The following is a 66,392-nucleotide window of genomic DNA, read 5'->3' as shown; positions in this document are numbered from 1 at the left end:
TAAAAGTGGTAAAAATATGTTGGGTTTTTTTTTTTTTATTTTTTTTTACCAATTTTGCTCCATTTTTATTTTTTTTCTTCCAAAACCAAATAGGGGATTTCCTACATATTAAGACCCTCTGTAAACACAACAGAATTCCATCAGCATTATATATATATATTATTTTTTTTAGATGGTTTTCTTTAATCTTTATTTTGTTTATTCTCTATAAGCAGCACGGAGGAAGCCAGCTAAGAGGGAAATTTGCCAAAAACTCCCTACTTCTGGTCATTTTATCGATGGTAAAATTCAGCATTTGTTCTCAGCGCATCTTAAAAGGTAAGCGTGGGGGAGGGAGGGGGAAGACAGGAAGTTCAATGAAGCCAACTTCCTGCAGAAAGGAAATAGTACATTTTATCATTCTGATGTGGAAAAACACAGCTGTAGGCACACAAAAAAAATTCATAGTAAATATTAAAAAAAAAAATAATAAAAAAAAAAAAATGAATAGCTAATTTGTTTTTAAATTTAATTATAAATTATAAAAAAAATTACATTGCATTTTTTTTTTCATCGGCTTTATCTCGCATCAGCAATCATATGCTTCATAAATGGGGGGGGGGGAACTCATCAGAAAACAGAAGATGTGGGAAATTTGTGGTTCTGTGACCACTAATAAAGTTACAGGCCCATAGTTTTTTAACTTTTATTCAAAATAAATTCTAAAAAATCCTGAATAAATTCTAAAAAATGCTGAATAGATTCTGAAAAATGCTGAATAAATTCGGGCACTATGGTATCGTTTTCCTAAAAAGTTTTTAATAAAAATTATGAAACATTGGCTTAAAAAAAAAAAAAAAAACAACAACTAGACAGTCTCCCTAGATTATGATTTATGTTAAGGGTGGGGGAGGGAATAGTATGGTTATAGGGCAGAAATGTATGTGTGCCTACTGCCCCGGTTAAAAAGGGTTAATGCCACTGCTGGATCTGGATCAATATTGACCGTAAACGGGGTGATAAGATCCACATTACATTTAAAAAAATATATAAAACATAGACAACAATTTGGAGGCCGCGGCTAAAAAAGGCAAAGTGTTTTGGGGTAGAAAGAGTTAACGTGCGCAAGAGAAGCCTCTGCCTGGGGCATCCGCACCCTCAGGATACTTTCTTTCAAACTCATTGTTCCCGAGGATTGTCCGATAGGGAAGCACTTGAGTCGCGCTCCGAAAATCCCTCCTTTTGTTCTGCCAGAAATTTCTCAAGGAAATGAGAAAAAAAATTGAAAAACATAAAAAAAAAAAAAAAAAATGTAAAAAGGCAAAGTGCCAGAAGCCCAAAAAATGAATTTTATTATTTTAGATAGTTGACTCAGAAAAATAGAACCTGCCGGCAGTTCGGCCCCCATTTGGCCCCCGTCTAGTCGCCCGTTTCTCCTGCTGTAACGACTCAAACCTTAATCAGTCGTTGGTTTTTGCCCCAGTCTCGGGGCAGATTCTGCAGGTCGCACAGTCTGACTGTTTTTGCTCCCAGTATGTTATGGTTGATATCCCTGCTTGAATGCAGGTGACTCAATTAACTGTACTGAATGGCGGAGAGCAGAGAATCCCGCTTATTCTGGAAAGTTCCAGGCCTGTCGAGGAGGCAAATCCGCTCGGGCCCGGGGACAGAGCTGAGCACAAAGGGGCACAATAGAGAACGGCCCCAAATCTGGCCCATTTCCCTGCCTCGTGTCATTATCCCGTCCTGAAACAAATCCAAAGTTTGGACGATTTCACTCCCTTCCTCCCAGAATTAGCCAAATTTATACATTCGTTAAAGAAAACCTGCTGATCGCACCTAAAATAATTTCATAACATTCACGAAAATATTTTTTACAGATAAAAAAAAATAGATATTTTAAGACTGGGGGGGGGCATTTTATCGGAACACCTTCCACTTCCTGTTGTGTTGCGGACGGTCTGTTCCACAGGAAGTGAAAAAATGTTTTTTTTTCAGAGTTGGTTTAAAAAAATGTAAATGTGTTAATCTTAAATATTTTGTTTTCTTATCTTATAGTAAAATAAATGAAATTAAAAAAATGTTTTAAATATATTTTACTTAAAATGGTGTATTTTGCTACATTTATCCCAATATCCCAATAAAATAGAGCCCCCCCTCCCCCCCCCCCCAAAAAAATCTTGATTTTTACATTTTTTCTCATGCAATTTTAATTGTGTATCTTTGCTCCATGATATAGAACTGGTGCAGGACTCCAGGCCAAATCCAGACCCAAACCTTAATCAGTCGTTGGTCTCGTCTTAGATTCAGGAGCCGTAAGTCTATCCCATGCGTGTTTAATACCCTCACTGTATTACCCTCTACCACTTCTACTGGGAGGCTGTTCCACTTATCTACCACCCTCTCAGTAAAGTTCCCTTTTAAGTGCGCTGCCTGCGGGGGGGGGGGGGGATTGGGGGGTTCAATGTCCGGTTAAAAAAATGTCTCAAAACAAACATTTTGCTGAACATTTCGCTGCGTATTCCCCAGGTTCAAGGTTTCTGCGGCCAGAGTTCTGGTGACATCGCAACCAAAAATAGTTTATTTTGCGGGAAAAATTATTAACATTTATGTGACGGACAAAGTTTTGGGAATCCGCGCTACTTTCTGGACCCCGGCCCACAACCTGGCGAAAAGGAATTTATAAACCTGCCGGTTTGGGGGGGGGGGTGCGAAATCCCACACATGACGTCATATTAAAGTACAAACGTGTTTATTCCTTTACACGGACGCGGCATCCGAACAACGGGAACAGAAACGCCAATCAACACCAAAAAACACCCCCTCCCAAAACACCTGAGATTAAGTAACTAGACACACCTATGGAAAGGGATCATTAAAAGCCCATAAATTAAATTATTAACACCTACAACGAAGTCAATAGTTACACCTATATAAAGGAGTCATTAAAAACACATAGAAGGAGCCCATGAAGGTTGGGAATAAACGTATGGACCACATTATAAGAGTCTTGCAAAAGATAATCACAGGGCACTATAATTAACACCAACAATTAAGTAAATAGACACACCCTTATAAATACACACCAAGGAAAAAAAAATTAAAACATATAGAAGGAGCCCATAAAGGTTCGCTTCCTTGCAAAAGATAATCCGAGACACGTATTCTTTAATGAACAGGAAGACGACGATTTCTGCCGCTGCTCACATGAGAGAAAAAAGCATGTTTGATCCAGTACGGGGGGAAAGTTATAACACGGAGGATCTATACAGCTGGCGGGGTTCTGGAAATGATCGAAATTAACTCATTGAGCCCAAAATGGGCTGATGCAGTCACCAGCAGTACTGTATCTTGTTGAACGATAGGCTCCATCACACTAGTAGGGTCACTATTACTTGTGAATAGGGGGGGGCTCTTGCCCTAAGTCACCGGACCGCCGGGGTGTCCACGGGGCGAGAAAACCATCCTGCGTCTCATCTCGCTGCGACTGGGCGACGCGCCAAAAACGGGGAGGAATCTCTTAAAACGGAGCGAACGTAAAAGGAAAGCGTGAATAGAAGCGTAACTATGGTAACTCCCGGGTAGAACGCACCCTCTCCGCATTAACGGGTATCGGAGTTCTGGCAGCCAGCGGTGTCTCCGATCGGCACCGTCCAGCGAGTCACCAGACCGCTTCCCCCGACGTGTTTCGCCCCGACGCTCCCTGCTGTATCTCGGGGGTTAAATAACATTCTTTCCCGTATCTCCAGGATTCTATCGGCATTCCATGGACGGAAGGCAGCTGCTGGGTTGGGGGATGGGGACGGCTGGGGGAGAGGGGTAAATACAGATAGTGGGGGGGGGGGGGTCCTGCAAAAAGGAGCATCACAAACATTTAAAGAGCCCCCGCGGTGTTAACCCAACGGCTGGATGCCCCCCCCCCGCTCCGGTTTACTGAATATTTTTGTCTCTGTAACTCAGAATTAAGTCAAAACATCGTTTATTTCGTTCATTCTCTTTCCTGGCGCCCGATTTGTTTGCCGTAGCAGCGCTTTATACATCTGTATTTAAGCCCCGCCTCCCTGTTTGCTCTCCTACCGAATACTCCCGGGGTTATTTATTAAACGAGGTTCATCGCGCTGAAATATGATGGCTGATGCTGTAGCAGATGGCGGTCTGCACGACCCCTTTGGCATTTTTTGGGTCAAAATACATTTTTAAACAATTTTTTTGGCACTCTGGGGGTTAAATGAATTTCAGTTTCACCATAGGTGAATACGGGAACAATCCATGCGCGGCCACGCCTGGGGGAGACGCAGCATTTTACGAGGACAGAACTGAGGTTTTCTGGCTGAAAGACTAGGGAAAAAAAAGTTCCAAAAATGTGCCAGTTCTGTGTTGGGGAAAAATCAGCTCATTTTGGGCAACGAAACAGCGAAAGGAAAATTCTGCTACTAACAGCAGCTCCTGCGCAGGTTGGCAGCGGGTATTTAACTGTTTGATTGCCAAAGGGTTAACACGAATTCCCTTATTCATTATACGGAGGGCCGCTCAATAAATGCTTTCCCCCCCTTTTTTTTTGCCAAATTTAACCCCAAGTATTCTGTGCCCCCGCAATAAAGAAAAACGAGGTAAAATCCTGTTAATGCGATGAAATCTCACCCGGGGCTCTGGGATTTTTCTGTTATAAGCAGGCGGCCGTCTGACGGACGGCGATCGAAGCGGAAGAAAGTCAGGGGAAAAAAACTGAAAAAAAATAAAAAATGCAAATAAACGGTTTTATTTTTATCCAATCAGCAAAAATGCAGAAATTTATACAGATTGTGACATTGCGGTTATTTTATTATTAGTGTTTTTACATAAAGGGTTACAGTGTTGGTGCATTCTTGTTTCGTTACATTATCTGTTAGTGTTGTTATATTATTGTTAGTGTTGTCGCAGTGTTATGTTGCGTCGTTAGTGTTGTTATGTTGCATTATTGTCAGTTTTGGTACATTAAGGGTTACAGTGTTGTTGGTGCGTTGTTAGTGTTACATTATTGTTACATTATTGTTTGTGTTGTGTTGTTGCGGTTATATTATTATTAGTGTTGGTACGTTAAGGGTTACAGTGTTGGTGCGTTATTGTTTTGTTACATTATTGTTAGTGTTACTATGTTGCGTTATTGTTGCGTTATCGTTGCCGTTGCGTTGCTGTTGGCATTTCTGGAATTGCAGAGTCGATGGATCGGACGGATCACAAACATCGCCGCTGCCAACAAACGCGGCCGGAGACTCGAAATACCAGCCAGCCGCCGGCGATGATAAAAGGCGTGAAAGCGGGGGGGGGGGGGGGCGCGGGCGACTTTATTTACTATCACACACATAGATTTGCAGAAATAGCTGTTTTTTGCCCCGTAACGGGGATCGGTGTCGCTCGTTCGCCCAGAAGCTGAGATCGGTGGCAGCCTGTGGCAGGCTCAGCATCACCTGATACATTTCCTATCTCCTCCCCCCAACCTGCCTGAACCAATCAGCAACAGTCACACTTAACCATAGGGTGCAAGCAGCTTACTGGGGAGGAATAATCATAAAGAGGGTTTTAATCCATTTATATTGCTTATTTTCATCTTTACGTGGGGTCGTAAATTCCCTCCTGTCCTTTATTAATCCCCTTTATATATTTAACTGTCTCTCTCCCTCTTCTCTCCTCCATCTCTCTCTCTTTTTTAGTTTTACTTTACTAACAGGGTGGTGAAGGCGTGGAGCAGCTTCCCAGCAGAGGTGGTAGAGGCTAATACAGTAAGGGAATGTTGGGGTGTCATCTTTAAATCACTCGGCATCCTCGCTTTACCGCTCCGCTCTTTAGTCGATGTTCATACCTTTTATCAGCCAACAGAGAGAGATGAACAATGACATCAGCTTTCAGAACCTCGGAGGTCTCTTTTTTGAATGAAAAAACAGAACACAAATCGCGTTGGTTTTTACCTCCCGTGGCCCGCGGTACGGCGGCTTCCGTTCTGCTCGCTTTATGGCAGAGTTTTTTCTGAGTTTTTTGGGGGGAGGGGTAACATCGTTTGGCTTTGAGGTCCGGTACCGGCAGGACCCCCTGATTCGTAATAATCCCGGGGAGGAATTAACACGGACTGGAGGTGCGTTAACCAGACAGCGTTATCCATAATATACGTAACCGACTAATAGATTGTGAGCTCCCAGGACCAGGACTCGTTTCTCCCGACGTGCGATAATATTCTCTCAATTCTGCATTTTGGTAACTTTCATGTTATTGCTCATTTTCACCTTCCCTACAACACAAGCCCCAATACAACACTCATACACATACACACATATACATATATATACATACATACATACATACATACATACATACACATATACATACACAAATACATACATATACTCACATACACACATATACATATATATACACACATACATACATACATACATACACATATACATATATACATACACATACATCCGTACATATATACACATACACATATACACACATATACATACATACATACACATATACACACATATACATACATACATACACATATACACACATATATATATATATATATATACACACACACATACACTGTGACGGGGTGAAAGATGGCTTCTATGTAAGCAGGAGATTGGAAAGAGCCGTTTATCCCAGTGACTAAGGGGTTAACCGCTGGTCCAATTCACACAGGTGCCCCGGGTGTAACTCTGCCGGGTGGAGGGTCAGGGTCTCTCTCACTCTCGCTGTATTATATCTGTCTCAGAAGGAGTAGGAGGGGTACCTGCGCCCCCAGGTGTCACGAGGCGTATGCTGTATATTCTGTGCATTCTGTGTATATTCTGTATATTCTGTATTAGTCTGTGTATTTTGTGTATTTTGTGTATTCTGTATATTCTGTATATTGTGTATATTCTGTGTATGTTGTATATTCTGTATATTGTGTATGTTGTGTATATTCTGTGTATGTTGTATATTCTGTATATTGTGTATGTTGTGTATATTCTGTGTATGTTGTATATTCTGTATATTGTGTATGTTGTGTATATTCTGTGTATGTTGTATATTCTGTATATTGTGTATGTTGTGTATATTCTGTGTATGTTGTATATTCTGTATATTGTGTATGTTGTGTATATTCTGTGTATGTTGTATATTCTGTATATTGTGTATGTTGTGTATATTCTGTGTATGTTGTATATTCTGTATATTGTGTATGTTGTGTATATTCTGTGTATGTTGTATATTCTGTATATTGTGTATATTCTGGCGTAGCCGGCTGGTTCTGTGTCGGGGGGGCGCTGTACACTGAGCCTTGTACATCGGAGTCGGATTTTCTTTGTATGTTTGACTGAGTTGGTGCCACAAAAGCCTGAAAACTGTCCCCGCGGCTCTAGACGTGTCCTAAGAGGTACTTTACCGCAACGCGCACACACATATACATACACACACACAGACATATACACATACATATACACACACATATATATATATACATACACACGCACATACATAAATACATGCATACAGGCACATACATACATACATACATACATACATTTATACACACACACACACACACATATACACACATATACACACATACACACACATCTAATCCTCTGTTTGTTTTTCTATTTTTAGGATTTTAGACATAATAATAATAATAATACAAATATTTCTAAATAAACCCGACTTCTGTCCATGGAAGGAAGCGTTCCGTGTAATAATTATTAATTACCCCGTTCTTTGTAAACATTGTTGCAGGTTTCACGTAGAACAAAAAATATAATAAAAGAAAGTCGTGTAAATATTGCACGCGTGTGGATCTGTAACGCACATGCATGCATCGCCCGTAACACGCATGCAGTAAACAACCCCCAGCAGACTATTTACCAATATTCTGTATATTCAATAAAAAAAATCATCATTTCGGATTCTCAGCAGAAGTTCATGAAGTTTAGAGAGTAGAGAGGGGCACAAAGATTTATAATGGACCCCAAATACCCCCAAGGGGTTAATGAGCCCACAAGGTCCTCCCCAGCCCGGGGGCAGAGGATCTGTTCAGTTACCCCCCCATCCCCAGTATTGCCCCCATCCCCTGCGAAGAAAGAGAGAACTGACCTGGATTGCTGCACAGGAGGGGAAGGTTCAGGAGGGGCACACAGGATCACATTGGGGGCTCTGGGAATCTAGTAGATCCCCCCTCTATCCTTAGTGGCTAGTGGATCCTTCAGCAGACAGCAGGGATCCGTTAGATCTCCAGTGATCTGAAGCAGAGGGATCCCAGGGAACTGTCCCCAGTCCTGCAGCACTGTGAATATGCAGGGCTGGGGGCAGGGAAGCTCCACCCGGAGGGGGAGGGAGGAGGGCCAATCCAGGGGGGGACTCTCATACTGGGACAGATGACACCACCAGTAACCTTTACACTTCCTCTACTGGGGGAGGAAAGGAAATCACTGGCAAGTGGCAACTACATTGTGTTAGATGGGGGGGCTGGGGGGTATCAGCAGCTGCAGAACCTCTTGGGCAGAGATGGGGGGAAGAGCAGCGAATGGAAGCTGTCTGGCCCAAGAGGTTCTGCAGCAGCTGCACCGGCACGCGTGTCAGTACCCCTGTTTTGTTATTCAGCTGCAGATAAAAATTTTTGTTTTTGGCAGGGTGACGAGCAAGAATTTGGGGGAGAAAATTGTATTTTTCTTAAAAAAAAAAAATGTAAGTCGTACAGAAGTGTAACTTAATTTTTTTTTACGTTTTAATAGCATCCAATGTAACTTTGTTGGAGGGGGAGGGGGAGGGGGGGGCATTTTGGGCACACAGAGCCCTCCTTCTCCCTCCTCATTATTAAAGCCAGTTCTCTGCCTCCTGCCAACGGTATATTTAGGTTAAAGGACTGATCCAGTGCAGCGCCCCTTCCTGCCCCTGCTGCCCCTTATTAACCCTTACTGCGGTGTGGCTGTCCTCTCCGTTGACTTATGACATCATATACCATGCTCTGCTCCTTAAGGATGTGCAGCGAGGATACGAAGCACCGTGAGAATTCCGATGTCCAACAGCTCTGTTAAGTAAATGGTCATCCTATTGCCCCCCCCCATCCCCCGGTAGGATCTGCCCCCAGGACTTGCCCCCCCTACCCCGGAATACGCCTCCTGCCTTCTGTTGGCGCACGCTTACGTCTACGCTCATGGAATTTAGGGTTATGGCCCCGGGGAGTTCAATCACCCAAGACTGGATGAGACTGTGGAGCTGCAGCTTCTCCCGAAGATGAATCATTTTATATGGTGTCCCTTCTGCTGGGGCCACGTGGGGTACTAGAGTGACTTTTAGGGCCGTACAACCCTGTGATACCCCCATACCCAGCAAACGCTCTGACCATCGGTGTTTTAAGGGTTAATTTTCTCGCCGTGTTCTTTTCAAGGTCTGGGAGAATCCTATTTAGACTACACGGCTCCTGAATTATTCCTCCCCACGCAAGGTCAGCCGCAACATGAACGCGGCAAACCTCAGAACTGTCTAAAGACGGCGGCGACGCTCTCACATCGGTGCCCAACCTGCCCGTTCTTACACAAAGTGGGACGTACGACGCCACACACTGCGGGCGACATTCCATTCACTCAACTGCGTTGGTAGTTGGTACCCGAGGCTGCCTCCCGACCGCTGCCGTTATTTTGTTGAGCCGAGGCTTTCTCGTTAACTTTTCGACCGCAGCGGGTGTTTGGAGTTCCCGAGGCGAGTGCAGACGTGGACACCTGGTCCGGAGCCCCCCCCCCCATTCTCACCGACCTCACATACTAAACCCCCTTTACATACGTGACGTTTATTGGATTCTTTCACCCGGGGGCCGGCTTTCAAAACATGAAAATAAATCTGTTTTCTTTACGCTCTATATGTCCCAACACCGTAATAACCCCCAACTCTGTATACAGTAATATAACCCCCCAGCGCTGTATACAGTAATATAACCCCCAGCGCTGTATACAGTACTATAACCCCCAGCACTGTATACAGTAATATAACCCCCAGCGCTGTATACAGTAATATAACCCCCAGCGCTGTATATAGTACTATAACCCCCAGCACTGTATACAGTAATATAACCCCCAGCACTGTATACAGTAATATAACCCCCAGCGCTGTATACAGTAATACCCCCCCAGTGCTGTATACAGTAATATAACCCCCCCAGCGCTGTATACAGTAATATAACCCCCCAGCACTGTATACAGTAATAACCCCCAGCGCTGTATACAGTAATATAACCCCCAGCGCTGTATACAGTAATACCCCCCCAGTGCTGTATACTGTAATATAACCCCCCCGCACTGTATACAGTAATATACCCCCCCAGCGCTGTATGCAGTAATATAACCCCCCAGCGCTGCATACAGTAATATAACCCCCAGCGCTGTATACAGTAATACCCCCCAGCGCTGTATACAGTAATAACCCCCAACACTGTATACAGTAATATACCCCCCCAGCACTGTATACAGTAATAACCCCCAACACTGTATACAGTAATATACCCCCCCAGCGCTGTATACAGTAATATAACCCCCCCAGCACTGTATACAGTAATCTAACACCCCAGTGCTGTATACAGTAATATAACCCCCCGCACTGTATACAGTAATATAACCCCCCAGCGCTGTATACAGTAATATAACCCCCAGCGCTGTGTACAGTAATATAACCCCCAGCGCTGTATACAGTAATATAACCCCCCAGCACTGTATACAGTAATATAACCCCCAGCGCTGTATACAGTAATATAACCCCCCAGCACTGTATACAGTAATATAACCCCCAGCGCTGTATACAGTAATATAACCCCCCAGCGCTGTATACAGTAATATAACCCCCAGCGCTGTATACAGTAATATAACCCCCAGCGCTGTATACAGTAATATAACCCCCCCAGCACTATATACAGTAATATAACCCCCAGCGCTGTATACAGTAATATAACCCCCCCAGCACTGTATACAGTAATATAACCCCCGGCGCTGTATACAGTAATATAACCCCCCAGCACTGTATACAGTAATATAACCCCCAGCGCTGTATACAGTAATATAACCCCCCAGCACTGTATACAGTAATATAACCCCCAGCGCTGTATACAGTAATATAACCCCCCCAGCACTGTATACAGTAATATAACCCCCAGCGCTGTATACAGTAATATAACCCCCGGCGCTGTATACAGTAATATAACCCCCCAGCGCTGTATACAGTAATATAACCCCCAGCGCTGTATACAGTAATATAACCCCCGCGCTGTATACAGTAATATAACCCCCAGCGCTGTATACAGTAATAACCCCCAGCGCTGTATACAGTAATATAACCCCCCAGCGCTGTATACAGTAATGTTGGTCGGTAACAAAATCCTGTTTATCTCATTTTGTTCCAATAAACTCCCTTTATCTGCAGATCTGGAGCGGTCGTCGCTGTCAGTCGTGATATTTGGGGTGACTTTCCCTGCCCAATCACCACACTGAGCTGATGCTTTATGGCAATGCTAATGAAGTCTGTTCCTCCATAGACGCTAAAGTCTTTATGACAGAAATCTGCCTCAGAAGAGTTAAGTTGTGAAAAACGTCTGACCCCCTTAACCAAGATATGTTATTTTCCTCTTAAATCTTACGGTTGCTCAGAAATCATTATTTTAAGACGCGGGAAGAGACAAAGTTATTATTATTCGTAATAGAAAATCAGGGACCCTGTACAAAATACGGAGCAATCCCCATGGAAACCAAGGTAATGTTTTACCCGTAAACAAACAAGCACATGTATCCCGTGTCCTGATACAATGTAGCAGAGTGATCGCCTCTACAACACTGCCCCCCTGTGGCTGCCAGCCGGTAATACACGATTGCTCGCTCGCTTGCACCATTGGGTTAGAAAACATCTTTACAGAGGTTATTTTGTGAAATAAAATATACATTTATGGCGCGTTTCAAGTCATCTCCCATATAATTCAGGGGTCTCTTAAATTCTCGCACAACAGGCACACCAGACGAGCGGGGAAAGGTCCGGCGAAATAAATTAAAAAAAAAAAACATGGGGAACCGGCGCAAAATGCGACAGGGGTTTCAGCCTTGCAGTGAGAGGGTCCCCGCCGGCCCTATTTACCGTCTTCCAGAGTTTATTACGTTTCTGTGTCTTGAATGAAGCCCACAAAGTCACATGACTGCACCCAGGAGGCTGGTGTGGGGAGGGGGTAACATTAATTAGGGAGGGTTTTTAGTTTTATTAACTTTATTCTCTATAATCTCATCATTTACATAAGGAGGAAACCCAACGACTCACTGTATACTGGATCACTTCCATTCCAACACGAGTTAAGAGAATCTCAACAGTTCAGAGACGGCATAAAAGCCAACAGAGTTGGGGTCACCTCACCCCCCCATCCGTGATCATGGAGCCCCACATTAACGTAACCCGATTAAAGGGACCGCTTTAACAGGGAGCCCCCCTAAATGTGTTGTTCCTATTGAGCATCTGATTTAACGGACAGCATCCTATTTCCCCGAGATCAGAATGAATGTCAGACGTCGGCTATCAGCCGCCTGCAGGATCGGAGCAGAAAGTTTGAATCTTTTACCAGAGCTGGCATATAAACAACCCCAAAAAACATCTCTATGTACGAGAACGGCAAAAAAAAAAAGCCAATTTGTACAAACTGTTGGAAAGGACGCGAGATGAAACCGCTTCCATCGTCAGGAATCACCGACGGCCGGGGCACCCCTCCGATAACCCCGCGCCGTGCCGACGGATGTAAAAACGCACGGGTTTATGACGGCGATTTCATTATGAGATTTCCAAGATGAATTCCCAGTACGGGGAATATTTTCCGGGTTTTTTTATTACATTTTATTGTTATCCGATGGTCTGCACCCCGATACTTTTCAGGGAGCAGCACGGGGGCAGGTTTATGCAGCGCACACACACACAACATTGTCGTTTAGCCTGGTGCAGTCTTTTTAAAATTACACAGCGCCGAGTCCTGCCGAATCCTGAACAAACCACAGCGTTTAAAAAAGGAAAACAAAATATGGGGTGGGGGGGGCAAAACGCGGGGAGGACAAAATAATCGCAACCTTTCCACTACTGCATGGGTTCGCTGGTGGTTTGTCCAGGGAGGACAACACTCAGGGGCTTTGCTGATAGGGGGTGGGATAGAATCCTCGTTCAAAAGGCCACAAGTATTTCTTTTAGAGTGAGTGAGGAGGAGGGTGAAAAAGCCCCCCCCTCTAAAAAGCCCCTCATACTGCATTTTATTGGGGTACAGAGTATCTTGGTAACACATGCTCCTCAGTGCAGCCACAATACAGGTGACCAAGGTAAGCAATCGGTCTACAAAAAGGGTCTGGATCGATACTGCATGATGGAACGCGTCGGGGATAGAAGACGGCGGAGGTAGGAAGAGGAAGGGGGGAGATGTTTCAGCGTCGCTCTCGTGGGGTCATTACCACTCCTTCTTCTTCTCGTCCATGGACACCCCACCAGGGCCCAGGGCGACCACCAAGAGCAGCCCTCCGATGACAGACATGGCCTGGAAGAAATCGTACTTGAGGAAGTCGTGCATGGGCTTGTAGGCCGGGATGGTCCAGAAGGCGTTGAAGTAGACGTTGATGGCGAACAACCAGATGACCAGGGTGAGCGCCGCTAACTTCGTCTTGAAGCCAATGGCCACCAGGATAATCAGAGCCGTGCCGACGATGTTCTGCAGAATCTAAAAACGGTGGAAAAAACGCAATTAGGGGCAAATTAAAATCGCTTGTAATTGTAAGCTTGTAAGACGGGCATGGCACTCCCAAACGCTGACCCCCCCCAGGAATGGGACCCTTTCAACTGCAGCTAAACTGCTTGTTCTAAACCCGAATCCTTATTAATGGAACAAAGTAAGAATAGAAAAAAAAAATATATATATATTACACATAAAACCCAAATTCTAAATATTTTTATGGCATCACCAGAAGTAGTGATTAAGAAGCGAATCGCCACCCGCTTGGGTTATATCAGCCGTTGTACGCAGGCCTGGAACCAGCATAGGTAATAAGTTATTGGCCGCTGATTTCCCTGCTGCCGTTGTTGGGTTGGACGGTCAGGAACGCGGCGACTTACGGAGAAGAAGCTGGCGTCGAAGTGAAGCAGGGTCATGAACATGAGGACGAGCAGCACTCGCCCTCCGAGCTGCATGTACTGCTTCGGGGAGCTCTCACCCATGGTGGGCACCCCAGCAAACATGCTTTTACCCTCCGACCGGGACTCGGCCAAAAGCAGAAGCAGCCCACCCCCGAGGGCCAGGTTCCTAGACCAAAAGAACAGGCGTCACCGTTAAGCAATGTAACAAAAAGACAAAGAAAATCATAGAATGTTGCAATCTAAAATATTCTAAGCTTATGTCGTCTTAATATTATTTTTCGTTTTACCCAAATACCATTTAAAAAACAAAACAAAAACAAAACACAAATGTCAGAAATCCGATGCCAAAGAATTGCTGGGGAAAAGTGAAGCAGGATTAGGGTCTTTAAGACGGTTTCCTAAACTAATTGGCACCTGGAAATTGGGGGAAAACCAAGACAAATAAAGAAAAGAAAAAAAAGAGGATTTCCCTTTAAAGAGTCCGACCTCACTGAATGCCCCCCAGGGTTGGATCACGGTAGGGAATCCTTTCACGTTAAAGGTGGCGGAAGTTTTAATTATCTGCTGCGTCACGCAATTCGGTCTAATGCCCCCCCCCCCGGCCACACACCTAACGCACGGTAAAAGGGTTTTTACAAAAAAGCACAGATTTTTCATTGAAATATACCGACCTCATTAGAAATTTCAGGTCCCAGAGGATGCTGTACCCGATAGTCTGACAGAAACAAACGGGGAAAAGGAAGCGAATTATTTACAAGCAGTTTAGTATAATAGATACAGAGGCGTGAGAGAGAAAAACTAAAACATTAAATACACAGTGCTGTACAAAAGTCTGGGGTCTTGTTTTTGAAGGAAAAGCACATTTTACCTATAATAATAATATGAAAAGGATCAGAAATCCAGCGCAGGCGGGGTTAATGTTGTAAATGACTATTGAAGCTAGAAATGGCTAATTTTTAATGGAATCTCTTCATAGGCGTACAGAGGCCCTTTATCACTCCCATCACTCCTGTGTTCCAATGGCCCTTTATCACTCCCATCACTCCTGTGCTCCAACGGCCCTTTATCACTCCCATCACTCCTGGGTTCCAATGGCCCTTTATCACTCCCATCACTCCTGTGCTCCAACGGCCCTTTATCACTCCCATCACTCCTGTGTTCCAATGGCCCTTTATCACTCCCATCACTCCTATGTCCCAATGGCCCTTTATCACTCCCATCACTCCTGTGTTCCAATGGCCCTTTATCACTCCCATCACTCCTGTGTTCCAATGGCCCTTTATCACTCCCATCACTCCTGTGCTCCAATGGCCCTTTATCACTCCCATCCCTCCTGTGTTCCAATGGCCCTTTATCACTCCCATCCCTCCTGTGTTCCAATGGCCCTTTATCACTTCCATCACTCCTGTGTTCCAATGGCCCTTTATCACTCCCATCACTCCTGTGTCCCAATGGCCCTTTATCACTCCCATCACTCCTGTGTTCCAATGGCCCTTTATCACTCCCATCCCTCCTGTGCTCCAATGGCCCTTTATCACTCCCATCACTCCTGTGCTCCAATGGCCCTTTATCACTCCCATCCCTCCTGTGCTCCAATGGCCCTTTATCACTCCCATCCCTCCTGTGCTCCAATGGCCCTTTATCACTTCCATCACTCCTGTGTTCCAATGGCCCTTTATCACTCCCATCACTCCTGTGTTCCAATGGCCCTTTATCACTCCCATCACTCATGTGTTCCAAAGGCCCTTTATCACTCCCATCACTCCTGTGTTCCAATGGCCCTTTATCACCCCCATCACTCCTGTGTCCCAATAGCCCTTTATCACTCCCGTCACTCCTGTGTTCCAATGGTCCTTTATCAAGCACTGACTGCGTGTAAGTCTATTGAACAGGTTGGGGTTACCAGGGATTTAGAAAAGCACAACATATAGGATAAAGACGATGACGCCGGATATTTCCCCCCATAATCCCAGGATGTTTGGGGGAGGAGCAGGTGGGAGACACCAAGAGTTTGCGAGAATCCCCCCCCCCAGGTAGATGGCTGAGGATCTTGCGTACTCACCTGCATCGCGATAATCCCAAACAGTCCAAAACAGGCATATTGTACGAAGTTTCTGCTCAGGACCAGTATGCAGCCACCTGCGCGACCCCGGGGGGAATAAAACGGAAATATTAATAGCGGTTTATGTTATATATATATATATATATATATACATACATACATACATATATACACGGGTTTAACAGACCGCCGGGCGACGCCTCACCTAACTGTCCGAACAGGTTGATGAGGACGAAGACCGACGCCAGGACGTAGCCGCAGCTCCACGTCGCCTCGATGTAATCTCTCTGCTCGCTCCACTGGAACCACATCCGGATGCCGTCCTCCAGGAAGGTGCTGATGAGGCAGAGCCGGGCGACGTGCGGGAGATACTGCTTGGTGACGCGGAGGAACTGCGGGGAGAGACGGGCGTCAGGCGGGCGAGAGAGAAGGCACACTGACACGCTGTACATGCGCAGAACATACGTGGCTCTAGGGACATGCTCATGCACGAGGGGGGCTCCTAGTCCGGCCCCGGAGGTTCTTCACATGGAGTTATTAAGGGGTCATCACTCGGGTTACCAACAAACTCCATCTCTGTTACTGAAGCTTCTATAGAAGCCTTTGGGGTAATTGATTGATTGATAGGGATCACTAGAAAGAGAATCTCCTCCGCACATGGTCTCACTACACCCGTACAGATCCCGGCAGGAGTTAGATCCTTCTATGAGGAGCCCTGCCTTGGGGTTTTAGAGGCAATTGGGGGATATTAAGGAGGAAAGGATACAGAAAGTCGAAAGAAACCTCTCGATTCCTCGGTACAAGCGCCTGGATCGCAGATCACGCGGCTAAAAGGCTCGTGACGGCCCCCGGGGGCCTGAAATCCCATACAGCGCAAAGCTTGGGGATCACCGGGACGGACCGGCTACGTCGCTTCTGGCTACTGACTCCGTTTATCCGCGGCTATGAGGCATTAGGAAACCCAGGAGGAGAGCAGGTCCGTTCTTAACCCCTTCATGACAAAGCCCGTACATGTACAGGCTCACAATGGGTTAAAGGGCCAGGCTCTTCATTTATCCCGCGCATGAGGGACAAAGATCCGGGGATCCAGACTCCAGGGACGCGAGGGCGACCTTAAACCCCCCCGGGGACCAGGAACGAGCGAGCGACAACTGCCCGGCACTCGCTGTCACACACCATGCATCGCGGGCAACCCCCCCACCACACACACAGAGGAAGATGCAAAGCAGTTAGAAGTCCCTGCGTTTGCGATCGCGCATGCTCTCGTGTAACAGACACTGTTTATTTATAACTGTTCCAGCCAAGCGAGACCCCGTCAAGGTCCCGCGCAGGTCAAGGCAAAGGCCGCCGTGTGCTGAAACGTTACGAGAGCGCGGGCGATGCACGCCGTCAGCGGCACAGAACACACACGCGGCGTGCGGCCAGATACTCAGCACTCGCTTTACGAACGCGCAGAACGGGAACGGAAACTAACCGAAGAGACCTAGGAGAGAAAGGAGAAGGGGTTAACAGGGGGCAGATTGGGGGGGAGAGCTCGAGTTTCAATGGGGCTTTAGAAAATGTACTCCGGGGCTGGCTGTGAGTGACAGGATTTGGGATCGTGTAAAAATAACAGTAACCATTACTTGATACACATCATAGAAAATGACCCAAAAAGTAAACGTTTATACATCTCAATAAAAAGGACCGCACGTCAAAAATCACACTTATTACTAGGATCGGATTAACGTTTTACAGAAATATTCAGCAGTTTTTTTCTTTTTTACCCCAGTTGTAGTTTTTGCCCCATAATATAACATTTTCCGGCAGCTGCATATCAGCCGTTTGTATGATTCTCGCTCTGTTATCTGATCCCCGATCTACTAAACCCCCCGACTCCTTATCATACTGCCTGTGGGAAACAATAGAATGGCTCAGTCTTAATCCCCCAGACGGACTCTCTGACTAATGAAAGTCTATTGAGGAGGGACTTCATTAGCATTGCCATAAAGCATCAGCTCAGTGTCGTGATTGAGCCGGAAAACTCAACCAAAAGATCACATGACTGACAGCAACGGCGACTCCAGATCTACAGATAAAGGGAGTTTATTGGGAAAAAATTAGATAAATCCCAGACAAGGGAAGGGGGGGGTTATATTACTGTATACAGCACTGGGGGGGTTATATTACTGTATACAGCACTGGGGGGGTTATATTACTGTATACAGCACTGGGGGGGTTATATTACTGTATACAGCGCTGGGGGGGTTATATTACTGTATACAGTGCCGGGGGGGTTATATTACTGTATACAGCGCTGGGGGGGTTATATTACTGTATACAGTGCCGGGGGGGTATATTCATTTTATTATACAGAGGTCACAGCTTTCAGAGCACAGATGAGGGGTAAGAAATAAGAGAACTCGTTAGCGGATACAGTCCATGCGTTTCTAGGAAACCTTTAGTTGAACATCTGCTCAGCGTCAGGAGATAAAGGGATAAACAGTGAGATGTATTTAACCGGTTCCTGTCCGGGTCATGTATTTATTATATATATATAAAAAAGGAAAAATGTAAGCAGGGCAGACGGCAGGTGCAGACACGTTACCCTCGGCAACAACACCCTAAAAACTAACATTCAGCTCGACTTTTTAACCTCTGCATTAGCATGAAGGCGAGGGGCAGTAAATTAGAAAGTTAGACACCCCCTCTGGGGCGCGACCCGGAGACCACCGACACGATAACAGGAGTCTCTACGCACGCACCGGGGTCTCTACGCACGCACCGGGGTCTCTACGCACGCACCGGGGTCTCTACGCACGCACCGGGTTTTGAGATTCTGCGTAGAGTGAGCCGGGGCAGTTTTTTTTTTTTTAGCAGTGGGTGGGGTAAGGGGTCAGATTTTGGGGCAGTAAAGCACAGGCAGGGAACCCCCTTACAGGTGCAGGAAAGCATGAAGGGAAAGGGTTAATATGCCAGGGCGGCATGGAATATAAGGGGTAGATAGAGCACAAATTACATATTTTTGTGTAATACACGCCAGCTGTCCTGCACCCCAGAACAGTCCTGAGCGAGGTATGCCAGGGAAATGTGTCAGAGCTTGGCTCAGTTGGGTAGGAAGAGGGTGTAAGACATTTTATATTCTGCCCAGAGGGTACTGCCAGGATACTGGAGAGAAGGGCATGGGGGTACTAAAATCACTGGGCCCAGATCTTAGGGGAGCTGAGCCTGGGGGTACAGGAAGCGCTGGGGACAGATATTGGGGGGGGTTACAGGAAGCCCTGGGCACAGATATGGGGGGGGGGGGGTACAGGAAGCCCTGGGCACAGATATTGGGGGGGTTACAGGAAGCCCTGGGCACAGATATTGGGGGGGGCAGGAAGCACTTAGCCTAGATATAGGGCGCGTGACTAGGCCTGAGGCCCCGAGGTATGTGTATAATGTGCCAGACAGGGGGCCTGCTGTCACCCAGTGCCCACCCAGACCGGTGCGGGGGTCTCTCGGGCCCCTGAGGTATTCTCTTTCACTACGTGTCTCTCCTGCCCCTGGGGTATTCTCTCCCTGTCTCCCCTGCCCCTGAGGCGGATCTCACCTGGTCCGCGAAGTCCTCGGCGGTGCCCATCATGTCGTTGGTGCCCATGGCGCTGCGGCCCCGTTCCCTGTCCCTGCCGAGTCGGGCTGTGTCTGGGCTCCTCCCACAGAACTGCCGGGCCTGCCACGTAGGCCAAGTCTTAAAGGGCCAGGCACGGCCGAGGGGCGGGGCTACAGGGGGTGGAGGAGGGAGGGGGCATGGGGACAGAGAAGGGGGGCATAAAGAAAATAATTGGGGGCATAAAGGGGACATGGAGCAGAAGTGTGCTGAGACTGGGGTGTGTAAGGGGAACGGGGGCAGGAGAGGGGGCAGAGGAGCTGTCAGGGGCAGGAGAGGGGGACAGAAGAGCTGTCAGGGGCAGGAGAGGGGGTCAGAAGAGCTGTCAGGGGCAGGAGAGGGGGGTCATGTCTCCTTCAGGCTTTCCATCCTCTTTTCACATTTTTATAATAAATGGAAATAAAACTTTATTTAAAATAATGTGAATTGTATGTATGAGAAAAGATAACAGAATAAGGGATCTCTGCCACTCCTGAGGGCTATAACTCCCAGTATACTCAGCCAGCCACAATAGAGAAAGGAGGCTCCGCGCAGAGGCAGATACATATAAGACACCCCCGTCTCCTGTGTGATCCAGAGAAAGCTGGGAATCTACAACCACAACCCTTACCAGGTTGTCACCCTGCGGAGACCTCAACGCCAGCGGGCAACCCAACATCTACGCATCGTGACCCAAATTCAGGGGCCTGCTCATTTTGGGTTAGGAAATTACCCACGCACTGTAATTCTGCCCAATCACCCACCCCGAGAATCCACCCCTTAACCACGAGAATCCGCCTGTTCACCCCAAGACTTTGCCCATTAACTCTAAAAGCTTCTATTTCACCCGAGACGCTTCCCATTTACCCCGAGAATCTGCCCCTTTAACCCGAGGCGCTTCCCATTTACCCCGAGAATCTGCCCCTTTACCCCAAGACGCTTCCCATTTACCCCGAGAATCTGCCCCTTTAACCCGAGACGCTTCCCATTTACCCCGAGAATCTGCCCCTTCACCCCGAGACACTTCCCATTTACCCCGAGAATCTGCCCCTTTACCACCAGACGCTTTCCATTCACAAGAATCTGCCCCTTCACCCCGAGACGCTTCCCATTCGCCCTAAGATTTGTCTCTGTGACTGCATAGGCCGTATTACTTGTTTAAAAGCAGAATTTACACAAAATACACAAAGTTGTCCTAATTCCCCAAAAAAGTTTTTTTTTATTATAAATGTGTGACACTTCGGGGACTCTTATTATCCCCTCAGTTAACACAAACATATCACATAAGAGTAGCTCTGCAGATGTCAAAGAACCACCACTCTCATCATGCCAGCCATGCATGGGAACCACCACTCTCATCATGCCAGCCAGCATGGGAAAAGTACTGAAACCAACAAGCGGCTTCACAGTGGTTGGCATCGTGCGCGCCAACCAATGAATCCTGTAACGTCATTAGTGCGCGCCGAGCAGGCCGCATTGCCGCTGCGTTCCATGCCCTGAATCGCGGCTCCTATGTTCCCGAGACTGCGCATGCTCAAACATGGTGCGTCCTGTTTCCATAACGACCATAAAACGCTTAGAGAGATAGGTCTTTTGCGGTACATCTTCATTTTCACTAAAACATACCGCTCTGAACGCGTTCCCCCGGTACACACCATGAACAAATACAAGGTAATCACGAAGACTTAAAACGATCGAAGTCGGTGTATGCCCTATGCCTCATTTCCATGTCACACAAAGGGTTAATTATTTAAAGGGACAGCACTCCTGGAAATTAGGGTTAGGGTTCTGATTACATGAGATAATACCCCCCCCAAAAAATATTATTATTATTATTTTCTATACTAATAATATGACATAAAAAGTAGAAATTTATATTATTTTTATGATTTCTGTTGAAATAAAGTCAGTAGTTTCAGGGATTCAGGCAAAACATTAAAAATGGCAAAGAAAACAGTAACTATGGGAAAAGTAGATTTTTTCATCAAGCTTTTTTGTGAGCTATTATTATTTATTATTTTATATAGCACCACCATATTCCGCAGCGCTGTACAATGGGGCTATTGTGACTCTTCTCCATATATTTATATATATATATATATATATATCTATAACTGTAATAAAAAGTGGCCCCTGAGTCGGGGGTCCCTGATTTATATTTCAATCTCGGCAGGTCCTTGAAGAATGGAAAAGAGGAGCTTTTGGGGAAACCTGTTTTGTGGAAGAGAGAGGAGGAAAAGGAAAATATGCCATAAAAAAGGTAAAAAAAATAAATAAAAACAGAACTTGCCGACAGTTCAACCCCCGTCGCCCCATCTAGTTGCCTAAAGGGTTTTCTAACCATCAATAAGCCTTTTAGACTTAAACTTGGATCAGTGAACACAACATGCCATTTGAACACAGGAGTGATGGGAGTGATAAAGGGCCATTGGAACACAGGAGTGATGGGAGTGATAAAGGGCCATTGGAACACAGGAGTGATGGGAGTGATAAAGGGCCATTGGGACACAGGAGTGATGGGAGTGATAAAGGGCCATTGGAACACAGGAGTGATGGGAGTGATAAAGGGCCATTGGAACACAGGAGTGATGGGAGTGATAAAGGGCCTCTGTACGCCTATTAAGAGATTCCATTAAAAATCAGCCGTTTCCATCTACAATATTCATTTCCAACATTAACCCCGTCTGCGCTGGATTTCTGATCCATTTCATGTTATTTTAATGGACAAAATTGTCTTTTCTTTCAAAAACAAGGACATTTCTAAGTGACCCCAATCTCTTGAATGTTAGCGTATGCCGCCCCAATTGCTGACGTCTCCCTGACACAATTCATTAGCATCGGGTGCCGAATGGTGATGATTTTGAACGAGGTCTCATAAAGTCCGCTTTATCTGTACGGCGAGATATTGATGTCATTTTTCGTGTCGCAGGTGGAGTGCACAGACGAGCGCGGGGCAGATCTGGCGTTAAAAGAGGTAATTATGTTACAGGGAGACAACGAGAAGCAGGTCACCCAGTTCTTTTATGGGCCAAATGATGTTTGCAAAGTCTGTTCAGGCTGCGAATTTCCTGTCAATAAATGAGGAAACATAGAAACTCAGAACCTGCCGGCAGATTGGCCCCATCCGGCCCCCGTCTAGTCGCCAGTTTCTCCTGCTGTAAAGACTTCAACCTTAATCACTCAGTGGTCAATGGTCTAAATGACTATATACTTTTTCTCAGTTTCTCTATTGAATATTACAGGTCAAGGGGCCAGAAATGTTTCCTTATATGAAACTTTTTTGTTTTTTCTTCAGTCGCTGGTTCTGCTTGATCTGCACCATCCCAACATTTGTCCATATAAGGAGTTTTTCATGTTCTGGGATAATAAGGTAAGAAATGATTGGCCGGATGGAGCTTTAACTCCAGTACTTAAATCTGGCAAAGACTGACTGATTGATGCATCTGTGGGAAGGACCCCTTTCCCAGGCTTACAATGTATGTGTATAGGAAGCGAAATGCATGTGTTTTAGAACCCCCCTGCTTAATTATATATCGTGGGAGAAGCCGTTTGATTGGAGGAACAGGGAGAGGCTGTCCCCATAGCTCCGCCCTTTTGTGGAAGTGCCCCGAGAGTCCGGAATAACGCAGACAGATATGTGGAGAAAGAGAAGTGCAAAATCGCTTCTCTTTCTCCATGAATCCATCTGCAATATTCTGGACTCTCTGAGCCCTTCCGCAAAAGGCGTGCAACACAGGGACAGCCTCTCCTCTGTTCCTCCAATCAGGGGAGAGGGTGTGTGTTGAGACTCCGCCCCTTTTGCGGAAGTGCTCCTCGAGGCCTGGATAACGGAGCTGATATCGGGGAGAAACGGATTAAGAAAGAAGACAGAAGAACAAGAAGAGTCGAGACAAGAAGCAAAGCTACGGAAAAGGAGATGGGACACGGAAGCGGTCAGCGGCGAAGGTAGGGAGCGTGTGAGTGAATGAGAGTGCGAGTGAGGATGAATGAAAGGTAAAAGCCCTCGGAATTTTCTCTGAACCAAATGTCGTCGCCGAATGGACCAAAAAACGAATCTTCTAGTGATTATCTGCCGCCCAGTAAATCCAACAAACTTCTCGGACGTCCTCTCTGCAGGTCTCGTCTCTTTCTCTCTGCCTGGTGATGGAGTATTCAGGGAGGGGGCATCTGGAGCAAATGGTGAAAGCGAACAGAGACGAGAAAAACAAAATCGACGAGAAGGTAAGATCCTGGATGAGGACCAATTTAATAATCTGTGAAGTATGTAAAATGGGTTAATCGCCATAGCAACTAATGGAGTGGTTCAATCAGCAGGAGCACTGATTCATTGGTTGCTAGGCGATAAGACCACTGCTCAAAGTTTGCTCTGAAGTGGCTGTTGGTACATAACCTCCAATGTCTCCTTCCAAATCATTTTCCAGATCATTAAGACTCTGCTCGGTCAAGCTGTCGATGCGCTAATCTATATTCACAAAAAGAAAGTCCTTCACAGGCAAGTCCGAAAAAAGAGGCTTGCAAATTGAATATTTTTTTTAAAGTTATAGGATGCTCCACCAAAGTTATTCTTTGAGGGTGGTAGAATAAGTGGTACGTCCTCCCAGCAGAGGTGGTAGAGGGTAATACAGTGAGGGTATTAAACATGCATGGGATAGACATACGGCTCCTGAATCTAAGACGAGAACGACGACTGATTAAGGTTTGAGAAAAGGGGAGGCTAGACGGGCCGACGGGTTCTTGGTTTCTATTTCTTTTGCTATTAATAGTTATTTATATTTGGATTTTATACAAATAAAGTGACTGCTTAAGAAAATCCTCCTCCCCAAGAGAGGGACCCACGCGCGGGGCATTAGGGTCACATACACCTCTAGAGTCTCAGCGATGATCATCGGTTATCTTTCTTTGTCTCCTCCGCAGGAACATGAAGCCCAGCAACATCCTGATAAAGGACGAGGAAACCTTTTTAATAAGCGATTTTCTTTCGGAGACACTAATGACGGACGAAATGAGAATGAAGATCAGAGTATATCCTGGTGAGGGAACCCGGCCAGCATTTTAATTCTCCGCTAATCTCGCCAGTGACAGAGCCAAACGTCACCTTCCGGTTTAATGGCTTCGATCCAATTCCATTCTAGAGCGTTCCGGCTTAGCCAGCATGAACCTTTACTATAGTTATAAGAATCCTACAGCTCACAAAGCAAGAGGCAAAGATATGGGAGCGGAGATTTAGGCGTAATGCAAGGAAGATTTACTTTACTGAGAGGGTGGTCAATAAGTGGAACAGCCTCCAAGCAGAAGTGGTAGAGGGTAATACAGTGAGGGTATTAAACATGCATGGGATAGACATACGGCTCCTGAATCTAAGACGAGACCAACGACTGATTAAGGTTTGATTTCCAGCGGCTGATTGTTTCTATGCCATCACGTTTTAGGTCTTTATGTTCTAATAACGTTCTTGTCTCGCACAGAATCAAAGTTATTCGCGGCTCCGGAATCCGCCCGGCTTTCGTTCAGTGAGAAGTCAGACGTCTGGTCTCTGGGATGTGTCCTTCTAGAGATGATGACGTGTTCCTCACACTCTGTATGTTCTAGTAGATACCTTGTAATAAATACTAAGCGTCTTAGAAATGCCTCGATTGCAATGAAACTGAGATACCTGATATCTGGTTACAGAAACGTTCCACGACTGCACGGAACGTTACATTCTACATATTACATTTTTACACTATTTTAAGAAACTAGCAGTAAATATTTGGGATTTACACCTGATTTAATCCCCCCTAGAAAGCAGAAGCAGCTGTCTTACTGCAGGGGATCAAGAACAACCACCTGTGCTTAGAGGAAGCTTTAAAAACCCTCCAGGGTTCCGTCGGCTATTCTGATGGCCTCTGCCAGGTTCTAGAGCGAATGCTACTCATTCATCCTGAAGAACGAGCCGCAGCCACGTGAGTTTGAGTCTTTACAGCAGGAGGAATGGGCAGAGTATATGGCGGGGGGGCAAATGGGGCCGATCTGCCGGCGGGTTCTAGGTTCCTCAACGTTTTATAGATACTCTCTTCTGATCTCGTGGATCTTCTGCAATAACTCTGTGTGAATCTAGGTGTTAGCCGGGTGACACAAACAGTATGAATGCATGGACTGGAAGAAGTGGTGTGGGAATTGTTGCCGTTATACAAATAAAAAATAATAATAATAAAATATTTAAAAAAATGATTAATTTGGATAAATTTAACATGGCTGTTCTGCTTCTTGTCTGCAAACTGTAGAGACTTGATAAAGGACCGTTATGTCAATGAATGCCTCGTCTTAACGGCATCTCTGCTGTCTGGGCTGAAGAAGACATTACCTGCCGGCTCAGCAGACGAGTTGGATGATGGAGGAATGGAGAAAGTTCTAGGTATGGGGATCTATTCATAGGAATGATAAGAACTGGCAATTAAATTAAAGCTCTAGTCCATATCCAGAAAAAAATTAAAATAATCGGGAAAGACTAAAGGATCTCAATATGTCCGGGTTGGGAGGGGGATGGGAGAAACATTTAAATACATAAAGGGGTTTAACAAAGGACAGAAGGGACAGGAGAAGAAATGTTACAAGAGGGTGGTAGATGAGTGGTACAGCCTCCCAGCTGGTAGAGGGTAACACAGTGAGGGTATTAAACATGCATGGGATAGACATACGGCTCCTGAATCTAAGACGAGACCAACGACTGATTAAAGTTTGAGTCTTTACAGCAGGGGAAACGGGCAGACTAGAGGGGGGCCGAATTGGACCGATCTGCCGGGAGGTTCTGTGTTTTAAAAAAAATCCAAAACAAATGGAAACCATAAAAAATAAGTAAACACGCGTGTATTTTCTGTCTGTGCCGAATACATTCTTCATTCTGTTCCCGTGTTCAGCGTTTATGCGGATGTACAGTGAATATGAAGATGCTCAGACGTCGGCACTCAGACGCCTTTCCAAGTTGTCCGCAGACAGAGACGGTACGCGTCAGAATGCCACAGCGTGCGATCCGTGTCACGCGGCCGAATATAATTATTATTATATAATTAATATTATTAGTATAATTATGTTTTTGTACCGGGAGTTTTCTGTTTTGCATACATCACTTCTAAATTTGATTTAATTAGTGAGTTATAACTTAAATCGGTTGCCTTTGTTCCCAATATCTGAGTCTACGTCCTATTTCCAGTTTAGCCATTAGCGGCCATCAAAATAACTACCATTCACAAGTTTGGGGGTCACTTTGAAATGGCCTTGTTTCTGAAAGAAAAGCAAATTTTTTTCCCATTAAAATAACATGAAATGGATCAGAAATCCAGCGCAGACGGGGTTAATGCTGTAAATGACTATTGTAGCCGGAAACGGACGATTTTTAATGGAATCTCTTCATAGGCGCGGTCTGATACTATTGTACTTCCATAGGTTTTTCCCCAAAAGGAGATATAATACAGCACATAGTGGAGGCTATGAAGCTACACAGTGATTCCGTGGATATACATCTGGAAGGCTGTAGGATACTGAAGGATCTTCTATCTCAAGGTGAGACATGAAAGCCATTAATGTTCTGCGTTAGGGATGATCCCTCTAAATCTTTTTTTCACTTGAGGTCTCTTGATCCGGGACCCGGCCCGGAATCCATTCTTCTCCTTTCTCGTATGCTTTAGATCATGGCTTCGACGACGTCCCTTTGGCAAGTAACTCCCTGATCACCTGTCTGGTGGCCGCCGTGAGGAAGTTCTCCGAAAGCGGAGATCTGGTGTCTCTGCTCCTCGAAGTATTGATGATGCTGTCCGCTAACGGTAAGGGCGCCTTAATTATTGCAGTTTTGATAGCAGTTTAAAAGCATGGCTCGCTCTGATCATCGGACCCTCCACTGCCCTGTGGATTAGCAGACTGGGGCAGATATCATTTGGTTAAAATGTATCCACCTAGCGTTTCCTCTCCTTACCAGATAGCAACCATTGTGTGGGGGCTCTAGCGCTTTGACAGGGAACCCCCAGCCCGGTGTGATGATTCATTAAATGACAATATGTTTATCACTAGATATTGTAAAGATAACTGAATTGCTTAAAGCCGGGGCAACTTGAGTCCCAGTACTCAGGAGTTTTAAGGGCATCTCAGTTAAGGGACTGTTAAAGTTATCTGACGAGCTGTTGGTTTCATTAGAAGCGGCCGCAGAGCTGCTGGAAAAAAGCGGATTCCTTGAGGACACAGTGAAGATTCTGGAGCGATCACACGAGCGTAGAGACGTTAGCCTGTCCTGCTGCGGCCTTCTGTGGTGTCTGGCGATGGCAGGTGAGTCTTTCCAGATGAGTATTAGGGTCATGGGAGGTGAATTTAGCCGGTTAAGTCTCAAAGTCATAAAATAAAGAGAGAGTAAATCGACTGCTCTCAGCAATCATTCGTAGTGGAGAACTCATTGCGGAGGATAACTCATCATGGAGGATAACTCATCGCGGAGGATAACTCATGGTGGTGGAGAACTCATCACGGACAATAAATCATTTATGGTGGATAACTCATCGGGGTGGAGAACTCATCATGGTGGACAGATCGTTCGTGGAGGATAAATCAGCCTTAGTTGATTTGTTTTGCTAAAAACCTTCTTTTGCTCATGTTCCAGAGAGCTGTTCTCAAGTAGAATGGCTGGAATACAGCGTGCCGGTGATCTACACGGTGATCCGGACACATCTTCATGACGGACAGCTGGTGGAATCGGCCTGCTGCTGCCTCTGGATATTATGTCTGAAAGGTGGGTGCGAACAGCCAGCAACCCGAAATACAGGTACAATATACCTTGGGTCCAAACACCTCTATATAACCCTTGCTTAATAGGTTGTGTGTTGGAGAAACAAATAGAATCGATTATCCTCGTCCTTCTGGATTCTCTTCAGACTCACCCAGACCGTCCGGTTCTCGTTAAGAACGTTTGTTTGGCAGTCGCCGGTCTGCTGCGAATCTCTGGTATGTAACAGAAAATGGGTGGTCTAACGGGGATTGTGATAAAGTTGATGATTCTAAAACTGCATGTTTTCTAAATGTGCTTCCGATTGTAAAGGTTTCCGTGGGGAAGGGGACAGGGCACGATTCATACATTTTTCTCTCAATTTTCCAGAATTGGCGGCGTATCGGATTGTGGTGCCGGTGTCAGGGAAGAGCGGCCTCTCCTTCATTACCGCCGCTTACCTCACGCACGCAGACGACCCCGAGATTGTGGAGAACATCTGTCTGCTGTACCGTGAGATGGCCCGTTATGGTACGTTATTCTCCAGCAAGCAGGGATTCAGCGGCCGTGTATATTCCGGGGACGCTTGGCCAAATCCAGCCCGATAACCATCTCCTGTATTGCAGGGAGCGTGAGAGCAGAGCTGCGGCTTCAGGACACGGAGAGGCTGATGTGCGAAATAAAAGAGAAATTTGCATCGACCGAGGTACGAAAGCTTTCACATGCGGTCAGGGGTCCGGATTGATCGCCTGCCAACGGGGTAAATGGTCCAAGGCTGACCAGGGTGGTTTACTGAGAGCATGAACGGGGCAGAGATCTGCTTCACATTTAAGGCTCGTCACCCTTGTGCGGTTTTCTTACGCAGAGCTATGATGTTATGATGTCATGCGGCGGTGACCTAGAGAAGGGTGTAGATAGCTACTTGTGCTGGAGATCAGAGAACTCTGCTCCCTCCATTAAACCACCTCGGAGGTGCACAACTCCGCACGGCTATTATTAAGATTCTAGGCTTTCAAACCTCTAAAAGGTTGGGCAGTATTTCCGCACGTATGCGGGTTTTTAAAATTTTAATGGATTAGGACTTTTATTATTATTTATATAAAAGAAAATGGTATTTTTTTTGATAAACATTGAAGAACATGGTGAAAGCAAACATGTCTGCCTAATAATGTCCTCCATCAGCATCGGAAGATGGGCAAAAACCCATCTTTTTATTTTTGTCTTTTAATTAGGAGATTGTTAACCTTGCGGAATCCACCCTTTCCAGACTGGGAAATAAAGGTAAGGTTTTGGGTAAATTCTTAAAAAATAACATTTTCAACCATAAATGGCCACTGGAACACAGGAGTGCTGGGAGTGATAAAGGGCCTCTGTACGACTATATAGAGATTCCATTTAAAATCAGCCGTTTCCAGCTACAATAGTCATTTAGAACATTAACCCCGTCTGCGCTGGATTCCTGATCCATTTTATGCTATTTTAATGGACAAAATGTGCTTTTCCTTCAAAAAGAAGGAAATTGACTCCAACCTTTTGAACAGTAACGTATGTACGTTTAACCGGTCACCAACCCTACCTCTCCTATAACATTTTTTTTTTAAATAAGGAAAGCACATGAAAAAGTTAATAATTTTCCAATATTTTTTTTTTGTTTCTAATAGGCAATCTCCCCACTGCGCCCGTGTAACTCCAAGGCTATGAGGTTCTTAATGGCTGACCACAGAATTAAAGTCTATAACAGCTGGTCATTTGAACGATGGTACATGGTAAAGATCAAAAAATGAATGAAAAAATCCTCAAAATTCTACTTCTTTCACATAAACGAAACAAGACTTGAATTCACCTGCATGCGCCGATCCAGTCCGTGAAATCATTTGTTCTGCGGAGCCAAGGAATGAAATATTCTCTTCTGATGAGAGCTGTCCGAAAGAAAGAAAGAAAGAAAGGATTAAAACTCTCCTTTTTCGAAGTGTTTTTTTTGCACGTGCTTTCACTCTTATTTTCTAAAATCCATGGGTTTTGCGTATCAGAGGATCTAAAGCCGCAACAAATAAAACCGTATGAACTGATGGGTGGGAGGGACATTTATACCCGAGCTTATGCAATAAGATACCCCAACTCACTATACATTCACCCACATTTTTTGCTCTACCGCTACAATTACAATGTATACAAACATACTGTACCGTTCAGAAGTTTGGGGTCTCCTAGAAATGTCCTTTTTAAAAGAAAAACTGATTTTATACATTAAAATAACATGAAATGGATCAGAAATCCAATGAAGACGGAGTTAATGTTGTAAATGACTATTGTAGCTGACTGATGGTTAGAAACCCTTTTGCGATGATGTTACAGCCAGAAGTTCCTTTTTTTTAACCTCTAAAATTATAATGTAAACATATTTTGACGAGTCCCTTATAGCACTAATGTATTCATTTCTATAGGTCAAAAATAAAATTCCAGATGTAGAATTCAGGGCTAAAACATATGAAATCAGAACAGATGCACAAAAAGTATATTATGTACCCTAAAAAAACAAAAAATTCCAGGTCTACTTAAAAATTTCTATTATCATCAATTTATTAAAACAATCCACAACAATTTGGAAATTAGTGCAATTTCCATCTTGACAAAAAAACTGACAGTATGTCCTGGAGGGAAGTAGAGAAGCCCAATAAACCTTTATACGGAGGCTTCCATTGAGACAAACAAATTATACTCCGATTTAATAAGTATATATTCCGATTATCTAGTTCTCAAAGGATCCAAGTTCTCCAAACATTCCACAAACCAAATCTTCTCCGTCTCCAAACTCTTACATCAGAAATTAAACTTTTTGGGTAACCATTCCGGCCATGGAAGGTGTAGAAGACACAGTGAAACAGTTTATATTGAGTCGCTCCCAGGGACCCGCTGGACAGACTGTGTCTTGTACGCCATCGAGCAACCAAGATGACATGTTTTGTTCCCGGAATTTTTTGTTCCGGTAAGGCACGTGGTGATAGAAACTTTCAGTTCTTCTTCATGAGTCGAAAGAGATCCGCGAAAGACTCATCAACCAGAAGGCGTGGGTTTATCTTTCTGGTGGCCCGGCTTCACCCGCAAGTACTTTGCTTTAATTTGAGCTTCCCAATTCTTCTTCTCCATCGTGTATAACCGCATGGCGGCCTGGGCATCTTGGACCTGGGAAGGAAAGAAAGCAACATCGTTACACAGAACAGGGTTCCAGAACATTACGTGTGAGAGACACATCCGGGTTCTCACACTCTGATCACATGTTCGCCATGATCAATGTCTTATGCCCACTGCCCACGATCCACACATTTCTGGGTAAGAGTTTCCATGCTCTATGCTATGGATCTGCCAGAGGGTTCGTAGAGCCGTCACGTCTCTCCTGCCAGGCAGACTCATTCTGTGTTCTGGAAACTATTCATACCGATCAGATACATTGTTTGAAACCTACCGAGCAATGCTCCTTGGTCTGCACCCTCACATTCAGGATGTTCTCACAAAGCAATTTGAGAGATGGGCGCCCGCTCTACAAGAGAAGACACGGTTAGTGGTGTTTTTTCCCTTGATTTTCTTTAGAGAATAACGCTTTTTGAAGAGTAAAAAAAAAAATTAAATGTGAAGTCCCTTTAACCGACTCCCTCCAAACTTTACCTTCACTCTTTGCTTGAAGGGCTTGTATTTTTGCGTGTCTCTGATGGCCTTTTTCGGATGGTCCAAAAGGAGAATCTGTACGAGAGCAGAAGTTAAAGTTAACATAGAAACATCATCTTAGGACAAGGGGTTCATCATTATTGTGTGTAAATTGTGTATTAAAAGTGTGAAATATTCACTAATATTCAGTAATTTGAACTAATTTCAGATTGAACAGCTGGTACAAAAACAAGGCAAGTGGCCCCACAAAAGCAACACAAACGTGGTTTATATCCACACCATACAACTTGTTAGGACAGTCATGCCCTTGGTGATGGAGGGTGCCGTGTTTAGTCCCTATTGCCTGAGAAAAGATCCTTTGGTGGCCACCACGATCAGTGCGGCTCCCTGTCTAGTGGTTTACTGACACACATCAGGGGCTCCCTTTATGTACCTTGAGATCATTGTGCAAAGCATGTCCAACCAAAATACGTCCTTTTAGGATATCAGACACCTCTTTCTGAACTACTTTGAAGTCTTCTCCTGCAACACAGAACAAAACGAACATATTTACAGAAAACGACTTAAGCCATCACTCACAATATAGAAGTCCAACCAAATGTAGCCTTCAAGGTCCGCGGGTGGCATTAATGTATCACCTCAGTCAGGTAACAGCACTACCCACCGTTCTTAATGTCCTGAGGCCGGATGCCGCTCACGGCCGTCCTGTAGTCCGTCACTCGTTCTGTTGGCTTGACGTGTTTATCGTACACGCATTTCCCGAACTGATTGACAATGGACACTCGAGCTAAAATGCTATCTTCTCCTTCTGGGCCCACGCCGACCATCTCACAGTCTATGGCCACAGTCCTCGTTAGCCTGAAACAAAGAGTTGAGGACTATGGCATTAGAGTGACTGAAATCCACAGCAAATACAAATTGTATCTGTGTAAGAGTCTCAAGAAGATCTTTTTAGGTAGAAAGTCACCATTTATATTGTGCTAAAGCTCCTTGCTCTATAAATTAGGGTTTTTTTGTCTGGAGAATCAACAATGCTGGGATTTCAAGATATATTATTTAATGCAATAAAATATATTTAAAGAACGTCTCTCTTGTATGAAACATTTACATTCTATAAGAAGGTAAATAAAATTGTAAGTCATGGCACGAGGTAATTCGAGAACGAAAGAATCTTGGGTGACAGTTACCCATCAAACGCCCGACCCTTCACTAGAACCATATCCGTGGAATCCGAGCGTTTCTCGGGGACGCCTTGCATCTTACGGGCGATCTCTCCAGCTTCCGGCCCCATGGCTGCCTCGATATCTTCGGGATCCACGTCATCGAACCAGATGTCAATCCTGAACCATAGAATAACCGTTAGACGCGACAAACCCATGAAATATCAACTAGGCTCTCCAGATATTACGCACGTTTTAGGACAGCCAAAAGATTTGCAATTGCGTAACAAACTTTTTAAACAAAAACATTAATTTAACTTTTTAAGAAGGTTAAATTAAAAACAAGCAAAGCCACGCAACTTACTTTGGAGCTTCTACCATGTTTCCCTTGTCAGACTTCTTTTTATCATCGGTCTTGATTTTTTTCTGCTTAATGCTCCTTTCTACCCCCTCTTCAATTTTCCTTTTCTTGCTCTTTTTCTCCCCTTTTTTATTGGCTTCCGAGGCAGAAGGATGTGTTTTTGTACTGGTTTTATCCCCCTTAGCTGTGGATGGAGCACTTTTCAAACGTCCATTGACTTTAGGGGTGACTGCTGGGGTTTCAGGCTCATCATGTTTCTTATTGGTGGCTTTTTGCTCTTTTTTCGGTACATCTGTAGAAGCCGAAGGATCAGCTGGACTCGGTTTCAGCAACTAACAAGGAGAGAACAACGGGTAAGAAGATAATCAGCTGGGGCAATAAAGAACAGTGATTTTAACCCTACAAAATTTGATAAAACACACATACAACCTCAAATACCCAATCATTATGAAAATGTTTACATACAAAAGTTTGGGGTCATTGAGCTGTTTCCATGGAAAATGACACCATTTCTGGCTGTAACATAATTACAAAAGAGTTTTTCTAATGATCAATTGGCCTTTTACAGTTAAACTTGGAGTGACGGGAGCGATAAATGGCCATTGGAACAGCAGGAGTGATGGGAGTGATAGAGGACCACTGGAACACAGGAGTGATGGGAGTGATAAAGAACCACTGGAACACAGGAGTGATGGGAGTGATAAAGGGCCATTGGAACACAGGAGTGATAAAGGGCCTCTGTACACCTATGAAGAGATTCCGTTAAAAATCAGCCGTTTCCAGCTAGAATAGTCATTGATTCTTTCAAAAAGAAGTGACCCAAAACTTTTGTACGGTAGTTTATATATTTCTAGATCTTACATACCGCTATTTTGAGAGCAAAAACGGTGTGTAGGATGTAAATTTAACGTATTGATGGTGCGACCGGTCTGGTCCCTCGGCTGTCATATTAAAGATAGAGTTTCTATGTTTATCTGACGTTGATCGCCGACGATGGTCACCCGCGTCATTCTGTCCCTTACCTCTTGCAGAGCTTTCCAGTTATGTGAAAACTCCTGGGGATTTTTGGGGGGTAACACAGGAATAACCTTCTTATCATCATTTTTCTTGGTCACTTTTTTGGGTTGGTTTGGCCAGAACTTCTTCTTTTTCTGTTTTGTGGTCACCTTTGATGCAATTTTTGTCTCTTTTGCATCTGAAGACGGCTTTTCATTCTTTAGTTGGATTTTTGCCATTGTCAGTCTTTCATCAGAGAATCGGGACCGGCGATTACCGTCTTAAATCTCTAATTTGAACTCTTGCAATTAGACAACTCTCTGGTCACATCCAAAAATAAAAAAAATATGATCAACCGTTAATATATTACCTTTTTATTAATCACTGGTAACACACAGACCACTTCCTTTAAATATTCTTTTATTTTAAGAATTAATTATAACATAAAGCACCATATACACTTTTTCATTTAGCTTCTGTGTCTACAAATTAATATATATTTTCTTTTTTAAAATTTTCAAACAATTAATTTTCAGAAATATAGTATGAGCTGCATTTTATGGCAAGGAATATAAACACATCTAAAATGAAATATAAAAGATGGGACTATATACTCCATTATTGTACTTTAAGACGATGTTAGGTGATAAGGAACTATCCCCAGCTGTATCCTTATCTTAAAGCCTATAGAATAAAACGTATGTATTATGTAGTATGTATACATGTGTACTCACATGTAACATCCCCAGTGATCTCTGCCAGACATACACAGTAAAATATCCCTGTTCACTCAGTAACACGTCCCATGCCTTCTCACCAGCATGTAAGGAACCGGAAGCCGGCTTCTAAAGCCAACCGCACGGAAACAACAGCCGAAAGACTTTGGTTCCCACAGCTCTGCGATCACGCATGCGCAGAAGAGAAAACCTGCTTGCTCACGCACGCGCCCTTCTGCAGCTGCCTCAACCCGGGGAGCATGCGGCCGCAACTACAGGGGTAGGGCCTGGTATTAATTAACCACTTAATTGCTACAAAACTTCATTACCCTGGCAGGGTGTTAATCACAATAACATTTTGTAAAGGCCTGTAAAATATAATATGTTATAGAATAATTTTAAATATTAGTACACGCGAGCTGTAATTATGCATATTGCAAATTGTCACCATGGAAACCGGTGTCAGGTCCCAATGATGCTTGAGGGGGGGAAATTCTATGTAGAACCCGAATAATGGAATAGAATGGCGATTGGAGCCGGCCCTGGACCCCCTGCCATTATAGAGTAAAGGAGTAGCCTTAAAATGGATTGACGGATTATTACGCTACATTACATAGCGCCTGCAGCGTCCGTAGCGCTGTCACGATAGAAAGAGAATGAAATTTAAGATTAAAAAAGACAATGTACAAAACTGACGATACGATTAATACGCGCTAACCTCGCGTCTTGTGAGTTTACAATCTATTACGGAGGGGGATTTGAATTTCTGCGTGAAATCAGATAACAGCCCATTATATGCTGCGGCCACCAAATAATCTTAGAATATAGAATAAAATTTGCACATACCTTCCATAATATTTAACCCGATAAATGTCTTTTGTTTAGGTCGTCTTTCGTGGCGGCTGATCCAATAAGATCGAGTCCTTGGTCCGGATGGATCTGGCGGCGGATGCCGGCACCGTTCTCCAATCTGGCTGTCGGGGAAGAGAGACCGGAATTCTTTGGCCAACGGCAGGGGGCAGAAAGAGAAGTGGCTAATGCAGGGGTGTCCAACCTGCGGCCCTCCAGCTGCTGCAGGACTACATCTCCCATACTCCTCAGCCAGCCCCTTAGCAAAAAGAGACTTATGGGAGATGAAGTCCTGCAGCAGCTGGAGGGCAGCAAGTTGGACACCCCTGGGCTAATGGAAGCATGTCTATGGGCCAGCAGCTGCTCCTATATTGCTTGGGTTCACCCGAGAGAAGAAGAGGATGTTTGATGCCAACAGAAACTACGGAGGAGGGATTGCCAAGTAGTAAGTGTCCAGCTGGTGATCTTGCTAGCATTTGTCTGGGCAAAGCATCATGGGAAATGTAGTCAGAAAAATCTGGAGAGCCGCGTTTCTGCTTTCCCTGATGTAATCGCAGAGAACAAATGTTTTTTTGTGCCTTGTAGAACGGGACAAGTAAAGTTGCAAGCTACTTTTACTATCTGCCGTAAAGCGAGGCCGCTCTCGTTAACTAGAATAATGGCGATCTGCGCACATTTTAGACATTTTTTTTCTTTCTTATCTAAAACAAAAAACTGGTTTTCTGGGTAATCCACCAAAAACAATTTAAGTGAAAAATAATTTTTTAAAGCGTAAAAATAGTTAACAATAACAAAGCATTAATAGCCGCGAGCGATATCGTATAAGAAGACCCCGTAAGCAATTCCCGCGGCTGCACTCACCGAAAGATTCGCGGTCGGAAAATTTACCGTCCGTTGGCTGAGAAGAAGCGTCCGTTATTTGCAACAAAGTGTCGGCCGGGAGCCTCGTCCTTTAATGTTACAGATAAGAAGTTCTTGGACGACGAATTACAACATTATGGTTTAAAGTTTCGGAACATTCTTTTCCTTTGGAGCCAAATCGTTTCCAGAACTGCCGACCTGAAATGACCCAAGGGTCACCCGGTAGCTTAAGCAATAAATGGCCAAATACCCCGGGTATTTATTGCTGTGGGCACCGTGGGGTTAACGTGTTGAGACTCATCACCTGAACTTTGTAGAACCAAAAAGGAAGCTCAAAATTAATTTGGTAGTTAATATACCGTCAAGGAATAAACTCTGCAATGATGCCGCCATTAACAGAAGGTCGAAGTCTAACACTCGAAGGTCAGACTAAACATGTTTTACTTTACTGAGAGAGAGGTAGATGAGTGGAACAGCCTCCCAGCAGAAGTGGTAGAGATTAATACAGCGATGGTATAAAACATGCATGGGATAGACATACGGCTCCTGAATCTAAGACGAGACCAACGACTGATTAAGGTTTGCGTTTTACTAACGTACTAGAAACTAAGTTGCAGCATTAACCCTTTGTCTGTTGAGTTGATCGAAATGTTGCAGCTTTACTGATACCGAAAGGGTTAAACGTTTCCCTTTCTGTCTACGCACACTTGGCAGCTCCCATAGGCAAGCCTGCCTGTTATTCACATTCATTTTGGGAGGACTAAGGGGTGGAGTTGTACCGTTTAACCCCCTGTGGTGAGGAACGTGCAACCCAATGGGAAACTGCGTCCAGATCCACTTGGGTTAAGAAGTTCCTCCAGAAATGGCCTTCCAGCTGCTGTCAGCTCTGACGGTACGTGAGCCCCTGAGTCAGGACACGGGGTGGGTGGTAATAAGCTGATCATTAACGTGACGTTAATAAAGGGCCCCTCGCCTGCCTCCCGGGGAACTTTGCCTCGTGGGTATTTTTTTTAATTTTTTTTGTGTGTTTGGTTGAAAAAAAAAAAGTTTTTAACAAGAATTTCAGCCTCGAGGGAGACACGGCGGATTCTGGTTGAAGACAGTTGGTCAAGTAAGATCACTTTTTATTTATATGTAAATGATTAACCCTTTCAGTTCCAAAAGTTGGTAGAACCATACCTGGCTCAATGGTCTGGTTCCGTTGGGGTTCATTCTGGGTTCAGATTCATGCGATTTCGCAGGATCCAGGATTTCTCCTGTTTGCGCTTCTTAAGTATTACACATGGCACACGGCCGAGGAATGAGTTAAAGGTGCTGTTCCAAAACATGAACTGCCCCTCTAGTATGTTGAGCCAATAAACCTTAAAAGATCTGACATTTTATTCTTTCCTCTGAAGGTTTAATCATATAAACCCCCCCCACACACACACAGATACCCCTGGGTAAAAGCAGGTGGTCTAGATCCAAGGTTCAGGGTGGTCAATGGGGGGCACTTTGAGGGTCTTCTGTGTGGACACCCCTAGCCAAGCTAGCTTGCCTATGCAGATCGACCAAGATAAAAAGCATGGTGTACTGCTCCTTTAAAATGTCACTCTTACGAAACACCCTTAAGAATGTTACTTTATTGCAATAAAATTCTAAATAATGTCAATCGGATAGCAGGAGACAAACATTGTATCGACGCGTTCAAGTTAAAAGCATTGATGTGGAAACCCAGTGGCTGCAGCTTAGCCAAACCGAACCTTGATCCGCTCGTTCCCGCTGGGTACATACGGATGGGTCGCTCGCATGTGTTAAAATTCAAGGAGGCGTGTCGGGGGGTGGTGGCTGGACACACCCCCAAGAGGAGGGACACTTGGTGTTTGTCATCCAATAATTATCCACGTTGCCTTTTCCCCACCACGATTATCATACAGAATCTGCTGACAGGGCAACGAATGGAAATAGTTTGTGTTCTTTAAAGGGACCCTATGCCTCACATCACACCCCCTCATAACCCGAAATGCTTGTTTGTCCCTATATCGGATTTTTCCCCCGGTTAGATCATTTATATAGCGGGGTCTGAAATCTTTTGCACCCATTCTGGATACAATCACAGTTTGCTGTCCTCAAGCATCTAGAACGTCCCTATTCTCTCAGCTTGTAAGGCAATAGGATGATATCTCACCCACGTTGGGTGGAGAGGGCACTTAGCCGGCGTTCCTCCCTAATATAACGCTTTATAGACTGTTTGTAACACACATTATGTTTCCGACAAGGATTATAATTTATTTACTTTATTATTATTTTTATTAATTTCTGCGATGCCCCCATACTCCATACTAAAAACCAACGGGCAGATGGTCGAAAATCAGTCGCATGAGAAAAGGATGGACCGACGCTGTAGGGGCTGTGTGACTTCAGCCGCAGACAGATGCTCGTTCCCAGGGGGGAGATGGGTGTCCTCCTATATCTTCCGCTTTAGAAAATGGGGCTCTGTATATGATCTTTGAAGCCATGGAGAATCCGTTAGACATCAGGAGAGACTGGTTGTAACAACCGTCCAACAACAGCTTCCATCTCCACGTTGTTTAGTCCATGGTTTGAGGTGTGAGTTGCGATTGTCGTTGACTTGATCTAAGCCCCCAATGCATTTTCAGATTGCCATGAAGCACCTTGGCCGAGCTTTCCAGGTCTCTGCCAGTCATGGAAGGTTGGCTTTCATCCGTCGGTCCGGCAGCGCAGCGGGGCAAACGACAGAGAAGAACGTTCCGTACGCTACAACCTTGAAAGAAGAAAGCCCCGACAGCAGAGGACCCAGCAAGCCCTTGCCTCGCTCGGCAGATGCGGTGGTAATCGGTGGGGGCAGCTTGGGGTGCCAAACCACGTACCATTTAGCTAAGATGGGCATGAAGAACGTGGTCCTACTGGAGAGGGACCGACTGACATCAGGAACTACCTGGCACACCGCAGGTGAGCGGGCAGCACCTCGACAACAATGTTACGATTAGTCGTTTGTCGATTGGAATCTTGGAACGTAGATTGGAAGCACAAAACATATTTGTTCTTTATATCCTAAATATTTATATTTACTCGAGATGAACATCCGATGATTGAAAAAATGTATCAAGAAAGAGCTTTGCCTCACCAATATAATATATAATATGAGACATAATCGCTTGAGGTTTCATAGGCGAGAACATTATCATTCTTTTCATGGCAGCCGACAGGCTCCGCTCCCAACTATTGTGATAAATACCTGAATGGCCCCCCATTAATTAGCTCCCCGCGTCTTGCAGGTCTTCTATGGCAGCTACGGCCGAGCGATGTAGAGGTGGAACTCTTGGCTCACACGCGTGACGTGGTTAGCCGCGATCTGGAGGAGGAGACCGGATTGCACACCGGGTGGATCCAGAACGGGGGTCTCTTCATCGCGTCCAACAAGCAGCGTTTGGATGAATACAAGAGACTGATGTCCGTAAGCATCCGGCGTAACTTTGTATTGGATCCTAGGTCGCAGTATCAAAGTAGATCGTTTGAACGTGACGGAAGCGTACGCCGTTAGATGTTGGCATTAAGGCTGGCTTGTGATTGGCTGAGGAACAGGATAAAAAAAAAAAGTGTCAGTCTCCAAAAGACAATGAGCTTCTTCCACTAGGGAAAGTCTCGCAGAAATAACGTAATCTCTCAATCTCCCATTGTCTGAGACGATCTATGGTTGATTAGGGATGATGGGCGCTGTAGTCGTTTTCAAGCTGTACTCCCTGGTTCACACGCCGCTAAATTGCCTTTATTAGCGTTCTGTGTTTGCAAAGCGTCGTCACAGCCTCGCGACGCGCGAAACTCTTTGTTAATGATTCCTCACCTGCTAATTAACGCTTCTAGAACCGTAACGGCTCAATGTTTTGTTCCGTGATGGAGAACATTCTAAGTAACGTTGGGTTTCTCCTCTCCTGCCCCAGCTGGGGAAGGTTTATGGAGTGGAGTCCTACGTCCTTTCTCCAGCCGAAACCAAGGACTTGTATCCCTTGATGAATGTCGATGATCTGTATGGGACGCTGTATGTCCCCAAAGATGGCACGATGGACCCCGCCGGCACTTGTACCACCCTGGCAAGGGCATCTACGGCTCGCGGGGCAAAGGTAAGCGGAGGGAATTCCATAGTCCTTCTGTGGCCCCTGATGCCACGCTGTTCTAATCTTTGCCATCCCTGGTATTTTCTCCTCCAGGTCATAGAGAACTGTCCGGTGACCGGCATCCAAGTGAAGACCGATGACTTCGGGATCAAAAGGGTGGTTGGCGTGGAGACAGAATTTGAGACTATCCAGACCCCTTGCGTGGTCAACTGTGCAGGTATCAGCAGACATATGGAACAGCAACCCAGCAAGAGTGGTAGGGGCATCTTCTCACTTTTTAAATGTTTTCATTTTTGTTTTAAGGAGTGTGGGCCCAGAAACTCGGACAAATGGCGGGAGTCAACGTCCCTTTGGTCGCGATGCACCATGCGTACGTCGTCACCGAGCGAATCGAGGGAATCCAGGTCCTGTCGCTTATTTTGTGTCTCTGATCCGACCCAGATATGTGTCCTAGAAAATCAGAACTTTACATTTTTTGGCGTGAAACCAACACTCATTTTTTTTAAAAAACAAATCTAGTCTGCCCGCCAGTTTCTCCCGCTGTAAAGACTCAAACCTTAATCAGTCGTTGGTCCCGTCTTAGATTCAGGAGCCGTATGTCTATCCCATGCATGTTTAATACCCTTGCTGTATTAACCCTCTACCACTTCTGCTGGGAGGCTGTATCACTTATCTACCACCTTCTCAGTAAAGTAAAAGTTAAGTATCAGGGTGCATGTGAAACACATAACCCATCATTTTATTTTGACGAAGGACCTTGACAACCTTCGCAGTCTACGTTCAAAGCCACCCGGTAGACTTTATCTCGGGATCCGCCGCCTGTCAATCAGCGGCTGTTGTTTGCCTGAAGTTAGAGCTGCCTGCGCCCTCCTTGCGGATCACAATGCGTCTGAATTCCGCTTCTTCGGATCTTTTCTCCTTGCTGTTTATTTTTAGAATATGCCAAATGTTCGGGACCACGACGCTTCTGTGTATCTCCGTCTCCAAGGCGACGCGCTGTCGGTGGGCGGCTATGAGTCAAATCCTATATTCTGGGAAGAGGTGAGATGCCGATCGAGGCTCTGCTCCCGTCCGTGGTATCCGTCAACTGCTCGGCGCTATTATTGCCCTTCATTTCCACACGCGGGAACTCTCAGGGTTTGCCCCGGAGTCTGAGGGTTTTTGCCCCAATCTCAGGGTGACGGGGCAGATTCTGCAGGTCGCACAGTCTGACTCCTTCCTATTCTCCCCCCACTGTGATCATATATAAGACTCATAGTTGGTGCTTTTGCTCCCAGTATGTTATGGTTGATTTCCCTGCTTGAATGCAGGTAACTCAATTACGTGAATCTTGACGGTTTCCGTGACGACAGGTATTAGAGCCACTTGGCGAGCCACTATATGAAATCCTCATGATGGCATATTCCAAGCATGGGAATTAGCGGGGCTTTACCCGGGGCAATATGGTTTAAATGGCCCCCAATCATACCCACCAACTCATACTTTGTGATGCAATGTCTACATTAACCCTTTGAGCATATTTGCTTTTTGAATTGTTCTATTGCATCCTCCACATATCTAGACTTAATATTCTTTTTTTAGGATTTTGTCTTCAAGTATATAGATCAAGGGGTGGAAAAAGTTGAAAGCCTCTTCGTTTACAAGGGCTGATTCGCGTGCGGTGGTGCGGCGCGGGGGGGGATATTCTTCCCGAACGTGGCGTCGGGTGTTTCTGGATGTTCTAGGCTCGCGGTGCATGAATTGTTTTGGTGGAAGTTTAATTTAAACGCCATCCTCGTGATTTAAAACCCTCTTCTCTTTACGGGAAGGTCTCGGATACATTTGCGTTTGGCCTCTTCGATCTGGACTGGGATGTCTTCACGCAGCACATTCAGGGAGCCGTTAACCGCGTGCCGGCGCTCGAGAAAACTGGAATCAAATCTACGGTGTGCGGCCCCGGTGAGTCCCGACACATCCATCCCACAGTATTCTAATTATTATTAAGGCTGCACATGATGTCTGTGGGCTGAGTGGTGATTGCAGTGAATACTCAATAAGCCCAGATCTTTGACGCTTTAGTAAAACGTCCTAGAGCTTTGTAAGGAAGTTTTACTTTACTGAGACGAGGATAGATAACCGGAACAGCCTCCCAGCAGAGGTGGTAGAGGGTAATACAGTGAGGATATTAAACATGCATGGAATAGACATACGGCTCCTGAATTTAAGACGAGACCAACGACTAATTAAGGTTTGAGTCTGGATGGGTCTTATGTGCCAATATTTCCATAATTTTGTGCATTTTTTTTATTATGTTAAAAAAAAAAGGAGCCGGCCTGTAGGTGGCAGCAAAACGCAGGGAGATTTTCCCAATCAGCCGCTCGGACCAGAGAAACGAGAAGATTTATTAGCGCATTGGAAAGAAAACCTTAGGATTCCGCTTTTTGTAATTAATGATAATTCCGTGTGATCTGATTTAGTCCGTTTAATGAACTTCAAGTCTAAAAATCATCTCAGAGAGCAGCACTTAGTCATTTATCTCCGGACGACGTTTCTGGACCATACTTATCGATAAAATAATCAGCTCAGCGTGGGTTACAAATATAACTCAATATGGGGATAAAATGCCTCAAATCGAGTCTTTGCGTAGCTGTTCCATAAACAATGTCTATAATGTATTATTTAGATATAAAATTATAGTACTTTTTTAGATTTCTCCCAGGAGAATTCTGAACCTTATTAGTTATGATAATTATATAAAAATAATCCTATATATAATTATTTTATTTATTTTTTATAAGTTATTTATTCCGATCGGCTCTGAGAATTTGTGATCCAAACCAACAACGCATTGTGGTGTGTCCAACATCGCACATCGGTGGGAAGAAAGGCAGAAAAAGGCACATTTATTAGACGCCAGGAACATTTAAAGGGACCCCTCGGTTATCGTATGCCTTAAAGTGTATATGTGACCCTTTGAGATGTTATCCAAACCCGTTTTGCTTGGGTCTGGGTCCACACTGTGATGTGGCTCGTGGTCTTGGCAGTTGACGGGTTAACGGAATATATGGAGCTTGCGTATTTACTCCATGAGGTCCTGGGCATGCATGGATTAACCTGCCCTTTGCCCACAAATGGAAGGTCAAGGGGTATACAGGATACGTGTATCCCTATTGAATCTTTTAGTTAAGCCAACTGGATTGCGGACCCCAGAGAGGACGTAGTGGGGGTAGGACCACCTGCCGCTCCCGTGTGATGCCGCCACGGTCTGCGATAACCGAGTTACATTAACTTATAGAACTACGGAGTACGAGGTGAAATGCCGTTATAACTGATATGTCTGCTCCGTTTCTTAGAATCCTTCACCGCCGACCACAAGCCCCTCTTGGGGGAGTCTCCGGAAGTGAGGGGGTTCTTCCTGGGCTGCGGATTCAATAGCGCAGGTGGGTTATCCGTCCCCGGAATGGGATCGGTGTTTGGACCGCGGCGGCCGGATTTGGCTGTCGAGCGGATTTTACCCACGCTGTTCCCGTGCTTTGCGCAGGTATGATGCTGGGGGGCGGCTGCGGAAAGGAGCTGGCGCACTGGATTATTCACGGCCGCCCGGAAAAGGATATGTACGGCTATGACATCAGGTGAGAGCAAAAACGCCATAAAATGCACCGAATCGTGGCTGCTTCAGCCTAGAAATGTGAAACTCATGTGTTGGGTATAATGCCCTTTTAAAAAGAAAAACAAAACAAAAAACAAACGAACCCTTTTTTGTGGTTTATTTTTTTTTTTTTGTGCAGCCTCTTCCTGATTGGCTACTGACTTGGCTTTTTAGTTAAATTCAGGCGAATGGAGGCTGTTTGCCAAACTATCGCTCGTATGCTTTCGAGCCCCGTTGATATCATTTTTAGTGACGGTTTGCCTTTTTTTTTTTTTTTTTTTACAGGATTTTCCAGAATTTATAAATAAATAAATAAATAAAAATAATGATAAAAAAATATATAATTTTTTTTGGTTCATCTATAAGCGTTTCATTCCTGGTTTCCATTCGCCTAGATTCCCTCGGAACGGCACAATCTGCTCTCGTTTTAGATGGAAATATTAATTACCGTTCACTAGAAGCTAATTAGTAGCCCCCCGACTCCTCCACGCTCACCAGTCTGTGGCGTAAATTGCCCTTTTTGACCACCCTGCTTCTCGTGCATCTGGTGGTCTCGTCCGACAGGCCGACAGCGGAGGACGGTAATTACAGCGAAAGAAAAACCTTGTCATTAAATGCATTTCTATTTAACCCCAATGCGTCTAATTATCCATCAAGCTAATTATTTAGGTGAGGGTCTCAAGATGAGTAAGAGGGGTCTCCGGTACTCATGTTCGTGAATACCTTCGCCGTCGATTAAAATGCACGCCTGTCGCGTTCTTCTTCCCACGGTGCCCCAAACGTCAGCTTGATACGTGGCCCTTTTAATCTAGAGAATGAATATGCTGCAGAATTCTAAATAGCGCCGTTTAGCAGGCGGGAGTTTTTTTTCTTCTTCTGTACGATGACACCGGGCCGTACTGGGAATCATCTCCCACGTTTTCGTACGCCGTTGCGCAATCGCTCACGAAATCATTGTGCAGATCGAAGAATTTTCATGGAAAAAAAAATAATAATATATTTAGTTCTACGTGGCTTTCCGGAAAAAGGAGACGTCCTGCGGTAAATCTTTGTAGAACATCTAAGAAGGTTTTGTGGTGTCCAGGAGAATTTTTGGGTCTTTATCACGTGACGCAGCCATTGGGTGATAAATGATTGGATACGGTAACAATAATAATGTTTTCTTTGGAGGTTCCCTGTAGCGGGGTGAGGTTTGGTCTGTCTCCCAGACCCTGTGTTCCCCAGCCGGTTCTCCGTGTCCTCTCTGACCCCCTCTGTGCCTTTTTATTTTTACGATCAAGGAGGTTCCATCACTCTCTGACCGACCAAAACCGCTGGATCCGGGAGAGAAGCCACGAATCCTACGCCAAAAACTATTCGGTGGTTTTCCCCTATGATGAACCTCTGGCCGGGAGGAATATGAGAAAGGATCCCTTGCACGAGGTACGAGGCAAACGTGGAAAGCATTCGGGAGTTGAGAAAGATCCAGATAAGGGTTGTCCAGACTTTAATGGTTAGGATCCATTGTCATTGGTTAAGGATCCACTACCGCGGAACCTTTTGGTTTCCGGAATTCGGCGTGAATGGGAACATTTTGTACTCTGTATTCTGTACAAATGTTGCAATATCCAGAAATGCTCATTTTAATCACTGCAGGTCATTATATCTATATAAAAATATATTTAAATATTTATATTTCCAAATTTATATAATTTTATTATATAAAAAAAAAAAGTTTTAAAGAAAGTAAAGTAAAAAAAAACAACATTTTTTTTTCTTCTGTTTAAACTAAAATAATACAAATGAAATAAAAGTACAGCAACACTTTTAAATATTCAGGCTGAAATTATTTATTTATTTTTTTTCCTACGGAATATTTAGGAAAAAAACAAACATTTATTGTGCCAATAACATAGAGAGGACAGGTAGGTATCTCTACAGAATATTTAGAGAGAATTTTTTTTTTTTTTATGTCTAAAAAAAAAAAAAGCAAAATTAAATCCATTCTACCAGGTGAAAAAGGGTTGAAATTCACAATTTGTTAAAAATCCTCGCTGCTTCTAGTTCCAGCGGCGTGATATTTTAAGAGAAATAAAGTCTATTCTTAGAATTTCTGCCAATTTCCTAGGAATTTTACATGCGTGTCCTCTAATTGCGCAGGTTAGCGGTGGGTTAAAATACCTGTCGTTAGCCAGTCACTAGGTAACGGTGATATTTTGGGATGGTTGCTAAGCGTTGTAGTGCTGCTTTGATTGGCATTGCCAGGCTTGTCATCTGCTTGGTATTATCCCGGCACGCGAGCGCCTATCGTTAACCTGTTCCCGAAAATAGAATGCGGCAGATAAGGTCTACAAAGCAAAATTGCCTTCATTTCTCTGTTTTAATTACATTCTTCATTGTTGGTGCTAGTGGAGCCTCCTTATCCCCCCGCAGAGCCTTGTGGAGCCTCCTTATCCCCCCGCAGAGCCTTGTGGAGCCTCCTTATCCCCCCGCAGAGCCTTGTGGAGCCTCTTTATTCTCTATTGAGTCTCTTCATCCTCTGTAGAACCTCATGGAGCCTCCTTATGCCCTAAAGAGCTTTGTGAAGCCTCCTTATCCTCCGCAGGGTCTTGTATCCCTTGCAGATTCTTGCCAAACCTCCTTATCATCCACATAGCATTGTGGAGCCTCCTTAGAACCCGCAGACACCTGTGGAGATCCTTCTCCTTCATAGAACCCTGTAGAGCCTCATTGGTCTCCATAGAGTCTCATGGAGCCTCCTTATCCTCCACAGAGTCTCATAGGGCCTCCTTCTGCTCCTCTCACCCCAAATCATGCCAGGCGATATCTGACCTGGGCTGAAGGTTGTAATGATTTGCTTTATACCCCATAACTGTGACATGGGGGGCTGTCCAGAACCAGGGGGCTGCTTATAAACTCGCGCACCCTCCTGCCTACAGCCCCGTCCGCTAACCGATGATAACCACGTTTCTTTCATCGGCAGGTTCTCCTCCAACAAGGCTGCGTGTTCCAGGAGAGACACGGCTGGGAGAGACCGGGGTGGTTTAACCCAGCAGGTCGGGCCCCTGTAAGTATACAGAAGTTTCGTCGGCTTTTCTTTCCTAACTCTAAACCCGAGCGAGCTCTTCTGTTTCTCCTCAACGCCTGGTGGTTTTTCTGCGTCCCTCAAATTTGAAGCGAAGCCTCTGTCATCACCTGCAGCTATTTCTAGAGCCCTCGTATCCAAAACCCACGCTTCCGGCACGTCGATCATCTGTCGCTCCAGATCCCGCGTTCCGTCTGCCGGCACACGGAGTACAATTTGCCAAGAGAAACAAATGTGACATCGTGTTCCGAAAGCAATGTAGGGGCTCAGCCTGCCGCTAAATCAGAGGCGATATTCCGCCGTGCAGCAGACATGGGCCTGTCGCCGATCCACTGGGCAGAATTCTGATTCCATTCACATCACACTTTTACGCCACTTGGCCGTTTGGGGTAAAGAGATGCCCCTGGGACCGGTTCATAACTATTTATAACGTTCATCCCGCGGCCGGCCCCTTATAGATGTCTTTTATTTGTCTTCCTCTTGCAGGTCTTGGACTATGACTATTACGGGGCTTATGGCCACCAGCCGCATCAGGATTACACATACAGTCAGTTGCTGGAGAAAGAGTATACCTTTGGCTTCCCTCCCCATCATGACGTGGTGCGTGGACACGGGTACAGGGGGCTTCCGGACCCACTCTGTATGCCACCATACCTAGGAAGTTTCAGGGTTTTGCCCCAGATTCTCAAGGTTTTCACCCCAATCTCAGGGCCGCGGGGGGAATGGGCAGATTCTCAAGGTTTTCACCCCAATCTCGGTCGGGGGGGGGGGGGGATGGGCAGATTCTCAAGGTTTTCACCCCAATCTCAGGGCCGTGGGGGGAAATGGGCAGACTCTCAGAGTCACACAGCCTGCGGTCGACTCCTTCACGTTATATTTAATCCTCTCCTTTTGTCATTTGGCTCCGGCTCCCAGTGCCCAGCCGGGGTCCGTGTATTTCGGTTCTGAATCTCATTGTGTTTCTATTCCGTCTATAAATAGCTTCCTTTTGTAATTATTCCGCGGCCCTTTCATTGCGAGCGGCGGGTTCTCTCCCCGTCGGGGCGGATTATAAAGCTCGCAGACCGAGGTGCGTTCGTTCTGTTTAATTCTCCAGTCGGTGTTAATTCTTATTCTAATTCAGTTTTAGAGCAGATGAAAAATTACGTGCAAGGACCGACCCGTGGATATTCTTTTCAGAATGTTGCCCCCTGGGTTACTTAACTGTCTTGGTGTCCTTGCTTTTTTAAGGTCAGAGATGCACTGCTGGGCCTTCTGGCAGAGGTGGTAGCAGGGTAACAGTGCTATTATTGGACATATAGAGAAAGAACCAGGTCTTCTAAATAGGAAAAGCTGGCAACAAGTGGCTCTTTTGATTAATGCTTTACCTTCAAAGGGTGTATTTGGCCCATCTGGACAGGGTAAATATTATATGTTTTTCCGACAAAAAAATAGCCGTTTCCGGATTCTTACCTCTTGTGTTTGACGCACTGTCGTTTTATAGATCAGGAGCGAGTGTCTGCGGTGCCGGGACGCGGTGGCCGTTTTTAACATGTCCTACTTTGGAAAATTCTACCTGGTTGGACCGGAGGCCACAAAGGCAGCTAACTGGCTCTTCACGGCCGACGTCGACAAACCCCCAGGTAAGTGACAAATAAAACAAGCCCCCCAGGTAAGTGACAAATAAAACAAGCCCCCCAGGTAAGTGACAAATAAAACAAGCCCCCAGGTAAGTGACAAATAAAACAAGCCCCCAGGTAAGTGACAAATAAAACAAGCCCCCCAGGTAAGTGACAAATAAAACAAGCCCCCCAGGTAAGTGACAAATAAAACAAGCCCCCAGGTAAACCAGAGGAACGGATGGGGAAAAACCTGCTCCACGGGCAACTCCAGACACGGTGCAGAACGTCTTCTGTACTGACAGCGGGTCATATTCGCAGCGCAGCGTTCAGAAGTTCCTTTCCTCAGCCCAGATGTTTAGGGTGCGGAGCCTTTCCCTGCCTCCCTCCCCGCTGCGGAGCCTTTCCCTGCCTCGTTCTCCATTATGGGAAAGGTTCATGGAGTTTCCTAGCTCCTGATCCGCTATGTTTCTTCCAGGATCTACTGTCTACACCTGCATGCTGAACAGCCGCGGGGGGACTGAGAGCGACCTCACCGTCAGCCGCATCGAGCCGGGGAAGCCGTCATCCCCTCTGTCCCCCGACTTTCAAGGTGGGTATAAAACATCAGCAGTGGCATGAAGCATTCTGGTTTCGTGGAGTCTTTGAAATCAGGCGTACATATTCATAGAAACACAGAGCCCACCGGCAGATCGGCCCCATCCGGCCCCCATCTAGTCGCCCGTTTCTCCTGCTGTAAAGACTCAAACCTTAATCAGTCGTTGGTCTCGTCTTAGATTCAGGAGCCGTATGTCTATCCCATGCATGTTTAATACCCTCACTGTATTACCCTCTACCCGGACACGGACTGTCCCGGGGGCAGGGTGACATGCGCGAGTGTTGGCGTTTGCATGAATGCGAGGCTGTGTATAAAAATGTGTGCCAGTTACTGGCGGGTGGGGGCTGATTGTGCTACTTGGCTTTACCTACTTCATGAGATTTTTTAATGATGTGTCTCTATTTCATTTCTTCTCTTTTCGTTTCTGATCTTTATATCTGAACTTTTTTTGGTGCTTCTCAGGGGATTAAAGATAAATATATATATATTTTTAGCATCGAGTGTTTTTATTCTTTCCAAAGTCTTTAATGAGATAACTGCTGAGTGGATTTACACGAGTATCCCATTCTCCAGATACTTAATCAAGTGTTAACCTCCTGATATCGTTAAACAATGTATCTCCTTTTCTTGGAACCATAATGATCTGGAGATGCCGTTCACACTCCGCAGGGTTACCCTGATCCCCGCTCCGGGTACAGAAAGCTGAGAAAGGATCTCTTTCATCGGATAATATTATTTCCTTTTATATTTTGGATTAAAGTGGAAATAAAACTAATTAGGCTAAAGCTCATCTTCATAATATGCCAGTTAATGTTCACTTTCACAGAGACGGTTCTTCTTTGGCCCCAAAACCCCTGACGCCCCTCTTTTCTCCTCTGACCCTCTCTTTTCTAGGAACTTGGGATGTTTGCCGTGTCTGAGGGTATCGCAGGGTTCTATAACATGAATATATTTTTTCTGGACGTGTTAAATAACACAATTTAACAATAATTCTCCCATCATTAAAGACTATTAGTTGTGTAGCTTCTCGTGACTTTAGTCCCTTTGCAATCTGCTGGTTAATCTCGCTCTGCGGCACAAAGCTACTCCCTACTTTCCCTGCTGACTGCTTCTGTGTCCTTGTCTCCTTTCCCTGCACACCCTCTTGCCTCTTCTTGTTCTTCTGTCTTCTTTCTTCGTCCGCTTCTCTGTGAACCAGACCTCCCGGCGCACTTCTGCAAAAGGAGGAACCTCCGGGCATACCCTCTCCGCCGATTGGAGGAACGGGGGCTCCAATCTTTTGCAGAAGTACTCCGATAGGTCCGAATAACACAGACAGGCTTGCGGAGAAAGAGAAGTGCTTCTGCGCCTCTCTTTCTCCGCAAATCTGTGGGAGGACAACATTTGGGGGACTGGACTTTACTTGCCACCAAGTGGTTTTATGACCAGCGTGGTCCAAATTGTCCTCAATTATCATGTATTTAAATCCATTAGTAACTGTACAAGATCTTGTAAAAGCCACCGTTTGCCCTGTGTTTCCAGGGGACGGTTATTACCTGGCCATAGGAGGAGCCGTGGCCGAGCACAACTGGGGCCACATCTGCGCCGTCCTACAGGACCAAAACTTCAATTGCAAACTGATCGACTGCTCCGAGGACCTCGGCATGATCAGCATCCAAGGACCAGATAGGTACAGGGCTTTAATATCTCCCCGGAGCGGTGGTCCAACCAATCAGCGAGCCCGATGCACGAGCACGGAAATGCCAGTCCGCCTTGGAGGGAACACGATTTTCCTCTAAGGTGGCGAAATGATTAAAATGAAACCACCCTCCAAGCGCAGAATCCAAAATCCGTACCTTGGGAAGATACATTTCCAAGACTATTTATCCCAAAGTAAAGGCGCTTTGTATCAACAGCGAATTTGCAGGGGAAAAAAAAGACAATAGATGAAGATCCCCAGGGGGAGAACCAGTTTATCGCAGCCCCCCCCCCCCCGATAAGTAGGTTATATGTCAGCGAGTGTCACCGGACCCCTTCTGTGTTCTGCGTATTATCTGGAGGGGTTGGGTGGATGAAACTTCCCATCGGGGATTTGTCAGAATTCTTTATCTCCCACCCGTAAGCTCTTTCTTTATAACCTGCCATTTTCACTTAAAATCAGCAAGCGCCTTCATTTCTATGGGAGGTTCAGGGCGCCCCCAGTCACAATCCGCTTTAACTCCTATCAATCTTGAACGTCAGCGGCGGCGGCATGAATCCCGCGGGCAGATGTGTTTGTGACAGCCGGTTCCTCCCGAAGACTGTCACGTTGGGTCTTAATAACTCGCGTCAGTCTCGCTTCTTCTGATTCCCACTAGAGATTTCTGTTCTGGATTAGTTTCCGAGTACCTGAGCGCGGCTGCGGGGCTGTCGGGCTAACAACGCGCCCCTTAGTAGTTCTATCTATCTCTTCTGCTCTATAATCCCTGCTTTTAGTGTTTACATTGGGGTGACCACCATTTTTAAAGTTTGATTAAAAATAATGGAAATACATTCAAGATACAAATGTATCATTAACAGCGATCCTGTAACTTAAACCTTTTTTATATGAAAATAATACATTTTTGGCCAAAAATAACAGGGAAGGGCATCTTTCTCAAGGGGTAATTGTTAGTTCTCCTTGCCACAATCCAACCTACCTAGGGGGCACACTGAATTTAACAGCCAATGCTGCTGTAGATACTTGCACCGAACACAGATGTTTCTGTTGGATCCCTAAAGATCTGTATTAATATTAATACCTGGGGCATGTATTATGCATTATCCATCACAACCTCCTAATGGCTCCCTGACATTGCAGGCAGAACGTTTGGCGATAGCAGACACCGAAGACCCCTCTGTCCCCCCACATTAACCCCCCTGTTTCGCTCCCACCCCAGCCGCAAGGTTCTGGAGGAGGTTCTGGATGAAGACCTGAGCAATGAGGCCTTTCCATTCTCCACGCACAAGATGGCGACGGCAGCCGGACACAAGGTAGGAGATCGCACCTGCCCAAAGGGGGGGCAATAAAGGTCCAAGAGAACAGACACCCCGCAGGGGTCACATCAATAACTTTTTTTTGTAACTTATGGCGAAAGAATTTTGCATTAAAATATTTTTAATAATAAATAATTTTTTTAATAATAGGGAATGGATTTCAACCTGATTTTTAGACTTCAAAGAAGCCTGTCTAGGGCAAAATTTCATTGCTAACTTTGTAGCAATCGCCATGGGAACTGGGATATTTTGCATTTTAGCCTAGAAATAGACAGGTTTTGCTTTGATAAATATTAATGTGTTTTTTTTTTCCAAATTTGTTAGAGTTTCGGGGGTTAATAAAGTCTGGGGCCTCTTTTTTTTCATGTGTTCCTGTACCCCGGTATGCCAGGGGTTAACCGGCTATGAATTCTGCCCATATCCTTCGTTCTTATTCTAGGTCTGCAGGTGCCTCTGATCGCTCAGTGACCCCCCAGCCCCCTAGCAGCTGTGTTTTGTTAAAAGCCTCCCTTTTGTAACCCAGATAGGCTCCGGGATCCTCCCCAGCTATATCCCTCCATCTATCCTCCTTGCCTGACTGATCTAATGGCATAATGGAGAAAAGAGCTCCTAGCCGTGTCCTGAGAAAAAGTGTTTCTGAAGCTAAGACGGCAAACAAACTCTGACATAATGCGAAGGATTGAAAGTCGGGCTCGGGGGGGGGGGGGTAAGGGAAAGTTATCCGGAATGTAGAACATCTCTGCACTTTGTACTGCGCCACGTGAGAGCGCCACTCGATCTGTACAGCTCATTGTGTGTTAATTGCATTCGGTGCACCCCTGTGTCCCTTTGGTATGGTCCATAAAAAGTGGGGCCAGATAGCTCCTGCGATTAACTTCTGAAAAAACAATAATTCTTCCTTTAATAAATTGAGGTTATGTTGGTTTCGGACAAACTATTCCATTATCCACTCAATACCGAGGGCCGGAGGTGTCCTGACTAGCAGTGGAGATTGTATTTAACCCTTACTATATAACCAGGGCTATAATAATCTTGCCCTGAAGTCTGCGAGCTAAATCAGCCTTCGGGCTTCAAAGGATCGCACCAGGTTGGCGACCTGGATTCTGTTTTTTAGGGACAGCCTGGTAACTTTGGTGTCTTGCCGTGTAACCCTGCTGGATATTCACGCGCTTCTCTGCTTACATCAGACCTTAGTGCCCTCGAGACGTCGGCGAACTCAAGTTTTAGACCAGTCTTAGGTCCTTGGTTTCCATGATGTCCTCATTTGACCCCATTGCGACCTCTTCATCGATTTAGAGGTAACACTGTCACAGAACACGCTGTTCCCCCAGTTAAAATGCGTTATTCACCCCTCATTCACCCCCCCCCACGCTCTGTTCCATTTTTTTCTTTGTATTGCAGGCTCTTTTTATGAGCCATTCTACACGCGGAGTCATCATTCTTCCGTCTCGTTTTCCTCCCCGTCTCGTTTTCCTCGATAACTCTCACGATCCTTCATTTCGGCTTTGAATCCTTCACTAATTTTTATCGATACGAAGCCTTTGGAGACTTTTCCCAAAATAGGAAGAGGAGAAATCCGCTGGTTAACGCTCACCGTTGATCCACGGAGTCGCCAGAATCTCCCTGACAGAGCGTTAAAGGCGATGGCCGGCTTCCCGTTCCTTATCTGCGAGGCTCCTTTGATTAAACGCTTCGACGCGTCGCAGGTTTTCTCTCTCATGTGGCCCTTGCGAAAAATCTCCAAGCTCTATTTATCAAAAGACCGCGAAATGATCGATATGAACACAGCTTAGCAAATCTTTCAACTCTTTTTAGATTATTCCCATTACAAAGCCAAAGAATTCCAGATTTTATACTATAATTAAATATATATATATTTTTAGTAACGCGTTTGTGTGTCTACCTCGTATTTCTAAAATCTCCAAATATTTAGGTATTAACGAGGTCATCGAGGCGCTTTAAGACCACAACATTTACCAAAAATTCTATTTCGTGTTACATTTTAAGTAACCGTCTCTTGTGATTAGAACCTTATGTTTTTCCGGCTGGGTTCCGCTTCAGAACCGGCCGATTTATTTTGTATCTTTTTAAATATTCGATCCCCCCTCCAAAAGGTTTAGATTGGTGACGATGAAACGTTTTATGGAAATATCTTGATAATCTGGATTATTTTTACTGTTCTAATGATAAATATCAGTGTCGTCTTCCGAGCTGCGGGGTAACGAAAGCGCCAATCATTAAAGCTCACAGAAGGTCTGGACGCAGCGATCCGGCTTCTAAAATCACCCGGTAGAACTGTATATTCTAGCGCCCGATGACAGCCCTTCAAGTTCTACCTTCGGTTGGAGGCTAAGGACAGATGCCGCCGGCAGATACTTCACACACAAATCATGTGGGTGGTAGATGGTGGCGCTTAAATTGGTTACTGGTGTGATGGCTCCGTCATTGTTCCCCAGAGATGAAGCCTCCTCTGAGCTGTCACATTTCCAGGTTCCTTCTGTCTTTCGGATGAGGAGAGCATCCTGTAACAAGCCTGTCTCGTTTAACTGCAGGCCGCATTTGGATCCGACTCGGCTGCCGGCTCGGAGTAATTAGGAGTCGCAGTCGGGGGGTTGGGGGATAGGAGTCCCAGATGGCATCACCCTTTCTGTGTTTCTATACATTGTGACAAAGAGGAGAGACCAGAGAAAACCTCCTTATCGGCCAACTCATCAGGATCCGAGCTGCTGGATGAGATTCCACCAAATTTCCCAGTGATGTCATAACTAGAATGATTTCTGGATCTCTTAGCCGATTATTATCGTGTCAGGAGTAAAATAAAAAAAGTCCTAAAATACGTAAAGTAGAAGTAGGGCAGATATGTTGATCTGCGGGTGGCATTTGTCATGTTTTCGGTGAACATATACTATAAGCCCTTCCTCGACGCGCATGTCCGGAACGTTAGAATTGTGAGGAGCTTTAATCCATTATTTAAATCAGCTTTGCCTTCGGCTGGCCCTTGAGCAAACTCATCTTAAAGTAGGAGGTAGAGTCCTGGCTTGGATTCATGTGACGCCCCCTGCTCGTTCACTTCTAACAACTTACATTGCATTTGATATTTAACTTCAGGTCAAAGGATTGACCAAGCTTGTTCCCAAAACGCTGGACAATCGGCTCCCGGGAACCTTGGTGTCGGCTGGCCCCAGATAATGCTGCCTGTCTCCTTTTGCCCACGCAGGTACGCGCCATCCGCTTGTCATTCGTTGGAGAGATGGGATGGGAGCTGCACGTTCCCAAAGCAGGCTGTGTATCTGTCTACAGGGCTGTCATGGAAGCCGGATCCAAGAAGTCCATCGGCAACGCTGGATACAGAGCAATCGACTCCCTTAGCATTGAGAAAGGTACCTGTGCCGGGGACGGCGGGCATTGATGTCTGTTTCTTACTGCAGTAAGGGTGGTCTCCTCCTGGGGTAAGGGTGGTCTCCTCCTGGGGTAAGGCTGGTCTCCTCCTGGGGTAAGGCTGGTCTCCTCCTGGGGTAAGGGTGGTCTCCTCCTGGGGTAAGGCTGGTCTCCTCCTGGGGTAAGGCTGGTCTCCTCCTGGGGTAAGGGCGGCCTCCTCCTGGGGTAAGGGTGGCCTCCTCCTGGGGTAAGGGCGGCCTTCTCGATATACTCATCAGATGGTCCTCTACAGATTTCTAGTTCTATGAACTTCTCCAACGCATTTCGCATGCTCTATATGATTGCTTAATAAAAAATGATGATGTAAAATGAGTTCACAATGCTACAGAATAGGGGATAAGGGCTGTAATGGGCTCATGTTGCATTCATTCTACCCCCACCAGTACCGGCCACAATACCCCCATGAGGTTAATATAATCGTCACCACAGGCTTTGGTAGGGGATGTGGTTTTCCCCCCTAGGGCAGGTTATGTTCTGCAAGGTCAGACTCTTTGTTGATTTATTTGCTGTAGAAATTTTGATCGTCTGTAAATTGAGCGTCTCGTAATTTTTCTGGGAAATGAATAGTTTGATCCCGTCTTCTGTGCTCATTCTTACATTAGTTTATTTACTCGATTTGCACTTTTCAGAGCATATTCTGTAACCGCGTGAATTAGAAAGCCGATAAAAAAAAAAGATATCCGGGGAAGGAGAAATCGCAACGTCTTATTAGAAATGAAAGGATATTGACGGTTACAAATTGAGATAAATTACATCTCAAAGCATCTGTCTTTGCCTGATTGCTGTGTTGACGTGCCGAGGCGAGAGATCCGAGATAAAAGTGATCGGGCACCACCGACGAACCTTGTCTACGTAAATCCCCCCGGGCTCTGCCGTCGGTGGCCGCGGCCGGTAGGATGACTCTGCCGCTGGCGCATTATCTTAAAAAGCAATTTAATGGGAAGGCGAAGGATTTATCAGAAAAGTATGACCAAAGCATAGAGAACCACTAGTCACAGACAACCACGGATATATTTGCCATTGTTTCGACCCGTGCCTTGCCTTAACCAATGCATCCACCTCTGCCTGCTGCCAGCCAATGTATCCACCACCTGGCAAGGCAAATATGTTCATTCTTGATCTGTACGGTTACCTCTGTGACATTACAAAATCCCACGAGTTACCCGGCTCATAGCCAACTAATGTCCAGGTTTGTGACTTTTGTGCTAAAACCATCGCTGGACACTTTGGGTTCTACAACCGGGAATGTTGGGCGCTCTTCACGGTCTTTTCCTTTGCCAGGTTACAGACATTGGCACGCGGACCTCCGTCCCGATGACACCCCTTTGGAAGCCGGCTTGGCCTTCACGTGTAAGCTGAAGAGCGCCATACCGTTCCTTGGCCGCGAAGCTCTGGAGAAGCAGAAGGCTGAAGGCATCAGGAAGCGTCTTGTTGGCTTCACTATCAATGAGTGCGTAGTAGATTATATCAAGGGCTTATGATTTAAAGGGTTAAATTTGGAGTCATTTTGGACAGCAACGTAATGAAAATTCATGCGCGACTTCCCGCTCGATTGACGTAACGTTCTTTTGCGTTGCCCAGGAAAGTCCCGCTGTTTGGCTTGGAAGCCATTTGGAGGAACGGCGTCGCCGTAGGACACATACGCAGGGCGGACTTTGGCTTCGCCATCGACAAAACCATCGCGTACGGCTATATCCGAAATCCCGACGGGGGACCTGTGAGTATCGCCAACATATTCTGTAGTGATGCCGTTAACCCTACGCAGGTCATTGGACCTCGGCCCAATAACGGCACACGTCGCTAGAACGGAGGCGTCAGGAGCCACGAGGTTTAATAATTTTTATTGATGAAAATTCACGCGATGTGCGCTCTGCCCCCCCCACTTCCCCAAGACTCAGAGCCTAAAAAAACTTGAGTTCCTGTCTATTTTAAAAACTAAAAGCACAAGTCGGAGCAGCAGGCACCCAGCCGTACGCGATTTCCTCTATTTTTGGCCCAATCTCGGGAACTTTTTTGAAGCTTCAGTAGTGATAGGTACAGAGGAGGGGGGGGGGAGCTGCTTCTTCTTCTCGTATCTTTCACATTCGATGATTTAGGAGACCGAGGGTGGTTGTCAAGCGGCGTCTGTTTATACAAGGAGTAAGAAGGGATGCCTAATTAAAAGGGTTACTCTCTCTCCTTATCCGGCACCGTTGCATGTTTGCTCCATACTCGGCTTCCTTGGCACCATGTTGGTCCGCGCTAACCTCAGCTCATGTCCACTTGGGGCTTAGAGTGCTGACAGCTTTTGTGAAGGGCATATTTATCTAATAACCTGACCCCAAGCCATCGCATCACCTTAAAAAGTCCAAACTGTTCACAAACAGGGAAAACCAATTTGTTAAATAACCCCAGACACTCTCGGCCAGCCCTGACGGAGACCTCGCTAGGGTCGAATGGTTGGCATATGGTGTCACACACATTTTTTTTGTCCAGAATGGTGATAAAAAAAAAAGGCAGAGAGAGCCTTGGACCTCCCCGATCTGCTCATTCATACTAATTTTTTGTTTTACTTGAACACAGGTGATGACAGAATTTGTCCGAACTGGGGAGTACAAACTGGAGAGAATGGGGGTCACTTATGGCGCTGAGGCCCACTTGAAGTCCCCGTTTGACCCAAACAATTTGAGAGTAAAGGGTCTGTATTAAAATGTGAATGACGACAGAACCGGGTGAACTTTGATGGCCCCACCGGTGACTGGGGAGAAAGACACACTGGAATCCAGCGATTGGTTTATTAATCCTCTATTACCCCAAATCATTGATCGAACAACAGCTGCCCATAGACCTGGTTAAACCCCCATGGTGCATTTTTCATTAGTGAGAATCAAGTAATTAATAATTTTTTAATGGAAAAGTTGCGATTTGTTTGAATTTGGTGTTGTCCATCCTGGCCTAAAACCTCTAATTTGTTATAATGAGATTCCGGAGAGTCCAGCCCCGCGTGTTCCATGTGAGGAGAAGGGTGAGAACCCCTTCATCCAGCATTAATAATAATGTAATCACAGCAAAACCTGTTGGGTGTTTCATAAGGTACAGCTTGGGGGGTCAGAGGTGTCTTTAGGTTGGGGTTGGTAACTTGGACAAGTCCCCATATGATGAGCCACGTTCTCTAAACCCGTAAGATGCCCCATAGGCATCGGGCCCTTCCCAGGAAAACATGGACAGGAGGTAACCGAGCTTCTACTGCTTTTATCCAGCATACGAACGACGCTGTTCTAGGCTCTTTGGGGCAGTTTGAGGCTCTCTGACTCCTGACATCTTGATACATTGTAACTCGGGACTTTACCCCCTTGTGTTCTACAATCCGCTGTTGCTCATGTGTTCAGGTGCCATTAATCATGGGTACCCCAAAAACCTGTAGCTTTGGGGGGAGCACCCGGGGGCCACTCCGATGAGCTGTCATTCACGCAACTTGCAAAGCCCTCTGGGGGGGGGGTGCATTGTGCCGGTCAATAAATATTCAACGTCTTCCTTACACGTGTCTTTTTCTAAAAATATTTGTTACGATTATGATACAAAGTATTATGTTTAGAAAAATCTCCATGGAAACCAGTATTTTCTATAATAAAGTATTGCCAGGAGTGGCCCCGGCTGCCGGGGAATATTGCGCTCTGATTGGCTAGATTGTGGCCGTTTTAATTACCTGTGACTTCCAGGAGAATAAGGGGACACCGATATTGCCCCGTTTCGGGCATTAATGTTATAGAATTTGTCTTTTGCCCCGTTACCCCAGATAGATGGTTATTTTTTTCACATACCATCCTTCATGCAGCAGTTTTAATTAACTAGTTTTATTGAAAATTAAAAATAACTAGGAACGCGGAGCGACGCTCAGTATAATTATATAGCGAAGGACGTATAGGGGGGAGAAAAAAAACCTCCCCCCTTCAAACGAACACAAAGCGCAGGTTTGTCAAACTGTTTGCGCGCTGCGGGGGCAGAAGAGAAGCGTGACTGAACTGTGATTATGGTATAAAGTGAACGCTACCTGCCACCGGCGGCTTCACGCTGCCTCATTGTGCCCTGCGGCAGGAAGGGTGCAGCAGGTAACTCACTCCCGACAATAGAACAAAAATACCCCCCCTCCTCCGAAGCCCCCCCAAACAAAAAGCAATAGAGAAAAAATGGCTCGGCTCTGCAATCCGTCCCATTGTTTGTTACACAACACGCGTAAAATTTTATTAAAAGGGGGAGAAAATACAACCTGAATGTTAGTTTTTTTGTTGATATAAAATACATTATTGAAGCTCTATAATGATATTTGTCTGGTCCGGGGAGCGTGCAATCTACTGTTTTGCTCTCTAAAGAAGATTTGGTGACTTTAATAAAAGAGAGATTTGGAAAGATGAGATCCAGGTGGTCGGTCTGAAGAGCGTACGATCTTTCTTAACCAAAGCCTAGGGCTGGACTGGGGAGGGGACTACGTGGCCCTGGCTCTGTAAGGCCAGCAAACAACATATGTGATTCTATGTGGCCTATACCATAGTATGCTGTGATACAATGTGGCACATACCGTACCTAGCGTGCGATCACACATATCCAGCCAGTGGCAGCACATCGTGGGACCCAACCTGCCACTGGAACAGCTGTATGGGTAAGTATGTGGCCCTATCGGCCACAGGGCATTTGCCTTGTGAGGCAGAAGGCCCCGGCAATGAGTTTACGGGGTAAATACTGCGTTTATAGTTGATGGGATAACATCATGTCCTCCGTGGCCATGTTGAGATATGCTCCCTTGTTAACATAGGCATTGAGAACGCCGATGCCCCACCGTCTAACGTTAACAAATGGACCCCTCACGTAGCAGAAAACTGCGTGCTTCTCAATTGTTGACGGGAATCTCAAAAACCCTGACACTTCCTAACGAAAACATCGAAGAAGAAAAAACCTCTTCCGATCAGCCGCCGAGGGAGAGAAACGATTCCGATACGACGCTCCGCTCATGAGTTACCAAATTGAGTAGTCTAACCTTTCAGAGATTCATTTGCCGTTGAAGCAAATCCCAAGACAGACGCGCCCGGATCTCTCACCAGCTGTCTGGGTATTTATTTCCATATATTATAGCGAGTCCTGACAAATAAGATGGAAATCTCCCGGCTGCCCCGAGTCAACAAAATGCTAAGCGTTTCCTAAAGGACTCTTCTGAAACAATGTAGCATATAATTCTCTGTCGCTCCGGGGTCTGCGCCGTTATTCCCTCCATTAATTTACAAATTGACGAAGGTACGGAGAGTTGAAGCTCTCTCCGTGCTCTCCGGACGTTGGATCTTGGATTCGCCCATGGTTCTTGGGAACCCTTCAGCGATGAGAGATGTAAAGTCATTTGTCACACACAAGGAACCCATAACTTGGTACAGAACATGGAATAACGACTCTTTGTTCCACTTTAAAGATAATGTGATAACGAGATCTTATTGACAATGAAACAATAATGTCCTTCCTGGTGGGTCTCGAATTAGTCGCGCTTTGCAGTGATGGGGTTGGTTTGGGGACAATATGTCTATTATGTATCCTGTAACTGCCTTGGGACCTCCTCGTCCATTAACTGAATGTAACGTAGTCCATCCTAGTAGCTTTTACACCTATTTCAGTGTGGATTACGGCTAAGAGTAAGAACTGGGACAAAAGCCACGAAGAGGAGCATGTCGGGGGGGTTTCGAAGGTCACGTTTGACGACCCGGAGAATTCCTGATACGTTCTTCTAACCGGGTCAACTTGAAGGCTTGGAGTTCGAAAACATAAAAATCAAAGTGTACTGAATGGGAAAGTTTCAATCTGGAAATGAAAAAAGGCTCATCGTTGGTCAGAATCCAGGCCATCGTTGGTGAAGATCATACCCTCTAATCCTTGTTTCTTCTTAAAAATAGGAAAAGAATGCCTGAGATCCTCATTATTCAGGTTTTCAGGATCTTATAAGCCCAGTTAGCAGCTCTATAATTGGCCCAAATACGATTCTGTTGATGGGTCTTGAGGATTGATTTGAGCCCCTATGTCTAATGCCGGGTTCAAACTGTCCTCTTCTGTCATTGGGGGTTTCTGCTTTTCTCAATATCACCCCTCTGCCACCACGACAAATTCTAAGGGGTAAATGTAGAGCTCTATGTAATCTTTATACAGGTTACAAAGTATCTCTAGAAGGCTTCACCCAACAGTGTCGGTGGTTCTTGCCGTGGTAACTGTAGCATCGATCCTCAATGACCAGAGTTGGACAGTTCGATATTCCATCTGGTTTCTCTAACGCGATGACATTCGGGGCGTTCGGCCAACGCGTGGGCTTCTCACGAGCGGCCCGACGCCTTGATGTCCACCAGAGAAGGACCTGCCGTTCCCGAGCTTTTGGGACCTTCGCAGCCAGCCTGGGTTTGGGGTAATTTCTTTGTGACCTTCGGCAAAGGCTGCATCTCCCATTCTCCCTGCGAAAACAAAGGCAAAGTATTAATCTCGCCCATCTCAACTCTTTGGCCTAAGTAACCCTGCTCCACGAGGAAGAGGATGAGCCGCGAGCAGGTGCTCTTTTACTAAAGGGTGTTTCCGAAACGACCTTTCGAGAGACGTTTTAGGAGAGCGTTTAAGAAGAACGCGGCCGGCTTTTTCCGTGCGTCGGGAGAACATATAATCTTTAAGCGGAACTGTCACTTCGTATAAACTTTATATTAATCAGCAGCGCGGTACATCTGTTGGGTAATATTTTATGAAACGGTTCACCGTCTTAAAAAAAAAAAAAAAGGCATCAACCAAGTCCCCGGGGAGATTATTCGGCTATGGGCATTTTGGGCTCTCTCGCTTCCAGTTACAAAGAGTCACAAAATAAAAGGAGAAGAGGTCCGATTCATGCAGGCTATTATGCTTTTAATACAGCGTTAATTTCCCTTTATCCGGTCACTTTCACTCACACTCACTAACGGGGTCATCGTAACATAAAGCGCCTTCCGCCTTTATTTTTATTTCGGGATCAAATAACTATTTTACTTTTTTGCTCCGTAAAGCATATAAAAAAAACCAAAACACCACCTTTCACTTTCCATCAAACACCTTCCCACGGTGAACGGAGAAAAAAAAATACTATTTCTATTCTAAATAAAAAAAGAAAAGCACAAAACCATGAAATTTCGCCCCCTCTCTAGAGAGAGAGAGAGATTTTTTATGTTTATCCATCTCGCTTGCAGCGGGGGTGGAGAGCGCATTAGTACTGTTTATCCCAAAAAGAATACCTGTTCCTTCCCCGTCGGGAAAACATTTCACCCAACGCAGAGCGAAACAAACAGATTTTAAAGCAAACAGCAGCAAAGTGTGGTATAGAATAGCTGAGCGCACGAGGGAGTAAATAACATGCGTTTGTGTGGTGCCTCGTGATATATATATATATATATAGTATAATACACCTGTGCTGTATATAAGAGAGAGGTTCCCATATGTAGGCTATTGTCTACAGAAGGTCCACAGAAGGTGGTACATGAATGGAATGGCCTCCCAGCAGAGGTGGTAGAGGCTAATACAGTGAGGGGCTTAAACATGCATGGGATAGACATACGGCTCCTGAATCTAAGACGAGACCAACGACCGATTAAGCAACTTAATTTATTAAGCGAGATCCTTTTCTTTGAAAAGATGTAAAAAAATAATCAAGTTCTACCATTCCAAGATACGATTTTTGATGATCCAGAACCCCCCCCCAAAAAAACGATAATTTTGTCCCATTTTAATCTCTCGGCATTCATTATAAAGTCTGTTCTCAGGGTCATTGGGCAGTGAAATCTACATCCTAACCGCCCTTGCTGCAAAACGTCTTCTATACGCTGAACAAGAAGTTCCGCTCCTCTAATTTTAATGTAAATTTCTAATATTTTCTCTTTTTTTGTTGTAAAGATTCTCAGCCTCTCCAGAGAGCCGGTAACAGAAATGGGAAATCCCGATAAAACCCTCTAAATTTATCCAGACATCTCAAGCTGGGTCTCTCTTAAGCTGGGCCCCGACGCGTTTCACCAGATGTCTTCAGATGCGCAGACGTAACGTATTATTATACACTCACAGGGAGCGATCGCCTGCCGCGAGCCCTCCATGGTTTTGGGGACACCTGGTTACCCATAACCTGAAATGTCTCTCCATCTGAGACGGTTCTCTCTGGCGCTCAGACTCACCGGGAAGCGCACGGCCGAGGACCGGTTGCAGTGCTCGGAAATGGGGGCGAAGCTGTACAGCGAGCTCAAGACCTCCGCGGAGAACGAAGTCCATGGAACCTCGAGGAACTGCTCGGTGACGGAGACCTGGGGACACGTGCAGACCTCCTCGCCGTGGAACCTTCACAGAGAGACCGCAAATGAGAGCGTTAGAAGAACCAAGACATGGATGGGCTTTATCGAGATGTGACCCGCCGGCTCGGATATCTGAGCTACAGCCCTAGTCATTAAAGTGCGAGCCGCGCGGGGTTCACGGTTATTATATGAGAAGTCGGTAATTACAGACACAGTTCTCCGCCGACTCTCCTGGCTCCGTCCCGCTCCGTCCCGCTCCATCACCTGAATCTGAGCGGATTTACCCTCCTGGACCCTGATCTGAAGGTGCTTTCACTCACCTGTTCATAAGGTGGAAGTACTTATTCAGGTATCCTGGGTCTACGTAGCTCTTGCAGAGTTCCAGCTCGGTACGCGGGTAATAATGTATGTAATTCACACACATTTCATCTGTGATGCTGAATCCTCCCTGCGTGAAAAGGACGAGAGCGATTTACCGGGAGCAACAATCACTTCTTCACATCACTTAGTAAAGGGAAGAAACTATAGATGGAAAAAAAGCTACATATTTTAACAATCACAACTTATCACAATCTAGTAGACAAACACCCCGACTCCTTATCATACTGCCTGTGAGAAATTATAGAATGGCTCAGTCTTAATCACCCAGGCAGACTCTCTGACTGATGACAATTTATGGAGGAAGGGACTTCGTTAGCATTGCGGTAAAGCATCAGCTTGGTGTGGTGATTACGCAAGAAAGTCACCCAAAATATCACATGACTGACTGACTCAGTGGGGGTTGTTACTGTATATAGCACTGGGGGGGGTTATTACAGTATACAGCACTGGGGGGGTTATATTACTGTATACAGCACTGGGGGGGTTATATTACTGTATACAGTGCTGGGGGGTTATATTACTGTATACAGTGCTGGGGGGTTATATTACTGTATACAGCGCTGGGGGGTTATATTACTGTATACAGTGCTGGGGGGTTATATTACTGTATACAGCGCTGGGGGGTTATATTACTGTATACAGCGCTGGGGGTTATATTACTGTATACAGCGCTGGGGGTTATATTACTGTATACAGCGCTGGGGGTTATATTACTGTATACAGCGCTGGGGGGTTATATTACTGTATACAGTGCTGGGGGTTATATTACTGTATACAGCACTGGGGGGTTATATTACTGTATACAGTGCTGGGGGTTATATTACTGTATACAGCGCTGGGGGGTTATATTACTGTATACAGCGCTGGGGGGTTATATTACGGTATACAGCGCTGGGGGGTTATATTACTGTATACAGCGCTGGGGGGTTATATTACTGTATACAGCGCTGGGGGTTATATTACTGTATACAGCGCTGGGGGTTATATTACTGTATACAGCGCTGGGGGGTTATTACTGTATACAGCGCTGGGGGGTTATATTACTGTATACAGCACTGGGGGTTATATTAATGTATACAGCACTGGGGGTTATATTACTGTATACAGCACTGGGGGTTATATTACTGTATACAGCACTGGGGGTTATATTAATGTATA

General features: G+C 45.4%; 5 protein-coding genes across 5 annotated transcripts in view; 2 read left to right on the top strand and 3 right to left on the bottom strand.

The window, feature by feature from the left end:
- Window positions 1–13,444: 13,444 nt before the first annotated feature.
- LOC149277432 (surfeit locus protein 4-like) lies at window positions 13,445–19,805 on the bottom strand. The gene is made up of 6 exons (XM_089502870.1): window positions 19,758–19,805; window positions 16,392–16,578; window positions 16,187–16,263; window positions 14,796–14,839; window positions 14,104–14,290; window positions 13,445–13,711 (listed from the first exon to the last, which is right to left on the bottom strand). Exons 1-6 carry the CDS (start codon window positions 19,803–19,805, stop codon window positions 13,445–13,447), a joined length of 810 nt encoding a protein of 269 aa, XP_089358996.1.
- LOC149277431 (serine/threonine kinase-like domain-containing protein STKLD1) lies at window positions 19,804–29,263 on the top strand. Its single transcript, XM_089502886.1, has 15 exons — window positions 19,804–19,884; window positions 22,723–22,839; window positions 23,089–23,163; window positions 23,910–24,014; window positions 24,215–24,285; window positions 24,708–24,823; window positions 25,259–25,371; window positions 25,575–25,735; window positions 26,057–26,187; window positions 26,690–26,773; window positions 27,458–27,592; window positions 27,960–28,088; window positions 28,417–28,545; window positions 28,909–29,049; window positions 29,145–29,263. Exons 1-15 carry the CDS (start codon window positions 19,804–19,806, stop codon window positions 29,261–29,263), a joined length of 1,707 nt encoding a protein of 568 aa, XP_089359012.1.
- A 2,309-nt stretch (window positions 29,264–31,572) lies between these two features.
- Window positions 31,573–34,937, bottom strand: LOC149277430 (RNA exonuclease 4-like). Its single transcript, XM_089502885.1, has 8 exons — window positions 34,725–34,937; window positions 33,706–34,034; window positions 33,369–33,521; window positions 32,846–33,039; window positions 32,615–32,703; window positions 32,182–32,256; window positions 31,982–32,056; window positions 31,573–31,701 (listed from the first exon to the last, which is right to left on the bottom strand). The coding sequence occupies exons 1-8, from the start codon at window positions 34,935–34,937 to the stop codon at window positions 31,573–31,575; spliced, it is 1,257 nt and encodes a 418-aa protein (XP_089359011.1).
- Window positions 34,938–39,751: 4,814 nt separating this feature from the next.
- Window positions 39,752–59,247, top strand: LOC149277429 (sarcosine dehydrogenase, mitochondrial-like). The gene is made up of 20 exons (XM_089502884.1): window positions 39,752–40,076; window positions 40,403–40,581; window positions 41,066–41,245; window positions 41,333–41,456; window positions 41,543–41,643; window positions 42,176–42,280; window positions 43,048–43,177; window positions 44,572–44,658; window positions 44,760–44,850; window positions 46,148–46,289; window positions 47,830–47,913; window positions 48,418–48,531; window positions 49,415–49,553; window positions 50,008–50,121; window positions 51,649–51,796; window positions 53,025–53,118; window positions 56,339–56,501; window positions 57,841–58,009; window positions 58,141–58,276; window positions 59,122–59,247. The coding sequence occupies exons 1-20, from the start codon at window positions 39,752–39,754 to the stop codon at window positions 59,245–59,247; spliced, it is 2,751 nt and encodes a 916-aa protein (XP_089359010.1).
- A 3,632-nt stretch (window positions 59,248–62,879) lies between these two features.
- Window positions 62,880–66,392, bottom strand: part of LOC149277428 (dopamine beta-hydroxylase-like) — a 12,648-nt gene continuing 9,135 nt past the window's right edge. Inside the window, exons 10-12 of the mRNA XM_089502883.1 lie at window positions 65,174–65,301; window positions 64,740–64,899; window positions 62,880–63,014 (exon numbers count right to left, since the gene is read on the bottom strand). Of these exons, the coding sequence (XP_089359009.1) occupies window positions 62,880–63,014; window positions 64,740–64,899; window positions 65,174–65,301 (423 nt within the window). The remainder of the gene's footprint in view (window positions 63,015–64,739; window positions 64,900–65,173; window positions 65,302–66,392) is intronic.

The sequence above is a fragment of the Sceloporus occidentalis genome, unplaced genomic scaffold, assembly GCF_023333645.1.
Source record: "Sceloporus occidentalis isolate IW3139 unplaced genomic scaffold, rSceOcc1.0.p SCAF_214, whole genome shotgun sequence".
Taxonomy (NCBI): Eukaryota; Metazoa; Chordata; class Lepidosauria; order Squamata; family Phrynosomatidae; genus Sceloporus; species Sceloporus occidentalis.
This window is presented reverse-complemented; position numbering and strand designations above follow the sequence as displayed.

Excerpts from the sequence above, each read along its gene's own strand:
- LOC149277432 (XM_089502870.1), bottom strand. The coding sequence starts at position 19,805 with ATGGGCACCAACGACATGATGGGCACCGCCGAGGACTTCGCGGACCAG. Across the intron at positions 16,264-16,391 it reads CAACCTGTTCGGACAGTTAG|GTGGCTGCATACTGGTCCTG; the intron begins GTGAGGCGTCGC and ends GGGGTCGCGCAG. Across the intron at positions 13,712-14,103 it reads TCGACGCCAGCTTCTTCTCC|ATTCTGCAGAACATCGTCGG; the intron begins GTAAGTCGCCGC and ends CACCGTTTTTAG.
- LOC149277430 (XM_089502885.1), bottom strand. The coding sequence starts at position 34,937 with ATGGCAAAAATCCAACTAAAGAATGAAAAGCCGTCTTCAGATGCAAAA. Across the intron at positions 34,035-34,724 it reads ACTGGAAAGCTCTGCAAGAG|TTGCTGAAACCGAGTCCAGC; the intron begins GTAAGGGACAGA and ends TCTCCTTGTTAG. Across the intron at positions 33,040-33,368 it reads AAGGGTCGGGCGTTTGATGG|GCTAACGAGGACTGTGGCCA; the intron begins GTAACTGTCACC and ends TCTTTGTTTCAG.
- LOC149277429 (XM_089502884.1), top strand. The coding sequence starts at position 39,752 with ATGCATTTTCAGATTGCCATGAAGCACCTTGGCCGAGCTTTCCAGGTC. Across the intron at positions 41,457-41,542 it reads TTGCGTGGTCAACTGTGCAG|GAGTGTGGGCCCAGAAACTC; the intron begins GTATCAGCAGAC and ends TTTTGTTTTAAG. Across the intron at positions 48,532-49,414 it reads TCCCTCCCCATCATGACGTG|ATCAGGAGCGAGTGTCTGCG; the intron begins GTGCGTGGACAC and ends GTCGTTTTATAG.
- LOC149277431 (XM_089502886.1), top strand. The coding sequence starts at position 19,804 with ATGGCGCTGCGGCCCCGTTCCCTGTCCCTGCCGAGTCGGGCTGTGTCT. Across the intron at positions 24,015-24,214 it reads AAAACAAAATCGACGAGAAG|ATCATTAAGACTCTGCTCGG; the intron begins GTAAGATCCTGG and ends ATCATTTTCCAG. Across the intron at positions 29,050-29,144 it reads CCGTGAGATGGCCCGTTATG|GGAGCGTGAGAGCAGAGCTG; the intron begins GTACGTTATTCT and ends CCTGTATTGCAG.